This window comes from Notothenia rossii, assembly GCF_949606895.1.
Source record: "Notothenia rossii genome assembly, chromosome: 8".
In the NCBI taxonomy this organism is placed as follows: domain Eukaryota; kingdom Metazoa; phylum Chordata; class Actinopteri; order Perciformes; family Nototheniidae; genus Notothenia; species Notothenia rossii.
This window is the reverse complement of record NC_136906.1, coordinates 70,900,327-70,957,912: the sequence shown is the minus strand read 5'-3', so window position 1 is coordinate 70,957,912 and position 57,586 is coordinate 70,900,327. Positions and strand designations below refer to the sequence as shown.

The following is a 57,586-nucleotide window of genomic DNA, read 5'->3' as shown; positions in this document are numbered from 1 at the left end:
ATTGATAATTAGCTCACAATAAGTTCACTTTAGTTACTCACACAACTTGACACAAGTCCGGACTTATAAGTCCGGACCTGAACCTGAACCTGAACCTCTGGACTTGAGTCCGGACCTGAACCTGAATTTGAGTCCAGGTACACAGCACTAGCATGAAGTGACAAAAACGTTCAACATGCCTCCATTAAAGCCCATTGTAATTTCAGGCTGATATTTCCTCACGGCAGCAGCCGCACACCTTTAGTTAAACTGCCAAAAAGGCCACATTATGAACCCGAAACTACATTCGCTATAACTCCTATGAAAATGTTCAAGAAGTGCTCAAACTTCACGTGTACTAACAGTCCAGCCGTGAAGACATCTACGGGACAGTTTTGAGATTTATTCAAATGCCGTTGCCATGGCAACACAATGCTCGCCTTGAAACACGGTTTGCAAAAACTTCAGTGAAAATATTCCAAACGGCCCAAAACTTCACAGGTTTGGTAACGATGCAGCCGTCAACGCATCTAAGCGTATTATGGGGTGTCGTCAAATGACGTTGCCATGGCGACAGATCATTCGCCATCAAGTTAGTTCTGAAGTTTGCAGTTCAAAATTCTGCTGCTTTTCCAAGCCTTTTTACTTTCTTTTCTTCTCATCACACATTCAAGCCCCCTGTGTTCATGTATAATTTCAATCTAAATTCACTTTCTTCTTACACATTACATTTCAGCATAGCAGTTCAGCGTCACCTTTTCAGCATAAAGCATTCCCACTAGCAATTTCTTCAGGAATTGCATTCTCTAGTTGAGAATGCAGTTTAGTTCTGTGGGAATGTAATTTTTAGGAGACAGGGTTGGTAGGAGTCATGGTGGAGTCACGCATTCTGGTGAGATCATGTTGTCCAGTTTGAAGGGAATCCCAACATTTAGGACATTGAGGGAAGCAGAATGGCTGACTGAGCAGGGGAGAAGTATAGCAATATTGTTCATTAAAAAAAGAAGCTGAATCAATCATTCTGAAGCATGGCCAAAGCAGTGGGATGAATTTAAAAATGACGGAACAGCTAAATCTGTTAATCAGCTACCCAGTTCAGAAATTAGTAAGTATTTGGCGTGAACATTTTTGGCCCAATCCCAATCCACACCCTACCCCTACACACTCCCCCTCCGTGACGTAGTGAACTCTGTGGAGTGTTCTCTATGCCACGCCTCGCAGCTCAACGAGGCTCCCTCCTGTCAGATGGAGGGTGTAAATACAGCGGCAAGCTTTGGGACAAACTCCCCTCTCTCCGGCAGAAACAGGAAATGCCATATACTGTATGTAACAACGGTTTCAAATCAGCATCTCCTGGACAACACATTTGAATGAATAACTCCAAACATCTTTAATTGTGTTACTTTTTTGTAAAGCTCTTTTAGTTTTAAAGGTCCCATGTCATGGCCATTTCTACTGATCATAATTCCTCCCCAGATCTGGCACCCTAGGCGAACTTCTATAACGCCAGTAGGCCTACTACGGGCTGGGCCCGAGTTTATATGCCACTCGCAAATATCTTTCCTCTTTTCCCTTCGCTCTCCCCCTCCCTGTTGGAACACAAATGCGCCTTTTTTCAAATGACCCGGTGCTCCTTTTTTGGCGGAGGTGCGCATGCGCACCAGTTATGTGCAGCCCTGTCTATAGAGTCCTCTGTTGTAGAAAGGTGTCTCATAGCTGATGTCACTGTATTGCTAAAGAGAAGTCCTCCACTACTTCACCAAAAACCACCCGGTGGTACGTTATCTGCCCGCGGTTGTTGTAATCAGTGGCTTCACATTCCCTATTGAATTTGACGGATCGCCAAAAATTGAACAAACAGTACCTGGACTGTAAGCAGGAAGAGATCAACTTTGTATACAGATGTTATGCACATTTGAAGTTCTGGTTTTTAAACTTCGAGTGAGCATTTTCAAGTATTTGAGGGTTGTCTTGCTCCATTGGCTGTGAATTCTGTAAGGTTTGTCGAGTTTCCTAAAGGTGGAAGTGACAACATGCAATGTGGCTTTTATTTGTATGCGTTTATTTTTTTCAAAATACACGAGTCGTTATTGTCATCCATCAATATAAAAAGGCAGTACACTACATTCATTGATAAAACTGTTCCCCTGGTGCCAAACAAAACAATGAGCAAATGTACATAAGGTGCAAACAACAAAATGTAAACACTTCAGAAAATATTCAGAGGTTAGACAGAATAATTGCCCCAGAGGAGATCGGCCTTTGGCGTGTTGAGTCGGTGCTTCTTCGCTCTGCAAAACAAGTAAAGATTACCAGCTGCACATCCAGATCGACTACATTTGATCAGACTCGATCACTTACCCCTTTTTACACCTGCAGGTCTTGAGTAGCTCTGACCTGGAGGATGCACACACTGGCCTCTGCAGGAATCATCTGCCTGGCTGCTTGTGTCACAAATCACTGCATCACAGTGGACATAGATCTGTGGACAGACAGGATGATTTATTACACGGGGCTACATGCAGCAGTGGCCAAAAGACTCCTGATTTGGATTTACAAGTCTTACCTGCTCTTTCAGAACCTCGTCATCTTTAGTGAAAGTGAACATCTTTACAGCGAAGCGCTTGATGTGGGACGGGACTAAAACTCTGGAGTCACTCACAACGGGATGGAAAACTGTGGCATGGCTGTCATCGCGATTCTCACAGCTAGTGAAGGAATTTGAAAGTTAAAATAAAGCTGCCATTAAATGAAATTAGAATGCTTTTTAGTGGATTAAGACAGTGTTTACACAACTCACTTCTGACCAAAGGTCTCAGTCGAGAACATGTAGTAGTTAGTTTTGCACAACATTACCTGTCCACAATGATGTCCCAGCTTGGCAGAGATGTCCTATCTTCATAAAGGGTTGCCCAACAGTTCTCAGCAATGAGTTCCAAGTGCGGGTCGGTAGAATGCATCAGCTCCACCTCAAAATACAGAGGCTGCCGCAGATATTTCACCACTGGATAATCCTCTGCTTGGTAGAAGAGCTCGTAGGATGGATCTGCAGGAGAAGAGTCCCGTTAGAGAAAGGAGGCCTGGACATTTACAGTGTTTTGTATGCATGAACAAGATGTTGTAAAATTCCACCATGCCTTGGGCTAGCCTCATCTGCACCATCAGCTGCCCGGTGCCGATCTCTGCAGCGAGCTCATAGGTTCTTGGTTTAGCGCTGAAGGCAACAGCCTGAGTCTCATTGACCACATAGAAGCAGGAAATGGTTTGCCTATTAGGGGAAAAATAAAATATATAAACTTTTACATTGAAGGTGTTCATCTCCAATTATACAGAATCAAATATTTTACCTGTAATCAGGATCAACTGGTGATGTGTTGGCTGCTCCTTTGGCGTTGTTGTAAGACAGGCGGATCTCATTTTCATACATCATGTAGTTGTCAAAGAACTATTTAACAACAAAAATACATTAACATTTGACAAAAAGCCCTTTTGATATTTAAATGTGATTTCACACTCACCGTTCTGGTGGTTCCACAGGTATCCACACTGAAGGAGAAATATGCAAAGCGATCGTCGCTGAACTGTGGTGTGCAGGACTGGTCCTTTAGCGTCAGCTGACTTGGCTGCAGATTACGAGTCGATTCAACCTTCACAGCCACAGCGGTCATTGTGCCATTGGGGTGGCATTCTGGAGGAAGAAGCAGGCAATGTGTAAAGCAACAAAAATCCATCAATTAAAGCAGCAAATATACTTAGATGTCACATCTTACCAGTTGCTTTTAAGGGGAAGTAGCAAGCCAGATAGAGATCAGCAAGCACCCAGTCGTTTGTACGATCCAACAGAAGCAGGTCAATTCTGGATTTGACTGATTCTGCAGTGAGCAGCTGTGGAAAAGAAAGTAAAGTTGGCCAATGCAGAAGATCTATGGTGGGATTTTATAGTTTTGACATACCTCGAAAACAGCGTCCTTGGCAGTGTATGGCAGAATGAGGCTGAGGTGTGTGCCGTTCTCATAGAAATTGTAGTCTTCAGCCATCTCAGCCGTCAGCTCTCGAGGTCCAACGATAGCCTTGAAATTAGAGCCCTGACCCCCGAACTTCACGCTGATGTAAAACTGGTTCTGGTCACAGGTGCCAGCCATGGTGGGTAGCACTAGAGCAGCAAAACATGCATTATCCATTTGATTGTGTAGCTTTTACTCCAATATGAATTATTTCATTTTAGAAAACACAATTTGCATAAAGATATTGTCAAAGCAAATTCAATATGATCTCACCAACATCCTGCAGAGAGGCCTGCAAGTCGACCAGGAGAGCAAAAGGAGTTTCTTCAGGCAGGATGATCAACCCAAAGATCAGAGGGAGGAAGTAGGATGTAACCATGCGCTCAGGATTCTGCAACAAATGAAATAAAAGCTCAGCAACACTGAAAATATGCTGGTACAAAGTGATATTTTGAATCTCGTCACATACACGTTTTAAGACAACATCGGCATCAAAGGGCACTTGAAGAGAGAAGCTCTTGGCGCCATTAGCCAAGCTGTGTTCCTGGACTGTGAAGCCTTTGGCATTGCACTCCTCAACAGTGAGGACCCCGGTGGCGAACGTGATGTTCCTCAGCTCAACGTCATGGAGGAAGGTTCCCAAGAGAACGCTGAACACCCGAGTCTCTGGGACAGTGTCTGAGGAACAGAAAGTGGCAGGTTTACAAATTCTAAACCAGCCTCAACATTGATAGAGAACAATTGAGTAGTTGGATTGAGTGCCATTTAAAAAAAAATTAAAAAGTGCCCTTTGTAAGCAAAAGTGGATTTTGTACTTGGCTTCAAATCCCATCCAAACACACCATTTTGCAAAAGATGAAGACTTTATTTAATGGGTTTAGCATTCTTTAGGATATATATGAGCAAGCCAGAATTCAAATTTTAAGCCAATTTCGCTTTTCTTGGTCGCCACATTTTTTTCCTACTCACTAGAAAATGTGACTTACCATCCTGGATTTGGGGAGATTGAGGCATCAAAGGAGTCATGATGGGGAACAAAACTTTGTATCTGGTATCATCTTGGGTGTCATCTGCCCTCCACAGTACCTCAAGCATGGGCTCCACGAAGTAGGTGATGTGGTACTGGTCATCTGGGGCATGGCTCTGCAATAATTCATGACATTTCAATAAAACATGGAAATGCACTAGTGACTCTTGCATTTCTAATCTAGAGATTTCCCCCAACCTTGTAGTAACCATCAGGCGAGCCCACTGGGATCTCGACGACGATGTGGAAGTCTGTGGTGCTCAGTGTGTACCCCCGTGCGACCATCTGAGTTCTATCAAGCCTCTGCCCGTTGATGCCCATGTGCATTTTTGAGACTGTAATTCTGCCGTCCAACAGAGGAGTCACACGGCGAGGTACGTGCCAAGAGATCATATCCTCGGTGAAGAGGACGCCACCTTTTGATGATAAAATGGAGCTGTTGAGGTTAACTGTGCAACAATTAAGCTTACTGTGAAGGCAATATGTTGCTCAGGACTCACCTTTGGGACAAGCAGCTGCCAAGTTCACTACATTCAGACCCTGTGGTGCCATGTAGTAGGTGCTCACCCTGAAAACTTCCATGGGGACTCCAGCCACCTAAAGAGAGGAGAGGTTTAATATACTCGACAAGGAGGGAAATGAAAGAAACACTGTATAGGAGTGTGTTGCTTACATCCTCTGAATAAGTCTCTGCTGTATTGTACGGGCTTCGCATAACCAGACGACTAGAGGTAGTTTTGGCAGCGTAGCCGGCTTGTTCAGCCTCTTGCAGCACCATGGCCACTGGTTCTGGGGTGTAAAACGTCATCTTCCAGATACCTTGTGATGCACCAGAGGCCTACAGGAAAGAAAAAATAATGATTAAATCCTCATTGGTGTAGGGAGGAACTAAACTGCAGTATCTGAACAGTTTAATTCAACATACTTCAAGATTGGCGTTGAGCTTGTCGTCTTTACCATCCCGAGTCTGACCCTTAGCTTCAGCATCAAGGTTAGCCATGTGGTGCGAAACCTAAAACAGAAAATGGTGGTTTTAGCATTCGTTTCCATACACACAAGATGGTGGAATCATCAATGTAAAGATGACTTACTTCCATGTAGTTCCTGTCGCAGAGGATCTCCCTGGAGGCCCAGCGAGTGTAGCTGCAAGTCTGATACACGTCATGACTGACCACGTCTGATGGATTTTCGCCGTACATCTGGAGTCTCAAGCCAACGTTAAATGTAGCATCATCCTATAAATATATAACAAATTAAGAGAAAATCCCTAATATTCTTTGGTTCCAGCTTTTTTGTCATTGAAAATGTAATATCCTTGCCTTCAGGGACACATTTCAAGTCTAAATGGATATTTCTGTATGCAACAAATGAGTCAAGAAAGTACCTAGTAGATTAATTGAGGAATACAGTTTTGAGTGGAGCAGTGTTAATATCTTAGGGATGTACCAAACAAAAAAGGAAATGTACTTTGTGTCTTTTAAGGGTAAGCGGTTAAAAATAAATTCAGGGAGTAACCATGTGCTTGTTGAGCCATTAAGTCAGTCACTCGAGACAGAATTAGCACATGTGGCCCCAACTAAATTTGGTAGAAAATGACATTGAATGCTGTTAAACCACTTTAGCTCAAAACAAACCTTGTTGTCCACAAAGCAGCCCATCAGGGAGGTGTAGATTCTGATATTACCCCACGGGTCAGACTCCATGCTGTATCCACACTGAGCAGCCATGCTAGGTGTCAACAAAATGTGCTTGGTGCCATCTGAGGGGAGAAAGCTTTGTCAGGGACCCCTTTCCTCAGTGATGAACCAATCAGCTCATTATTAGCAGTTTAAGTACTTACTGATAGCCTCCACCTCAAGCTGGTTTCCAACTGCTAAAGCCTTGTCCAACGACAGTCTCATTACATTTGCGGCACAGTCAGACCTTAACCCACTGCCTGTTAAAAGAAAAGGCTTGTGAGGAGAATTTAAACCGACTTAATATGCTGTATAAAATGACTTCATGAGAATTGAAGCTTACCTGACTGCAAATTTTGCCTGGCTTGACCCAAGATGATAGCTGCTGCCATCCATAAGAAACTTGAACACATAAAACACATCATTTAGAGACAATTAAGTATACACATAGAAAGAAATCTACAAGAAATGTAACTTACATGTTCCCAAGCCTCAGCATGGTGCCGTTAGTAAGCAGCAAAACCAAAAAGAATACAGTCAGTATCAGAGCTTGGCAAATGTCCAGCACACCTTCCAACAAAAACACAAGTCTAAAGGGAAGGGGACTGGATGATTAACTGAGACATCAGCAGCTGCTTTATATTCCACTTAACGACAAAGCACAGGTGAGGCTTGTTAAGGATTCTCCACACACACACACACACACACACACACACACACACACACACACACACACACACACACACACACACACACACACACACACACACACACACACACACACACATAGACACACACACACACACACACACACACACACACACACACACACACACACACACACACACACACACACACACACACACACACACACACACACACACACACACACACACAGGGTGAGCTGATGTATGCCTTGTTTATTAAGAACATATTGTAAAAACATATGTATGGAAAGGAAAGACACACATTCTTCAGTAGTGTAAAAAAAGTATTTATTGTTCAGCATAAGTAGATTTGTATTTGATATTGTACATATATTACATTTTTATATTTCAAGAAGAAACACAATAATCCACAATTAATAATAAATTCCACTTTTCCTTAAAACCACATGTGCATTTGTTGATTTTTGCCTTTGAGCCTCTTTATTATGACTGTAATCTAATATTTGATTATTGTTTGTATATATTCTCAAACCTCCTTGCAAGATGATGCACTAACATTTATTACAGACAGTAAAACCCGAGCTTATCGTTTCACCCGGGTCGATTAGTCTGCTCTGTCCAATTATGCAATGATATATGTTCAGGCCATAACAATATGTTCCAACTGGAAGAGTGTTGAGTCAGTGCAGAAGAAGGAATAATCAATGCTCTGCTTAACAAAAACCATATCAAAATGTTGCACCCATCCCTGTGGGATTTCTACTTGGTTTCATAGGTTCTAACTGAATGTTTTTGCAGCAATAGTTTTATTTTCATTGTTTCTGTTCCTTGTGTAGGTTATTTTTTATGTGGTTTGTGTTTACTTTAAGGTTCATCTTCATTCTGATATCTTTAATCAAAGGGTTCATGTTCAGACCAAATACGATTCCAATTTTCTATACGATAGCTGTACATTATTGTAAATAATTTGACAAAACTTCACAGATTGTTTCTTCAAGCCAACAGATTTCAGGATTTATAAAAAGGTCAATTCTATAGTTTATGGAGTTGTCAGTATCCCCTGTCCATCTTGTGCTGCTGGTCCAGAAGTGTCTGTTTCAGGCTCACTTTGGCATCTTCAAAATCTGGATTCATCTTCAATACTTGTTGGAAGTCACTCTTGGCGTCATCGAAAAAACCTGTAAGACATTAAACATGTTAATAGATAAATGTCATGATATGTAAAGTACTGCCAAACTAGCTCATTAAGACTCAGCAGTTTTAAGTTCTGGGCATCATGAGAACAAGTGAGTACACAGCTCCATCTGGTGTTAAAAGAAAAACATACCAACTGACACAAACACACATTAACCCATTTAATGCTGGGATCACACCACAACACAGTTAATGACAGATGTTATAAATCTATATTAAAAGAGAGCTGTTTGACTTCTCAAGAAAGAGTCACTGCCACAAGGTATTCTGCTAAAACAACCAACAGGAAGCTTGTGGAAAGGCTATTTAAAGAAAGCTTAGTTTCTATAGTTCACTGAGCCAGTGCTGTGCTTTTTTGATTGATCATTTTACCAATCTATGTATCTACTGTACCACAATGTGACCATGTGACTCCAAATCAATGCAGCATTGTATTAATACACCTCTTTTTTATAGGATTTTAGTCGACCTATTCTATTTAATTTTGTTTCCTTTCTGGCATCATGTGAAGCATTGTCCCCCCAAAGCAAACCAGATATTAATCCTACACTGGACAAATATGATATTGAAGCCAATGAACATTGCAGCCAATAAAGAAACTGCATAGTTGTCATGACTGTGCGGGAAACTTCTGAAGCAATTGGAGTCGGGACTCAGAGAGACACGAGGAGAGCTTGAGCTTTGATGGCAAACACTGACGGTTTATTTGGAGCTTCGGCCAGAGAATTCACAAGACATGTTACGGGACACGATCTGACCACACGGTTGAGATTCCACAATCAATTCTGAAGAAATCTACCCCAGACCCATGTATTTAGCTAGTTCAGAGAGAATAATCAACATTCTTCAATGCAGTTTGGTTTTCGTGCTCACCACTCAACTGAGACAGCTAACTGTGTCTTTGTGGAAAAGGTTAAATCTATGTTGGACACGAGCCCATATGTAGGTGCTGTCTTCCTTAATCTCAGTAAGGCTTTTGGAACTGTTGGCCACCAAGTGCTCCTTACAAAACTGACGTATTTCAATTTTTCGGCAGATTCAATACAGTGGGTTGAGTCTTACTTATCGAACAGAAAACAGTGTGTTTTGGTCAACGGAGCCAAATCCCCCTACCTTGTCAACCCTGTTGGGGTTCCACAAGGTTCCATTCTTGGACCATTACTGTTTTCTCTGTACATTAATGACTTGCCTAATGTATGTCCTGATTTGAATGTACAAATGTATGCCGATGATGCGTTCATCTTTGTACAGCGGAAAAATACTGAAAACATTACATCCTTTCTCTCAAATGCATTGGACAAGGTTCAACACTGGCTGAACAACATTTGCTTACAGTTAAATAAAAAAAAAACAGTATGCACGATGTTCAGTAAACGACCAGTCAAAATCGAAGGATCCAATGTGTTTTTAAACGGAGCAGAATTAGAACTAGTCCCCCACTTCAAGTTTCTTGGAGTCATACTGGACTCAAACTTGACTTTTAAGAAACATATCAAGAAAGTATCCAATACCGTTAAATTCAATTTGAAACAAATCAGACTTTTCTTAACTGTCAATGCTGCAAAGTCAAACCTCCACTGTATGATTCCATCCCACATTGAATACTGTTTTACAAACTGGTCGTTTGCTTGTGCCACAAACCTGAAACCAATAGAACAGCTGTACAAGAGCGCTATCAAGGTGTTTGACAGAAAGCCAAATTCATACCACCACTGTACCATCCTTGAAAAACACAATTTCTTGAGTTTTGACGATTTAAAGTCTTTTAAAAGTATGTGTTTTTTATAAATGTTTACATTCCCTTCGGGGAATTCATCCACAAAAAACACAATGGACGCTGCACAGGTCAGAAACCAGAGGAGACTGTGAAGTCCACCGTAGACGGACCACTTTTGGACAAAATGTCCTCTCCTTTAAAGGCAGCTCATTCTGGAATAGCCTCCCAACTGAGATACGGGATTGTCCCACTCTCAATAGCTTTAAAGGTCAACTAAAAGAATGGTTGAGAAATAAACAGACGTGCAGTCACCGCTAAATGCACTTTAATACAGGGGTATCTTCTCTTGCACTTTATGTAGCACTTTATATGTCGTAGCTGCTATATTGTACTGCCATGTGGTAAATACTTGTGTATGCTGCTCTTGCTCTTTTGAACTTTTTGCATATCATGTATTTTGTTTTAGCTTTGTTTGTAAAATATAATTTTCTTAAATGTTTTATGTGAGGGACTGCGGATGGAAATTAGCTCAAATCTAAATCTGGCAATGTTACGGTTGACACATTTGAATGTTTTAAGTGTTCATTACTGTGCATTGTCCCTGCCAAATAAACGATGTAATGAAACAATAGATAGACTAAACAGCTGAGGACACTGAATCACTTGTCATCATTTGTTGTCGCTTATGGCTTGGGGTCATCAACACCCAGAGAAGGATGTGCTCCAGGTGTCCCATAGCAATAACTATCTCTGACAGAGAGTTGCCCCGTCATAAACTGGCAAAATCAACAATATGATAGGGCTGCCCCTCCTTATGGGAGATAACGGCTGCTCAAGGTTGGTCAATTATTCCCCAACAATGACAATATTCATATAAAAGGCAATTGAATTCTACAAAGAGGTGTGTATCCTTCTTGTCTAGTTATTTGTACAATGCTGCATTGATTTGGGGTCAATAGCTCACATTATATGGAAGCCATTTGTTGAAAGATTTGTTTTATATTCATATAAAAAAAATAAGAGGGACTAAAATCCACCAGAAAGGGCAGTAGAAAAGCACATGTTGCCGGCTTGAAGTCTGGGAAGAGACGGGAAGAAGAGAAAGGAGGGAACACAGTAGGTACACAGGAGGTACAGTCAACATGTGTGTCCGTGTGGAACAATACCCCCAACCTGTAGTTCCATGAGTGAATTTTGATAAACAGTGATCACTATACAAGCCCCCCCAGAATTCAGAACATGGACACAATCCTCGCGTCCGGGAGGAAGCACCACAGGGGCTGAGGAGGGTGGGGCTGCAGGCGAGGGTCGGGCCATGGAACGGGCTGTCGGAAGGAGGCCGCAGGAGAGAGCAGGGGCCTAACGAGGGCGAGGGCATCCCCACCGGGGGGTGGGCCATGGAATGGGCCATCGTAAGGGGGCCCCGGTAGGCGTCGAGGCGAACGAAGAAAAACATCCGCCAGCCGTAGTAAGCTGGGTCGCTGAGCTGCGACGTGCGGACGGGCGTGAATATCCCGGTGTTCCCCAGCAGGGAGGAGTGCAACCCGGCCGCAGGCGAGCACGCAGCAGCGGCGGGCACGAAATCCCCGGGAGGCAGAAGCAGTCTCCCCGGAAGGCAGAAGCAGTCTCCCCGGAAGGCAGGAGCCGTGGACAGGCCAAACAGGGTCCAGAAGTGTGCCACCCAGGCGCCAATTTAGGCGTGGGCGAGGTCCGAAGCTGTTGCCGAGGCGAAGGAAGAGGCCAGACAGGGTCCCGAAGCACGCCACCCATGGGCCGATGAAAATGTGACCGATGTCCGAAACCGCCTTCGAGGTGGTGAAAAAGCGAGAGGGTCCACACGAGGCCGACAGGACATGATCGAACCTCATCTCAGGCACCAAGTAAAAGCTCAAAAAGGTTGTCCGGTCCACGATCAAAAAACAAGTGGGCGAAATTGCGACAGGATCCACACAAGGTCAACCAGACTTGGGCGAACCTCCTCTCCGGCACCCCCAAAAAGAGTTAACAGTCAGATGTTAACAGATGGACAATGTCAGCCGTTATCCGCTAGCTCTCACTCATCGTTAGCTGCTAGCCGTTGGTCGTTGTTGTTAGCCGTTAGCTGTCGTTGTTAGCCATTAGCTGTTAGCCGTTATTGTCAGCCGTTGTTGTTAGACGGCCGTTAGCCGGTAGCCGTTATTCGATGTTGTCAGCCCCGGAGTCTCTGCTAGGCGGCGTGCCTCTACCAGGGAAGGTGCCGCTGCGTGTCGGGGCCAGCACCTCAGGGGTAAAACGCAGGGCGGCCAGGAAGAACCGGTCAGCTCCTTCGGCTAAAGCGCGGGGCTCAACACTAGCCGTGTTAGCAAGCACTGTCTGGACATGCAGCCGCATGTCTGGAAGAAACAGTCCCGTGAACAAGAAGTCGGGTTCTTCCGTACCTAGCAGGTCGCGTATCATCTCCATGTTGTCGGAAGGCTTACTGTCTCCCAGTGCCGGAACGATGTGGGAATGGCGAGCGACGTTCCCGGCCATTCCGCACAGGACACACCGAGCCTCAGTCCGTGTGCACGAGGCAGCCACGGACATCTCCAAAAATCCCCGGTAGTTTGATAAAAACTGCGTTTCTAGCCCTTTTCGGTCCAGTCTTGGAAACTTCTGCGAGACTTATGTCAAGGTCACCAGTGTAGTGCAGAGAGAAGGGAGTCGGAGGCGGTGCATCGAAGGTGCAAAGCTGGCTTTGAGCAGCAGAAAAGCACATGTTGCCGGCTTGAAGTCCGGGAAGAGAACGGAGGAAGAGAACACAGTAGGTACAGTCAACATGTGTACGTGCGGACCAATACCCCCAACCTGTAGTTCCATCAGTGAATTATGATAAACAGTCATCACAGGCTTCACATTCCCTATGAAAATATGACAGTGTTAAAAAAAGTCTCAAACAATACATGTAATGAAATGACAAAGTGAGAGAAACACGATGGATGTTAGATTTAACCGGGGACACAGAATTTGACGGATAGCAGAATAAGCTGTAACACTAGTAGCCTACAGACTTGCTATACATCGCCAAAGATTGAACAAACAGTACCTGGACTGTAAGCAGGAAGAGATACACTTTGTATACAGTTATTCTGCACATTTGAAGTTCTGGTTTTTAAACTTAGAGTGAGCATTTCCAAGTATTTGAGGGTTGTCTTGCTCCATTGGCTGTGAATGTTAAGGTTTGTTGTGTTTCCTAAAGGCGGAAGTGAGGACAGTCAAACATCACATTTTAGTGCGTCTCCAGTAGGCGGGGCTTATCAATGGGGAAATAATAACTTCAGAATGTATTTCATTTAGCGCCTAACACAACTTATCATTTTGTTTATTATACAAGATGTATTTTCTACATATGTTGATGATTCTCTGCATTTTGTTGGAGTTATGAGGGTACTGGTTGACACAAAACCTGCTTTTACAGTTGACCACAGAAGATGCAACACATTGATAAAAGAGACTATGAATAAATGTGGCTTTTATTTTTTGTATTCGTTTATTTTTCAAAATGCGCGAGTCGTTATCGTCATCCATCAATTTAAAAGGCAGTACATTCATAGATAAAATTGTGTTCCCCTGGTCCTGGAGCCAAACAATGAACACATATACATAAGGTGCAAACGACACAATGTAAACACTTCAGAAAATATTCAGAGGTTAGACAGAATAATTGCCCCAGAGGAGATCTGCTTTCGGCGTGTTGAGTCGGTGCTTCTTCGCTCTGCAAAACAAGTAAAGATTACCAGATGCACATCCAGATCGACTACATTTGATCAGACTCGATCACTTACCCCTTTTTACACCTGCAGGTCTTGAGTAGCTCTGACCTGGAGGATGCACACACTGGCCTCTGCAGGAACCATCTGCCTGGCTGCTAGTGTCACAAATCACTGCATCACAGTGGACATAGATCTGTGGACAGACAGGATGATGTATTACACAGGGCTACATGCAGCAGTGGCCAAAAGACTCCTGATTTGGATTTACAAGTCTTACCTGGTCTTTCAGAACCTCGTCATCTTTAGTGAAAGTGAACATCTTTACAGAGAAGCGCTTGATGTGGGATGGGACTAAAACTCTGGAGTCACTCACAACGGGATGGAAAACTGTGGCATGGCTGTCATCGCGATTCTCACAGCTAGTGAAGGAATTCGAAAGTTAAAATAAAGCTGCCATTAAATGAAATTAGAATGCTTTTTAGTGGATCATTAAGACAGTGTTTACACAACTCACTTCTGGCCAAAGGTCTCAGTCGAGAACATGTAGTAGTTAGTTTTGCACAACATTACCTGTCCACAATGATGTCCCAGCTTGGCAGAGATGTCCTATCTTCATAAAGGGTTGCCCAACAGTTCTCAGCAATGAGTTCCAAGTGCGGGTCGGTAGAATGCATCAGCTCCACCTCAAAATACAGAGGCTGTCGCAGATATTTCACCACTGGATAATCCTCTGCTTGGTAGAAGAGCTCGTAGGATGGATCTGCAGGAGAAGAGTCCCGTTAGAGAAAGGAGGCCTGGACATTTACAGTGTTTTGTATGCATGAACAAGATGTTGTAAAATTCCACCATGCCTTGGGCTAGCCTCATCTGCACCATCAGCTGCCCGGCGCCGATCTCTGCAGCGGGCTCAAAGGTTCTTGGTTTAGCGCTGAAGGCAACAGCCTGAGTCTTATTGACCACATAGAAGCAGGAAATAGTTTGCCTATTAGGGGAAAAATAAAATATATAAACGCATACATTGAAGGTGTTCATCTCCAATTATACAGAATCAAATATTTTACCTGTAATCAGGATCAACTGGTGATGTGTTGGCTGCTCCTTTGGCGTTGTTGTAAGACAGGCGGATCTCATTTTCATACATCATGTAGTTGTCAAAGAACTATTTAACAAAAAAACATAAACATTTGACAAAAAGCCCCTTTGATATTTAAATGTGATTTCACACTCACCGTTCTGGTGGTTCCACAGGTATCCACACTGAAGGAGAAATATGCAAAGCGATCGTCGCTGAACTGTGGTGTGCAGGACTGGTCCTTTAGCGTCAGCTGACTTGGCTCCAGATTACGAGTAGATTCAACCTTTACGGCCACAGCGGTCATTGTGCCATTGGGGTGGCACTCTGGAGGAAGAAGCAGGCAATGTGTAAAGCAACAAAAATCCATCAATTAAAGCAGCAAATATACTTACATGTCACATCTTACCAGTTGCTTTTAAGGGGAAGTAGCAAGCCAGATAGAGATCAGCAAGCACCCAGTCGTTTGCACGATCCAACAGAAGCAGGTCAATTCTGGATTTGACTGATTCTGCAGTGAGCAGCTGTGGAAAAGAAAGTAAAGTTGGCCAATGCAGAAGATCTATGGTGGGATGTTGTAGTTTTGACATACCTCGAAAACAGCGTCCTTGGCAGTGTATGGCAGAATGAGGCTGAGGTGTGTGCCGTTGTCATAGAAATTGTAGTCTTCAGCCATCTCAGCCGTCAGCTCTCGAGGTCCAACGATAGCCTTGAAATTAGAGCCGTGACTCCCGAACTTCACGCTGATGTGAAACTGGTTCTGGTCACAGGTGCCAGCCATGATGGGTAGCACTAAAGCAGCAAAGCATGCATTATCCATTTGATTGTGTAGCTTTTACTCCAATATGTTTCATTTCATTTTAGAAAACACAATTTGCATAAAGATATTGTCAAAAGCAAATTCAATATGATCTCACCAACATCCTGGAGAGAGGCCTGCAGGTCGACCGGGTGAGCAAACGGAGTTTCTTCAGGCAGGATGATCAACCCAAAGATCAGAGGGAGGAAGTAAGATGTAACCATGCGCTCAGGATTCTGCAACAAATGAAATAAAAGCTCAGCAACACTGAAAATATGCTGGTACAAAGTGATATTTTGCATCTATAATGTCACATACACGTTTTAAGACAACATCGGCATCAAAGGGCACTTGAAGAGAGAAAATCTTGGAGCCATTAGCCAAGCTGTGTTCCTGGACTGTGAAGCCTTTGGCATTGCTCTCCTCAACAGTGAGGACCCCGGTGGAGAAGGTGATGTTCCTCAGCTCAACATCATGGAGGAAGGTTCCCAAGAGAACGCTGAACACCCGAGTCTCTGGGACAGTGTCTGAGGAACAGAACGTGGCAGGTTTACAAATTCTAAACCAGCCTCAAAATTGATAGAGAACAATTGAGTAGTTGGCTTGAGTGCTACTTTAAAAAAAAAAAACAATTTTAAAAAAGGCACTCTTTGTAAGCAAAAGTGGATTATACTGTACTTGGCTTTCTTGAATTCCTATACAAACACACCATTTTGAGATAAATGAACACTGAAACAGGCCTCGCGTTTTTGTTAGACTTGTTGATCCAAAGCTAGGTAAAAGTCTAACCTCTTTTTGGTCGCCAACATTTTTTTCATACTCACTACAAAATGTGACTTACCATCCTGGACTTGGGGAGGTTGAGGCATCAAAGGAGTCATGATGGGGAACAAAACCTTGTATCTGGTATCATCTTGGGTGTCATCTGCCCTCCACAGTACCTCTAGCATGGGCTCCACGAAGTAGGTGATGTGGTACTGGTCATCTGGGGCATGGCTCTGCAATAATTCATGACATTTCAATAAAACATGCAAATGCACTAGTGACTCTTGCATTTCTAATCTAGAGATTTCCCCCCACCTTGTAGTAACCATCAGGCGAGCCCACTGGGATCTCGACGACGATGTGGAAGTCTGTGGTGCTCAGTGTGTACCCCCGTGCGACCATCTGAGATCTATCAAGCCTCTGCCCGTTGATGCCCATGTGCATTTCTGATACTGAAATGCTGCCGTCCAACAGAGGAGTCACACGGCGAGGTACGTGCCAAGAGATCATATCCTCGGTGAAGAGGACGCCACCTGTTAATTACAAAATGGAGCCGTTGAGGTTAACTGTGCAACTATTAAGCTTACTGTGAAGGCAATATGTTGCTCAGGACTCACCTTTGGGACAAGCAGCTGCCAAGTTCACTACATTCAGACCCTGTGGTGCCATGTAGTAGGCGCTCACCCTGAAAACTTCCATGGGGACTCCAGCCACCTAAAGAGAGGAGAGGTTTAATATACTTGACAAGGAGGGAAAGGAAAGAAACACTGTATAGGAGTGTGTTGCTTACATCCTCTGAATAAGTCTCTGCTGTATTGTACGGGCTTCGCATAACCAGACGACTAGAGGTAGTTTTGGCAGCGTAGCCGGCTTGTTCAGCCTCTTGCAGCACCATGGCCACTGGTTCTGGGGTGTAAAACGTCATCTTCCAGATACCTTGTGATGCACCAGAGGCCTACAGGAAAGAACAAATAATAATTAAATCCTCATTGGTGTAGGGAGGAATTAAACTGTAGTATCTGAACAGTTTAATTCAACATACTTCAGGATTGGCGTTGAGCTTGTCGTCTTTACCATCCCGAGTCTGACCCTTAGCTTCAGCATCAAGGTTAGCCATGTGGTGCGAAACCTAAAACAGAAAATGGTGGTTTTAGCATTCGTTTCCATACACACAAGACAGTGGAATCATCAATGTAAAGATGACCTACTTCCATGTAGTTCCTGTCACAAAAGATTTCCCTGGAGGCCCAGCGAGTGTAGCTGCAAGTCTGATACACGTCATGACTGACCACGTCTGATGGATTCTCGCCGTACATCTGGAGTCTCAAGCCAACATTAAATGTAGCATCATCCTATAAATATACAACAAATTAAGAGAAAATCCCTAATATTCTTTGGTTCCAGCTTTTTTGTCATTGAAAATGTAATATCCTTGCCTTCAGGGACACATTTGAAGTCTAAATGGGTATTTGTGTATGTAACAAATGAGTCAAGAAAGTACCTAGCAGATGAATACAGTTTTAAGTGGAGCAGTGTTAACATTTTAGAGATGTACCAAACAAAAAAGGGAAATGTACTTTGTGTCTTTTAAGGGTAAGGGGTTAAAAATAAAATTCAGGGAAACACAAAAATGGGAGTAACCATGTGCTTGTTGAGCCATTAATTCAGTCACTCGGGACAGAATTAGCACATGTGGCCCCAACTAAATTTAGTAGAAAATGACATTGAATGCTGTTAAACCACTTTAGCTCAAAACAAACCTTGTTGTCCACAAAGCAGCCCATCAGGGAGGTGTAGATTCTGGTATTACCCCACGGGTCAGACTCCATGCTGTATCCACACTGAGCAGCCATGCTAGGTGTCAACAAAATGTGCTTGGTGCCATCTGAGGGGAGAGAATAAGCTTTGTCAGGGACCCCTTTCCTCAGTGATGAACCAATCAGCTCATTATTATCAGTGTAAGTACTTACTGATAGCCTCCACCTCAAGCTGGTTTCCCACTGCTAAAGCCTTGTCCAACGAGAGTCTCATTACATTTGCGGCACAGTCAGACCTTAACCCACTGCCTGTTAAAAGAAAAGGCTTGTGAGGAGAATGTAAACCGACTTAATATGCTGTATAAAATGACTTCATGAGAATTGAAGCTTACTTGACTGTGAATTTAGCTTCACATTAGGCCTGGCTTGACCCAAGATGATAGCTGCTGCCATCCATAACAAGCTTGAACACATAAAACACATCATTTAGAGACAATTAAGTATACACATAGAAAGACATTTACAATAAATTTAACTTACATGTGCCCAAGCCTCAGCATGGTGCAGTTTGTAAGCAGCAAAACCCAAAACTACAATACAGTCAGTATCAGAGCTTGGCAAATATCCAGCACACCTTCCAACAAAAACACAAGTCTAAAAGGAAGGGGACTGGATGATTAACTGAGACATCAGCAGCTGCTTTATATTCCACTTAACGACAAAGCACAGGTGAGGCTTGTTAAGGATTCTCCACACACACACACACACACACACACACACACACACACACACACACACACACACACACACACACGCACACACACACACACACACGCACACACACACACACACACACAGGGTGAGCTGATGTATGCCTAGTTTATTAAGAACATATTGTAAAAACATATGTATGGAAAGGAAAAACACACATTCTTCAGTAGTGTAAAAAAAGTATTTATTGTTCAGCAAAAGTAGATTTGTATTTGATATTATACATATATTACATTTTTATATTTCAAGAAGCAACAAAAATAATCCGCAGTTAATAACAAATGAAACTTTTCCTTAAAACCACATGTTCATTTGTTCTTTATTATGACTCTAATCTAACATTTGATTATTGTTTGTGCATATTCTCAAACCTCCTTGCAAGATGATGCACTAACATTTATTACAGACAGTAAAACCAGAGCTTATCGTTTCACCCGGGTCGATTAGTCTGCTCTGTCCAATTATGCAATGATATATGTTCAGGCCATAACAATATGTTCCAACTGGAAGAGTGTTGAGTCAGTGCAGAAGAAGGAATAATCAATGCTCTGCTTAACAAAAACCATATCAAAATGTTGCACCCATCCCTTTGGGATTTCTACTTGGTTTCATAGGTTCTAACTGAATGTTTTTGCAGCAATCGTTTTATTTTCATTGTTTCTGTTCCTTGTGTAGGTTATTTTTTCTGTGGTTTGTGTTTGCTTTAAGGCTCATCTTCATTCTGATATCTTTAATCAAAGGGTTCATGTTCAGATCAAATACGATTCTAATTTTCGATACGATAGCTGTACATTATTGGAAATAATTTGACAAAACTTGACCGATTTTTTCTTCAAGCCAACAGATTTCAGGATTTATAAAAAGGTAAATTCTATAGTTTATGGAGTTGTCAGTATCCCCTGTCTATCTTGTGCTGCTGGTCCAGAAGTGTCTGTTTCAGGCTCACTTTGGCATCTTCAAAATCTGGATTCATCTTCAATACTTGTTGGAAGTCACTCTTGGCGTCATCGACAAAACCTGTAAGACATTAAAAATGTTCATAGATAAATGTCATGATATGTAATGTACTGCCAAACTAGCTCATTAAGAGTCAGCAGTTTTAAGTTCTGGGCATCATGAGAACAAGTGAGTACACAGCTTCATCTGGTGTTAAAAGAAGAACACACCAACTGACTCGAACACACATTAACCCATCTAATGCTGGGACCACACCACAACACAATTAATGACAGATGTTATAAATCTATATTAAAAGAGAGCTGGTTGACTTCTCAAGAAAGAGTCACTGCCACAAGGTATTCTGCTAAAACAACCAACAGGAAGCTTGTGGAAAGGCTATTTAAAGAAAGCTTAGTTTCTATAGTTCACTGAGCCAGTGCTGTGCTTTTTTGATTGATCATTTGACCAATCTATGTATCTACTAGGGATGTAACGATATACCGAACATCGCGGTATCGTGGTAAATAAACGTCCCAATACCGTCGTGAGACTGACAAAATCTACCGCGATTTAAAAAATAAATAAATGTAGGCCTAATCTTTTTTTTTTTATACCTTTATTTAACCAGGTGGTCCCATTGAGATCATCGTTCTCTTTTTCAAGAGAGACCTGTCCAACATGGCAGCAAGTAGGTTACAACATGAACATAAAACAACACATAACACAAAAGGACATCGTATTTACAGGGCTACATTTAAACACCTAGAGACATTGACAAGTACCAACAATATATTTATATCTCGCCCTGTCAATAAGCCTCACCTTCTTGGTGGAGAGACAATGCACAGTTTGACCCACTGCTGTCACCCATGGCCAAAGCATATCTCTCCGTCCCACTGAGGTGGCGTTAGACTTTTTCGCTGTCCATCATTTTGACAGACAGGATTGTAAAATATCCGTCATAATCCCTTATTACCCGTCGGGTCTGAACAGTTCACGAGAGAGCACGCTCGTGAACTGTCAACAGGGGGGGGGGGGGGGGGGGGCGGTGTTATGCCGTGTGTGTATGCACCTCGCGGGAGCGCGCATAGCGTAAAGCAAAACCTCCCAGACATGTGTTGATCTGTACGGCAAAGTACGGTTTGGAAACTATATCATTTCCTTTTGGAGGGCACGCATAACACGGAATAACACCAGAGCCTCGCTGCGGGGAAACGTTGGTGCTGTTCCAAGTTTGTTCTAATCTGTCAAAATGACAGACGGCTTTCAGATTTTTCCGTCATTGTTAAATAAAATATTCCGTTAACGCGACCACTGCTGTCCCAGCAACATCAGTACCAAGCGAGAGAGTTTTTTCCAGAGCAGGGGATATTGTAAATGCCCAAACATCCCAGCTTCTAAATACCTGGAAACCGTGGACATTCTCATATTCCTAAAAACCTGTCTGATGATGCTGAGTGAGTGACTAGTGAGTTTGAGTTGAGTTACTTGAAAAACTAAAGTGAAACTTGATTTATTTTATTGCAGGGTCTGATTATTAAATGTCCTTGTTTATTTGTGAGATGCAGTGGCACAAAGAAAAAGGCCTACTTTGTTTGGTAGTACTAGTAGGTCCAAAAACCCTGCTTTTCTTGTTCCAATCTGTTACTGTCACTTTGTTTTTGACACTTTAAAATACTGCTATCCTACTAAAATTCTGTACAAATCAGATTTATTATGTAATAAAGAAACATTTTCCGAGTAAAAAATTTTTTATTGAAAAAGAAATTGAATTTTTTGTTCTTTATTATTCAATATCGCGATAAATACCGTACCGTGGACTTATTATCGCGATATTATCGTACCGTGAGTTTTTGGTATCGTTACATCCCTAGTATCTAATGTACCACAATGTGACCATGTGACTCCAAATCAATGCAGCATTGTATTAATACACCTCTTTTTTATAGGATTTTAGTCGACCTATTCTATTTCATTTTGTTTCCTTTCTGGCATCATGTGAAGCATTGTCCTACCCAAAGCAAACCAGATATTAATCCTACACTGGAAAAATATGATATTGAAGCCAATGAACATTGCAGCCAATAAAGAAACTCCATAGTTGTCATGACTGTGCGGGAAACTTCTGAAGCAATTGGAGTCGGGACTCAGAGAGACACGAGGAGAGCTTGAGCTTTGATGGCAAACACTGACAGTTTATTTGGAGCTTCGGCCAGAGAATTCACAAGACATGTCACGGGCCACGATCACTGATGCCGATGATGCGGTCATCTTTGTACAGGGGAAAAATACTGAAAAAATGACATCCTTTCTCTCAAATGCATTGGACAAGGTTCGACACTGGCTGAACAACATTTGCTTACAGTTAAATGCAAAAAAACAGTGTGCATGATGTTCAGTAAACGACCAGTCAAAATCGAAGGATCCAATGTGTTTTTAAACGGAGCAGAATTGGAACTAGTCCCCCACTTCAAGTATCTTGGAGTCATACTGGACTCAAACTTGACTTTTAAGAAACATATCAAGAAATTATCCAATACCGTTAAATTCAATTTGAAACAAATCAGACTTTTCTTAACTGTCAATGCTGCAAAGTCATACCTCCACTGTATGATTCCATCCCACATTTAATACTGTTTTACAAACTGGTCGTTTGCTTGTGCCACAAACCTGAAACCAATAGAACAGCTGTGCAAGAGCGCTATCAAGGTGTTTGACAGAAAGCCAAATTCATACCACCACTGTACCATCCTTGAAATACACAATTTCTTGAGTTTTGACGATTTAAAGTCTTTTAAAAGTCTGTGTTTTTTTTATAAATGTTTACATTCCCTTCGGGGAATTCATCCACAAAAAACACAATGGACGCTGCATAGGTCAGAAACCAGAGGAGACTGTGAAGTCCACCGTAGACGGACCACTTTTGGACAAAATGTCATCTCCTTTAAAGGCAGCTCATTCTGGAATAGCCTCCCAACTGAGATACGGGATTGTCCCACTCTCAATAGCTTTAAAGGTCAACTAAAAGAATGGTTGAGAAATAAACAGACGTGCAGTCACCGCTAAATGCACTTTAATACAGGGGTATCTTCTCTTGCACTTTATATGTCGTAGCTGCTATATTGTACTGCCATGTGGTAAATACTTGTGTATGCTGCTCTTGCTCTTTTGAACTTTTTGCATATCATGTATTTTGTTTTAGCTTTGTTTGTAAAATATAATTTTCTTAAATGTTTTATGTGAGGGACTGCGGATGAAAATTAGCTCAAATCTAAATCTGGCACTGTTACGCTTGACACATTTGAATGTTTTAAGTGTTCATTACTGTGCATTGTCCCTGCCAAATAAACGATTAAATGATAGGGCAGCCCCTCCTTATGGGAGATAACGGCTGCTCAAGGTTGGTCAATTATTCCCCAACAATGACAATATTCATATAAAAGGCAATTGAATTCTACAAAGAGGTGTGTATCCTTCTCGTCTAGTTATGTTGTACAATGCTGCATTGATTTGGGGTCAATAGCTCACATTATATGGAAGCCATTTGTTGAAAGATTTGTTTTATATTCATATAAATAAAAAAAGAGGGACTAAAATCCACCAGAAAGGGCAGTAGAAAAGCACATGTTGCCGGCTTGAAGTCTGGGAAGAGAAGGGAAGAAGAGAAAGGAGGGAACACAGTAGGTACACAGGAGGTACAGTCAACATGTGTGTACGTGCGGACCAATACCCCCAACCTGTAGTTCGATGAAGGCGTGGGCGAGGTCCGAAGCTGTTGCCGAGGCGAAGGAAGAGGCCAGACAGGGTCCCGAAGCACGCCACCCATGGGCCGATGAAAATGTGAGCGATGTCCGAAACCGCCTTCGAGGTGGTGAAAAAGTGAGAGGGTCCACACGAGGCCGACCAGACATGATCGAACCTCATCTCAGGCACCAAGGAAAAGCTCAAAGGTTGTCCTGTCCACGATCAAAAAACAAGTGGGCGAAATTGCGAGAGGATCCACACGACTTGGGCGAACCTCCTCTCCGGCACCACCAAAAAGAGTTAACAGATGGACAATGTCAGCCATTATCCGCTAGCCATTAGCTCTCACTCATCGTTAGCTGCTAGCCGTTAGTCTTTGTTGTTAGCCGTTAGTTGTCGTTGTTAGCCGTTAGTCGTCGTTGTTAGCCGTTAGCCGTTATTGTCAGCCGTCGTTGTTAGACGGCCGTTAGCCGCAAGTCGGTAGCCGTTATTCGATGTTGTCAGCCCCGGAGTCTCTGCTAGGCGGCGTGCCTCTACCAGGGAAGGTGCCGCTGCGTGTCGGGGCCAGTACCTCAGGGGTAAAACGCAGGGCGGCCAGGAAGAACCGGTCAGCTCCTTCGGATAAAGCGCGGGGCTCAACACTAGCCGTGTTAGCAAGCACTGTCTGGACATGCAGCCGCATGTCTGGAAGAAACAGTCCCGTGAACAAGAAGTCGGGTTCTTTCGTACCTAGCAGGTCGCGTATCGTCTCCATGTGGTCGGAAGGCTTGCTGTCTCCAAGCGCCGGAATGATGTGGGAATGTCGAGCGACGTCCATTCCGCAGAGGACGCACCGAGCTTCAGTCCGTGTGCACGAGGCAGCCACGGACGTCTCCAAAAATCCCCGGCAGTTTGATAAAAACGGCGTTTCTAGCCATTTTCGGTCCAGTCTTGGAAACTTCTGCGAGACTTATGTCAGGGTCACCAGTGTAGTGCCGAGAGAAGGGAGTCGGAGGCGATACATTGAAGGTGCAAAGCTGGCTTTGGGCAGCATAAAAGCACATATTGCCGGCTTGAAGTCCGGGAAGAGAAGGGAAGAAAACACAGTAGGTACAGTCAACATGTGTACGTGCGGACCAATACCCCCAACCTGTAGTTCCATGAGTGAATTATGATAAACAGTCATCACCACAGGCTTCACATTCCCTATGGAAAATATGACAGTGTTAAAGAAAGTCTCAAACAATACATGTAATGAAATGACAAAGTGAGAGAAACACGATGGATGTTAGATTTAACCGGGGACACAGAATTTGACGGATAGCAGAATAAGCTGTAACACTAGTAGCCTACTGACTAAAGACTTGCTTTACATCGCCAAAAATTGAACAAACAGTACCTGGACTGTAAGCAGGAAGAGATACACTTTGTATACAGTTATTCTGCACATTTGAAGTTCTGGTTTTTTAAACTTAGAGTGAGCATTTCCAAGTATTTGAGGGTTGTCTTGCTCCATTGGCTGTGAATGTTAAGGTTTGTTGTGTTTCCTAAAGGCGGAAGTGAGGACAGTCAAACATCACATTTTAGTGCGCCTCCAGTAGGCGGGGCTTATCAATGGGGAAATAATAACTTCAGAATGTATTTCATTTAGCACCTAACACAACTTATTATTTTGTTTATTATACAAGATGTATTTTCTACATATGTTGATGATTCTCTGCATTTTGTTGGAGTTATGAGGGTACTGGTTGACACAAAACCTGCTTTTACAGTTGACCACAGAAGATGCAACACATTGATAAAAGAGACTATGAATAAATGTGGCTTTTATTTTTTGTATTCGTTTATTTTTCAAAATGCGCGAGTCGTTATCGTCATCCATCAATTTAAAAGGCAGTACATTCATAGATAAAATTGTGTTCCCCTGGTCCTGGAGCCAAACAATGAACAAATATACATAAGGTGCAAATGACACAATGTAAACACTTCAGAAAATATTCAGAGGTTAGACAGAATAATTGCCCCAGAGGAGATCTGCTTTCGGGGTGTTGAGTCGGTGCTTCTTCGCTCTGCAAAACAAGTAAAGATTACCAGCTGCACATCCAGATCGACTACATTTGATCAGACTCGATCACTTACCCCTTTTTACACCTGCAGGTCTTGAGTAGCTCTGACCTGGAGGATGCACACACTGGCCTCTGCAGGAACCATCTGCCTGGCTGCTTGTGTCACAAATCACTGCATCACAGTGGACATAGATCTGTGGACAGACAGGATGATTTATTACACAGGGCTACATGCAGCAGTGGCCAAAAGACTCCTGATTTGGATTTACAAGTCTTACCTGGTCTTTCAGAACCTCGTCATCTTTAGTGAAAGTGAACATCTTTACAGAGAAGCGCTTGATGTGGGACGGGACTAAAACTCTGGAGTCACTCACAACGGGATGGAAAACTGTGGCATAGCTGTCATCGCGATTCTCACAGCTAGTGAAGGAATTCAAAAGTTAAAATAAAGCTGCCATTAAATGAAATTAGAATGCTTTTTAGTGGATCATTAAGACAGTGTTTACACAACTCACTTCTGGCCAAAGGTCTCAGTCGAGAACATGTAGTAGTTAGTTTTGCACAACATTACCTGTCCACAATGATGTCCCAGCTTGGCAGAGATGTCCTATCTTCATAAAGGGTTGCCCAACAGTTCTCAGCAATGAGTTCCAAGTGCGGGTCGGTAGAATGCATCAGCTCCACCTCAAAATACAGAGGCTGCCGCAGATATTTCACCACTGGATAATCCTCTGCTTGGTAGAAGAGCTCGTAGGATGGATCTGCAGGAGAAGAGTCCCGTTAGAGAAAGGAGGCCTGGACATTTACAGTGTTTTGTATGCATGAACAAGATGTTGTAAAATTCCACCATGCCTTGGGCTAGCCTCATCTGCACCATCAGCTGCCCGGCGCCGATCTCTGCAGCGGGCTCAAAGGTTCTTGGTTTAGCGCTGAAGGCAACAGTCTGAGTCTCATTGACCACATAGAAGCAGGAAATGGTTTGCCTATTAGGGGAAAAATAAAATATATAAACGCCTACATTGAAGGTGTTCATCTCCAATTATACAGAATCAAACATTTTACCTGTAATCAGGATCAACTGGTGATGTGTTGGCTGCTCCTTTGGCGTTGTTGTAAGACAGGCGGATCTCATTTTCATACATCATGTAGTTGTCAAAGAACTATTTAACAAAAAAAAAAAAGATATAAACATTGGACAAAAAGCCCTTTTGATATTTAAATGTGATTTCACACTCACCGTTCTGGTGGTTCCACAGGTATCCACACTGAAGGAGAAATATGCAAAGCGATCGTCGCTGAACTGTGGTGTGCAGGACTGGTCCTTTAGCGTCAGCTGACTTGGCTCCAGATTACGAGTAGATTCAACCTTTACGGCCACAGCGGTCATTGTGCCATTGGGGTGGCACTCTGGAGGAAGAAGCAGGCAATGTGTAAAGCAACAAAAATCCATCAATTAAAGCAGCAAATATACTTAGATGTCACATCTTACCAGTTGCTTTTAAGGGGAAGTAGCAAGCCAGATAGAGATCAGCAAGCACCCAGTCGTTTGTACGATCCAACAGAAGCAGGTCAATTCTGGATTTGACTGATTCTGCTGTGAGCAGCTGTGGAAAAGAAAGTCAAGTTGGCCAATGCAGACGATCTATGGTGGGATGTTGTAGTTTTGACATACCTCGAAAACAGCGTCCTTGGCAGTGTATGGCAGAATGAGGCTGAGGTGTGTGCCGTTCTCATAGAAATTGTAGTCTTCAGCCATTTCAGCCGTCAGCTCTCGAGGTCCAACGATAGCCTTGAAATTAGAGCCATGACTCCCAAACTTCACGCTGATGTGAAACTGGTTCTGGTCACAGGTGCCAGCCATGATGGGTAGCACTAAAGCAGCAAAACATGAATTATCCATTTGATTGTGTAGCTTTTACTCCAATATGTTTGCTTATGATAAAGATATTGTCAAAAGCAAATTCAATATGATCTCACCAACATCCTGCAGTGAGGCCTGCAAGTCGACCGGGAGAGCAAAAGGAGTTTCTTCAGGCAGGATGATCAACCCAAAGATCAGAGGGAGGAAGTAGGATGTAACCATGCGCTCAGGATTCTGCAACAAATGAAATAAAAGCTCAGCAACACTGAAAATATGCTGGTACAAAGTGATATTTTGAATCTATAATGTCACATACATGTTTTAAGACAACATCGGCATCAAAGGGCACTTGAAGAGAGAAGCTCTTGGCGCCATTAGCCAAGCTGTGTTCCTGGACTGTGAAGCCTTTGGCATCGCTCTCCTCAACAGTGAGGACTCCGGAGGAGAAGGTGATGTTCCTCAGCTCAACGTCATGGAGGAAGGTTCCCAAGAGAACGCTGAACACTCGAGTCTCTGGGACAGTGTCTGAGGAACAGAAAGTGGCAGGTTTACAAATTCTAAACCAGCCTCAACATTGATAGAGAAACATTGAGTAGTTGGCTTGAGTGCTATTTAAAAGATCTCTTTGTAAGCAAAAGTGGATTTTGTACTTGGCTTCAAATCCCATCCAAACACACCATTTTGCAAAAACTGAAGACTTTATTTAATGGGTTTAGCAGTCTTTAGGATATATCCGAGCAAGCACGAGTTCAAATGTTAAGCCAATTTAGCTCTTTTTTGTTGCCACATTTTTTTTCATACTCTTACCATCCTGGACTTGGGGAGGTTGAGGCATCAGAGGGGTCATGATGGGGAACAGAACCTTGTATCTGGTATCATCTTGGGTGTCATCTTCCCTCCACAGTACCTCTAGCATGGGCTCCACGAAGTAGGTGATGTGGTACTGGTCATCTGGGGCATGGCTCTGCAATAATTCATGGCTTTTCAATAAAACATGCAAATGCACTAATGACTCTTGCATTTCTAATCTAGAGATTTCCCCCAACCTTGTAGTAACCATCAGGCGAGCCCACTGGGATCTCGACGACGATGTGGAAGTCTGTGGTGCTCAGTGTGTACCCCCGTGCGACCATCTGAGATCTATCAAGCCTCTGCCCGTTGATGCCCATGTGCATTTCTGAGATTGTAATACTGCCGTCCAACAGAGGAGTCACACGGCGAGGTACGTGCCAAGAGATCATATCCTCAGTGAAGAGGACGCCACCTGTTAATTACAAAATGGCGCCGTTGAAGTTAACTGTGCAACTATTAAGCTTACTGTGAAGGCAATATGTTGCTCAGGACTCACCTTTGGGACAAGCAGCTGCCAAGTTCACTACATTCAGACCCTGTGGTGCCTTGTAGTAGGCGCTCACCCTGAAAACTTCCATGGGGACTCCAGCTACCTAAAGAGAGGAGAGGTTTAATATAATTGACAAGGAGGGAAAGGAAAGAAACACTGTATAGGAGTGTGTTGCTTACATCCTCTGAATAAGTCTCTGCTGTATTGTACGGGCTTCGCATAACCAGACGACTAGAGGTAGTTTTGGCAGCGTAGCCGGCTTGTTCAGCCTCTTGCAGCACCATGGCCACTGGTTCTGGGGTGTAAAACGTCATCTTCCAGATGCCTTGTGATGCACCAGAGGCCTACAGGAAAGAACAAATAATTAAATCCTCATTGGTGTAGGGAGGAACTAAACTGTAGTATCTGAACAGTTTAATTCAACATACTTCAGGATTGGCGTTGAGCTTGTCGTCTTTACCATCCCGAGTCTGACCCTTAGCTTCAGCATCAAGGTTAGCCATGTGGTGCGAAACCTAAAAAAGGAAATGGTGGTTTTAGCATTCGTTTCCATACATACAAGACGGTGGAATCATCAATGTAAAGATGACCTACTTCCATGTAGTTCCTGTCACAGAGGATCTCCCTGGAGGCCCAGCGAGTGTAGCTGCAAGTCTGATACACGTCATCACTGACCACGTCTGATGGATTCTCGCCGTACATCTGGAGTCTCAAGCCAACGTTAAATGTAGCATCATCCTATAAATAGAAAAAAACTAAATTAAGTGAAACTCCCCAATATTCTTTGGTTCCAGCTTTTTTGAAGTCTAAAATGGATATTTCTGTATGTAACAAATGAGTCAAGAAAGTACCTAGTAGATTAATTGAGGAATACAGTTTTGAGTGGAGCAGTGTTAACATTTTAGGGATGTACCAAACAAAAAAAGGAAAATATACTTTGGGTCTTTTAAGGGTAAGGGGTTAAAAATTCAGGGAAACAAAAATGGGAGCAACCATGTGCTTGTTGAGCCATTAATTCAGTTAGTCGAGACAGAATTAGCACATGTGGCCCCAACTACATTTTGTTAGAAAATGACATTGAATGCTGCTAAACCACTTTAGCTCAAAACAAACCTTGTTGTCCACAAAGCAGCCCATCAGGGAGGTGTAGATTCTGGTATTACCCCACGGGTCAGACTCCATGCTGTATCCACACTGAGCAGCCATGCTAGGTGTCAACAAAATGTGCTTGGTGCCATCTGAGGGGAGAGAATAAGCTTTGTCAGGGACCCCTTTCCTCAGTGATGAACCAATCAGCTCATTATTAGCAGTGTAAGTACTTACTGATAGCCTCCACCTCAAGCTGGTTTCCCACTGCTAAAGCCTGGTCCAACGACAGTCTCATTACATTTGCGGCACAGTCAGACCTTAACCCACTGCCTGTTAAAAGAAAAGCCTTGTGAGGAGAATGTAAACCGACTTAATATGCTGTATAAAATGACTTATGAGAATTGAAGCTTACTTGATTGTGAATTTGGCTTCACATTAGGCCTGGCTTGACCCAAGATGATAGCTGCAGCCATCCATAACAAGCTTGAACACATAAAACACATCATTTAGAGACAATTAAGTATACACATAGAAAGAAATTCACAATAAATTTAACTTACATGTTCCCAAGCCTCAGCATGGTGCAGTTTGTAAGCAGCAAAACCCAAAACTACAAGAATACAGTCAGTATCAGAGTTTGGCAAATGTCCAGCACACCTTCCAACAAAAACACAAGTCTAAAAGGAAGGGGACTGGATGATTAACTGAGACATCAGCAGCTGCTTTATATTCCACTTAGCGACAAAGCACAGGTGAGGCTTGTTAAGGATTCTCCACGCACGCACGCACGCACGCACGCACACACACACACACACACACACACACACACACACACACACACACACACACACACACACACACACACACACACACACACACACACACAGGGTGAGCTGATGTATGCCTAGTTTATTAAGAACATATTGTAAAAACATATGTATGGAAAGGAAAAACACACATTCTTCAGTAGTGTAAAAAAAGTATTTATGGTTCAGCAAAAGTAGATTTGTATTTGATATTATGCATATATTACATTTTTATATTTCAAGAAGCAACAAAAATAATCCGCAGTTAATAATAAATTAAACTTTTCCTTAAAACCACATGTTCATTTGTTGACTTTTGCCTTTGAGCCTCTTTATTATGACTGTAATCTAATACTTGATTATTGTTTGTGCATATTCTCAAACCTCCTTGCAAGATGATGCACTAACATTTATTACAGACAGTAAAACCAGAGCTTATCGTTTCACCCGGGTCGATTAGTCTGCTCTGTCCAATTATGCAATGATATATGTTCAGGCCATAACAATATGTTCCAACTGGAAGAGTGTTGAGTCAGTGCAGAAGAAGGAATAATCAATGCACTGCTTAAAAAAAACCATATCAAAATGTTGCACCCATCCCTGTGGGATTTCTACTTGGTTTAATAGGTTCGAACTGAATGTTTTTGCAGCAATAATTTTATTTTCATTGTTTCTGTTCCTTGTGTAGGTTATTTTTTATGTGGTTTGTGTTTGCTTTAAGGCTCATCTTCATTCTGATATCTTTAATCAAAGGGTTCATGTTCAGATCAAATACGATTCCAATTTTTGATACGATAGCTGTACATTATTGGAAATAATTTGACAAAGCTTCAGAGATTGTTTCTTCAAGCCAACAGATTTCAGGATTTATACAAATGTATATTCTATAGTTTATGGAGTTGTCAGTATCCCCTGTCCATCTTGTGCTGCTGGTCCAGAAGTGTCTGTTTCAGGCTCACTTTGGCATCTTCAAAATCTGGATTCATCTTCAATACTTGTTGGAAGTCACCCTTGGCGTCATCGAAAACACCTGTAAGACATTAAACATGTTCATAGATAAAAATGTCATGATATGTAATGTACTGCCAAACTAGCTCATTAAGAGTCAGCAGTTTTAAGTTCTGGGCATCATGAGAACAAGTGAGTACACAGCCTCATCTGGTGTTAAAAGAAGAACATACCAACTGACACAAACACACATTAACCCATCTAATGCTGGGACCACACCACAACACAGTTAATGACAGATGTTATAAATCTATATTAGAAGAGAGCTGGTTGACTTCTCAAGAAAGATTCATTGCCACAAGGTATTCTGCTAAAACAACCAACAGGAAGCTTGTGGAAAGGCTATTTAAAGAAAGCTTAGTTTCTATAGTTCACTGAGCCAGTGCTGTGCTTTTTTGATTGATCATTTTACCAATCTATGTATCTACTGTACCACAATGTGACCATGTGACTCCAAATCAATGCAGCATTGTATTAATACACCTCTTTTTTATAGGATTTTAGTCGACCTATTCTATTTTATTTTGTTTCCTTTCTGGCATCATGTGAAGCATTGTCCCCCCAAAGCAAACCAGATATTAATCCTACACTGGACAAATATGATATTGAAGCCAATGAACATTGCAGCCAATAAAGAAACTGCATAGTTGTCATGACTGTGCGGGAAACTTCTGAAGCAATTGGAGTCGGGACTCAGAGAGACACGAGGAGAGCTTGAGCTTTGATGGCAAACACTGACGGTTTATTTGGAGCTTCTGCCGGAGAATTCACAAGACATGTCACGGGCCGCGATCTGACCACACGGTTGAGATGCCACAATCAATTCTGAAGAAATCTACCCCAGACCCATGTATTTAGCTAGTTCAGAGAGAATAATCAACATTCTTCAATGCAGTTTGGTTTTCGTGCTCACCACTCAACTGAGACAGCTAACTGTGTCTTTGTGGAAAAGGTTAAATCTATGTTGGACACGAGCCCATATGTAGGTGCTGTCTTCCTTAATCTCAGGAAGGCTTTTGACACTGTTGACCACCAAGTGCTCCTTGCAAAGCTGACGTATTTCAAATTTTTCGGCAGATTCAATACAGTGGGTTGAGTCTTACTTATCGAACAGAAAACAGTGTGTTTTGGTCAACGGTACCAAATCCCCCTACCTTGTCAACCCTGTTGGGGTTCCACAAGGTTCCATTCTTGGACCATTACTGTTTTCTCTGTACATTAATGACTTGCCTAATGTATGTCCTGATTTGAATGTACAAATGTATGCCGATCAGCGAAGTGCAGTCAGGGGAGGCAGAGCCCTTGAGCATGTTTTATTCCTCTGCTTCACAGGTGATTCCTTCGCTCAGCCGAGCTAACTTAGAAGAGAACAAAAGATAGACAGTGTACATGTGCATCAGGTGAACACACCCTCATTTACATGACGCAAGCCTGGTCATTACATAGCACGTAATACTACAGTGCCTCACAGTGGTACAATAACAGTATTACATCCCTATAGTACAGAATAGACACAATCTCTCTATACATACAATAACTGAGGACATACAGTATGTAAACATTTCCCTTAACACCCCAACTTGTTCTCAGGTTGCTGTATTCCAAAAATGTAAACAAAATGAAAATGTGGACCTCCTCTCACATTTTAAACTCCTAAAACGATTCCTGCAAACTTCTTCAGTTTCAGCTTAGTTACAGGTTTTGTCATTATGTCTGCCACCATTTCTTCAGTAGGGCAGTACACCAGAGTTACTTTCCCATCCTTTACAGTTGATCTTATGAAGTGGTACTTTATGTCAACGTGCTTACACCTCTGTCTGCTTACAGGGTTTTTGGCTAGGGCAATTGTTCCCTGGTTGTCCTCATACACTACTGTTTGTGTATATTTGTAATCATCGATACCCTCCAGTAACTGCTCTAGATATATACACTCTTGTATAGTTGAGGCCAGAGCCATGTATTCCGCCTCACAGGTGGAAAGTGCCACTGTAGGCTGCTTCTTACTCTTCCATGAGACTAAAGAGCTGTTCTTACTGAGGCTTACACAATATCCTGTGGTACTGCGCCTGTCGGTGACATCAGATGCCCAGTCGGCATCACCGTAGGCTAGTAAGCCTAGCTTCTCACTATCGTTTCTTCTGAAACACAACTCTTTCTCTATCGTGCCTTGAAGGTATCTTAACACGTGTTTCACAGTTACCCACTGCTCCTCTGTAGGCTCAGCAAAATATTGTGATAGTTTGCTCACAACAAAACTTAAATCTGGCCTTGTACATGTGGTCAGGTATATAAGGCTGCCTACCCCCTCTCTGTACATCCTGACATCATCCATTTTCACTGCATTTTCTGTATAGTCAAGTTTTTGATCACAGGGTGTTTCTCTGGGTTTACAGTTTTGCATGTTAAACCTCTCCAGTATCTTGTTAACATATTTTTCCTGTGACATCTTTACACATCCATCCAAATGTTTGAAATCGATACCCAGAAAAGGTTTTAGGTTGCCTAAATCTTTCATCTTAAATTTGGCAGAGAGCAACTCTTTCACTTCCTTCAGTATTTTGTCATTGCTAGCTGCAATGATCAGATCATCGACCCAGATGATTATTATCACCTTTCTACCTTCGGTCTCTTTGGCATAGACACAGTGGTCTGCTGGGTTCTGTGCAAAATCGTCTTCAGTTAAACAATCGTGCAAAATCCTGTTCCAATTTCTAATGGATTGTTTTAGACCATAAAGAGATTTTTCTAGTTTACACACTAGACCTTCCCCTCTTTCTTCGTAATCCTCTGGTTGTTCGATATAGATTTCATAATCTATAGGAGCGTGTAAGTACGCTGTTCTTACATCCATCTGATGCAGTAGCAAGTCCTCCTGTGCTGCTTTCTGTAACAACACTCTTACACTCGTCAAGCTGGCCGCGGGGGAAAAAGTCTCTCCATAGTCAATCCCCATCCTCTGGCTATAGCCTTTGGCCACAAGCCTTGCTTTGTACTTGTCCATTCCCTCAATATCACTTTTGATAGAGTAAACCCATTTGCCCCCCACTGTCTTTTTGCCTTTTGGCAGATTTGTCAGGGTAAATGTGTAGTTGTCGTTTAATGATTGTATTTCGTCTTCCATGGCTTTGACCCACTCTCTTGAGTCAGTTGACGTCATAGCCTCCTTAAATGTCTGTGGAATGCCACATACTGCTCTGTAGCAGTAGTCTATGGTAGTATGAATCACATCACTATCACTGTCTTCAGTTACAAAGTCCTTTAAGTGACTTGGTTTCCTTTTGTCTCTAGTCGGGTATCTCCCACCCTCAGATTCATCATCTGTCCCACTTGGTGGTGTTTGGCTACTGTCGTCAGACATAGTTACTGGACTTTCACTTTGTGCACTAGTCTCTTTAGCATTCTCTGTGCTCTCATTTATCTCCTGTGTGACCCTGCTAGCCCTAGGCTGCCTCACACTGTCTTTGTCATCATTTGGGTCTGACCCAAATGTCTGTGTCTGTTTCTCCACAGTTACCTTGTTTACAAACTTGACTAGCCTGTGCTTTTGTACTTTCTCAGTATCTGGGTGATAGACCAAATACGCGGGGCTGTTCTTGTCATAACCCACAACATTTTATCTGTCAGCATCTGGTAAGGGGTTTGTCCTGTACGCCTGTTGCAACATCTGTTACGCACTATGGCTGCTGTTTGGACTGCGTAGTTCCATAACTCTTTTGGTAGCTGACTTTCAGTTAGCATACACCTACCCATCTCAAAAAGAGTACGCCAGCTTCTCTCAGCTGTACCGTTCTGGTGGGGTGAGTACGGGGCTGACGTCTCATGTCTTATCCTATTTTTCCTTAACAACGTTTGGAAATCCCTGCATGTGAACTCTGTGCCGTTGTCTGACCTTATACACTTCACTTTCCCGTATGGGGCTGTATCTGCTAGGAATTTTTCCGTTGCCTGTACCGTGTCACTTTTAGTTTTTAGAAAATATACAAATGTTGCACCCGAGTAGTCATCAGTGAATGACTGTACATATTTGTAACCATCTCTTGACTCTGTAGCTACTGGACCGGCTAGGTCCGTGTGTACCATTTGTAATGGAGCCTTTGCTCTACTATCAGGGTTTTTATTTCTGGTTTGTGCAAATTTCCCCTGAATACACACCTCACATTCTTGGTCGGGTTTATCTGTTTTGCCCTTGATCCGCATAGCTTCAACCACATTTTGCATTTGTAGCACATCGTCATAATTACAGTGGCCTAGTATTTCATGCCATGTCTGTACATCATGGCAAGCATTGCATTTTTCATTATTCTTACCTTCAGTGTGCAAATAATACAACCTGTTGTACACATGAATGTCAAACCTGGTACCGTCTTTGTGTATCAAAGCGTCTTTTCCCTGCTTGAAAACGACCGTGGCTCCACTGGCAGTCGCTGCCTTCACAGAGAAGATGTCCTGGGGATATGACGGTATAAACAACGCCTTTCTCAGAGTAGTGGTATTTCGCCGTCCTCCGCTGTCGACAAGACAAACCTCTGCCTCTCCCTTGCATTGAGCGACGCCGTTGCACCGGGTACCGTCTGCCAGCTCCACGCAGTGTGTCTCTGGCTTGAACGTGTCATCGAAGTCTTTGAACTTGGTGATGTCCGTGATGATGTGTGAGATGGCTCCTGTGTCGACCATCAGGCCCTTCTCCTGGATGCTGCGTGCTGGCTGCCGCTGGACCCTGTTTTCTCCGTCTTTGATCCTGAAGACGTAATCTGCGTCGCCGCCGCCGCCATTTTCTTCTGAGACTTTTCTCGCGCCATCTTGTCTGTCTTTACGCCTGCACGTAGCGTCTTTGTGTGTGTCACTTTTGCATTGACTACACCATGTCTTCTGCCGACACACTCTCGCTCGGTGGCCTTTTGTGCCGCACTTAAAACACACAATATCGGCATTGTCACTGTTCCTGTCATATGCACCTTGCTTGGCGGGCCGCCGTCCGGTTCTCGCTTGAGTCTTCATCACGTTATCACTCGACTCTGTCGTGCTTAATTTCTCTGTGTCTTCAAAACTCCTTAGCTTTGTCCTGAACTCTGGAAACGTTATATTGTCATCATTATGTGCCACGTGTATTGCAAATGGCCTAAACATCTCAGGCAGTCCTTTTAAAACCATGGCTATCAATAGGCCGTCGCCTAACGTTTCACCTGCGTTCCGTAGCGCAGTGATGGTGGTTTCTGCCCGTATGATATAGTCTGTGACACTTTCGCTGTTCGTCTTCTGAAGCGATGTCAACATGGTATACAAGTTTATTATCCGGGGTTTTTTCCCCTTCCGGCATAATATCCCCTTAATATCTTTAAGGCTTCTCTTGCATTGTCGGGCGCATCCCTCATAATTAGCGAGAGGCTTTTTTCGTCTAAAAGTTGTATTAGCTCAGCATACGCGTCTGCATTTTTCTTGCCGTCTGCCGCTATCTCGGCTTCACTATCTGGTTCTCTTAGAATCGTGTTCTTTAACCCTAATAGGTGAAGGTGTCCTAACACTTTTGTCTCCCACAGTTCATACTTAGTTTAATCTCCGTCGAACATCAGTCGAGGCAACCTGCTTGTCCCTCGATAATCCATGTTAGCTTATCTTGCTATCCCGTTAGCACGCTGTTCGCCGTGACTTTCTGACGGTGATAAATCTTCAAACTTCTCCCCGAATGACTCCTGGGCCCATAACCTGTTGAGGTTTAGGATGGCAGCTTCTTCTTACGCTGCATTCGGAGATAAATAATGGAGACGGAGACAATAAACTGTTTAGCCCTTGAGCATGTTTTATTCCTCTGCTTCACAGGTGATTCCTTCGCTCATCCGAGCTAACTTAGAAGAGAACAAAGGATAGACAGTGGACACGTGCATCAGGTGAACACACCCTCATTTACATGACGCAAGCCTGGTCATTACGTAGCACGTAATACTACAGTGCCTCACAGTGGTACAATAACAGTATTACATCCCTATAGTACAGAATAGACACAATCTCTCTATACCAGAGGTGCCCAGTACGTCGACCGCGGTCGACCGGTCGACCGCGGGGGCAATGCTGGTAGATCGCGAGTCATTCATAAAAAAAAAAAAATCCAGCTCCGTTAAAATAGACAAAACAGGTTTTGATCCCTCCTCCCTTGGCCTCCCTGCCACTTAATTCAGGAGTTGACTTGATTGACAGAAAAAGCGACCTATTGCTTTCCAGTCTGTTAACCCAGAATGCAAAGCGATACAAAATCAGTCAAGTGCCGGGAGAGACAAACAACAAAATGAGTGCGGGAACGAGCAAAAAGCTAAAGACATACCACTTCCACACAGAATGGGAGGGAGAATCTTTTTTGTGATGTCACATTCAAAGGTTATTTGCCTTATTTGTAAAGCAAGCGTCGCTCTGCCAAAGAAAGGTAACGTGGAGAGGCATTATCGGAGTGTTCACAAGGCATATGACAGCGACTTCCCTCCGAGTAGCGAGTTGAGAAAGAGAAAGGTCATGTATTATTGCTACACAAACATTATCTCTTAGTGTCGCCAACTCGTTTCTAACATGCAAAAAGACAAACAAATGCGTCTATGGTCGGTGTATTTTCTATCTTTCAAATCCAGAAGAGATCTCTCTCTCCCCCGTCAATTTGCAAGGGGGCGGGGCAGTTTACACACACGCATCTGCTACATGCAGCAACACACGGAGGAGATGGTGGAGAGAAGCGCTCCAAGGTGTGGTTACATGTTACCCGTCTTGAGGTGGACAATGCTCGTCACCAAAAGTGTTTAGCATGTAAGGGCGGTAACACGAGCAATTTGTCTAAACATTTAGCAAAAGTGCACCACATTCAGACGGACGAATGCACCGGGTTCGACTATCTTTCTAGTAGCTCTGTGGCCCCATCCACGAGTAACGTTTCCACGTCAGGTGTTATGTATGCTAGCAGCAACACACGGAGTTAACTACATTATACAAACATGGGTTAATGATTAGAGGTAACTGAGTTATTTATTTTGTTAAAGTTTCAGCTATTCTGTTTCCAGTTCTGTCATAAGATTATTTAATAAGATTTGTTAAAACATTGTTGTTTCTTTTGATGTGAAATATTATTTATTTAATTCAAATAAAAAGCAATGTTAATTTTGTTCACAATTTGTTAAGTTAATTTAATAATATATGTATTTTTGAATCAAGTATTCATCTTTATTGTCTTCATTGTTAGTTTCCACATGCCTAAAACAACCTCAAACTAAATCTAAAAGTTGATGGCTAAATAAGAGCGTTTGAGAAATTGTGCAAGGCACACAGTAGTAGTCCAAATAGTCGATTAATCGTTTCATTAATCTATAGATTAATCGATAATCAAATTAGTCGTTTGTTGCAGCCCCATTGTAGTTATCCCATGTAAAAATAAAACGTGTTATTCAGCAACCCTTGCAATTTGGGATTTTATTTTTGGTTGGTAGACCTCGGTTAGCTGGTCATTTCAAAAGTAGCTCACCAGCCAAAAAAGTGTGGGCACCCCTGCTCTATACATACAGTAACTGAGGACATACAGTATGTAAACATTTCCCTTAACAATTCCAATCGCTTTTTAAAGTCAAAATCAGCCAATTTGCCGAGCTCCGCTACAACTACAGGTAGCGATGAGAAGTGAGGCAGGGACGAGCTCTGCCTCTCGTAAGCCCACAGTAACTTGCTGGAGCACGGGCACTAATTTAGCGCGCTCAAGCCAGTTACTGTGGGGTGAGGTGAGGCACAGATGAGCTCTGCCTCACCTCAGAATGTGTCACACCACAGAAACTGGCTGGAAAGCGGGCACTAAGCGCATGCCTGTTACCATCTCACTGTAGGTCACCAATGTAATGTTTGTAGATCCCTTTATTACATTTATCCTCGCCATCCATAGTCTCTAAATAACTTATTTAACGTATATATGATATTTAGTCTCGCTGGTCTCATCATATAACGGCAATGAAAAAAGCAGCAGGAGAGGCAGCCATAACCTCTGCCGCACTGAAGGGGGCGCACGTGAGCCCACAGGTTCTTGTTGCTACTGTTATTCTAAGCAGAGACGGATAGACACAAACAACAAACTAGACTTTTGAAACTACAGGAAGATAAGGAGGACTTTTACAAAAAACTAATAGAGATTGTTGTCCAGAAGGAGAGCATGGACTTAATCTTCAGGTCAAGGTAAGACCACAATTGTAATGAAAATGGGATCTTACTAAGAAAGAACAATCCAATATTTGGATTTTGGGTATCCTTTGGTTGAACGGTCCGTTTAAAATGAATCGAAGCATCAGACTAAAAAAGCTTTGGAAAATAACCAAATATTTTCATTAAGGTCAAAATATAATATTTGTAAATCTCACTCTGAAAGAGTCAGTGACTCACCAACCATGAACCTCACCGCACGTCACTGATGCCGATGATGCGGTCATCTTTGTACACGGGAAAAATACTGAAAACATTACATCCTTTCTCTCAAATGCATTGGACAAGGTTCAACACTGGCTGAACAACATTTGCTTACAGTTAAATGCAAAAAAAACAGTATGCATGATGTTCAGTAAACGACCAGTCAAAATCGAAGGATCCAATGTGTTTTTAAACGGAGCAGAATTGGAACTAGTCCCCTACTTCAAGTATCTTGGAGTCATACTGGACTCAAACTTGACTTTTAAGAAACATATCAAGAAATTATCCAATACCGTTAAATTCAATTTGAAACAAATCAGACTTTTCTTAACTGTCAATGCTGCAAAGTCATACCTCCACTGTATGATTCCATCCCACATTGAATTCTGTTTTACAAACTGGTCGTTTGCTTGTGCCACAAACCTGAAACCAATAGAACAGCTGTACAAGAGAGCTATCAAGGTGTTTGACAGAAAGCCAAATTCATACCATCACTGTACCATCCTTGAAAAACACAATTTCTTGAGTTTTGACGATTTAAAGTCTTTTAAAAGTATGTGTTTTTTTAATAAATGTTTACATTCCCTAAGGGGAATTCATCCACAAAAAACACAATGGACGCTGCATAGGTCAGAAACCAGAGGAGACTGTGAAGTCCACCATAGACGGACCACTTTTGGACAAAATGTCCTCTCCTTTAAAGGCAGCTCATTCTGGAATAGCCTCCCCAACTGAGATACGGGATTGTCCCACTCTCAATAGCTTTAAAGGTCAACTAAAAGAATGGTTGAGAAATAAACAGACGTACAGTCATCGCTAAATGCACTTTAATAAAGGGGTATCTTCTCTTGCACTTTATGTAGCACTTTATACGTCGTAGCTGCTATATTGTACTGCCATGTGGTAAATACTTGTGTATGCTGCTCTTGCTCTTTTGAACTTTTTGCATATCATGTATTTTGTTTTAGCTTTGTTTGTAAAATATAATTTTCTTAAATGTTTTATGTGAGGGACTGCGGATGGAAATTAGCTCAAATCTAAATCTGGCACTGTTACGCTTGACACATTTGAATGTTTTAAGTGTTCATTACTGTGCATTGTCCCTGCCAAATAAACGATGAAATGAAACAATAGATAGACTAAACAGCTGAGGACACTGAATCACATTTGTTGTCGCTTATGGCTTGGGGTCATCAACTACCAGAGAAGGATGTGCTCCAGGTGTCCCACAGCAATAACTATCTCTGACAGAGAGTTGCCCCGTCATAAACTGGCAAAATCAACAATATGATAGGGCTACCCCTCCTTATGGGAGATAACGGCTGCTCAATGTTGGTCAATTATTCCCCAACAATGACAATATTCATATAAAAGGTCATTGAATTCTACAAAGAGGTGTGTATCCTTCTCGTCTAGTTATGTTGTACAATGCTACATTGATTTGGGGTCAATAGGTCACATTATATGGAAGCCATTTGTTGAAAGATTTGTTTTATATTCATATAAAAAAAATAAGAGGGACTAAAATCCACCAGAAAGGGCAGTAGAAAAGCACATGTTGCCGGCTTGAAGTCTGGGAAGAGAAGGGAAGAAGAGAAAGGAGGGAACACAGTAGGTACACAGGAGGTACAGTCAACATGTGTGTCCGTGCGGAACAATACCCCCAACCTGTAGTTCCATGAATGAATTTTGATAAACAGTGATCACTACACAAGCCCCCCCAGAATTCAGAACATGGACACAATCCTCGCGTTCGGGAGGAAGCACCACAGGGGCCGAGGAGGGTGGGGCCGCAGGCGAGGGTCGGGCCATGGAACGGGCTGTCGGAAGGAGGCCACAGGAGAGAGCAGGGGCCCAACGAGGGCGAGGGCATCCCCACCGGGGGGTGGGCCATGGAACGGGCCGTCGTAAGGGGGCCCCGGTAGGCGTCGAGGCGAACGAAGAAAACATCCGCCAGCCGTAGTAAGCTGGGTCGCTGAGCTGCGACGTGCGCACGGGCGTGAATATCCAGGTAGTCCCCAGCAGGGAGGAGCGCAACCCGGCCGCAGGCGAGCGCGCAGCAGCGGCGGGCACAAAATCCCCGGGAGGCAGAAGCAGTCTCCCCGGGAGGCAGGAGCAGTCTCCCCGGGAGGCAGGAGCAGTCTCCCCGGGAGGTAGGAGCCATGGACAGGCCAAACGGGGTCCAGAAGTGCGCCACCCAGGCGCCAATGAAGGCGTGGGCGAGGTCCGAAGCTGTTGCCGAGGCGAAGGAAGAGGCCAGACAGGGTCCCGAAGCACGCCACCCATGGGCCGATGAAAATGTGAGCGATGTCCGAAACCGCCTTCGAGGTGGTGAAAAAGCGAGAGGGTCCACACGAGGCCGACCAGACATGATCGAACCTCATCTCAGGCACCAAGGAAAAGCTCAAAAAGGTTGTCCAGTCCACGATCAAAAAGAAGTGGGCGAAATTGCGAGAGGATCCACACGACTTGGGCGAAACTCCTCTCCGGCACCACCAAAAAGAGTTAACAGTCAGATCTTAACAGATGGACAATGTCAGCCGTTATCCGCTAGCCGTTAGCTCTCACTCATCGTTAGCTGCTAGCCGTTAGTCGTCGTTGTTAGCCGTTAGCCGTTGTTGTTAGCCATTAGCTGTTAGCCGTTGTTAGCCGTTAGGTGTTATTGTCAGCCGTCGTTGTTAGACGGCAGTTAGCTGCAAGTCGGTAGCCGTTATTCGATGTTGTCAGCCCTGGAGTCTCTGCTAGGCGGCGTGCCTCTACCAGGGAAGGTGCCGCTGCGTGTCGGGGCCAGCACCTCAGGGGTAAAACGCAGAGCGGCCAGGAAGAACCGGTCAGCTCCTTCGGCTAAAGCGCGGGGCTCATCACTAGCCGTGTTAGCAGGCACTGTCTGGACATGCAGCCGCATGTCTGGAAGAAACAGTCCCGTGAACAAGAAGTCGGGTTCTTTCGTACCTAGCAGGTCGCATATCGTCTCCACGTGGTCGGAAGGCTTACTGTCTCCCAGTACCGAAACGATGTGGGAATGGCGAGCGACGTCCCCGGCCATTCCGCAGAGGACGCACCGGGCCTCAGTCCGTGTGCATGAGGCAGCCACGGACGTCTCCAAAAATCCCCGGCAGTTTGATAAAAACGGCGTTTCTAGCCCTTTTCGGTCCAGTCTTGGAAACTTCTGCGAGACTTATGTCAAGGTCACCAGTGTAGTGCAGAGAGAAGGGAGTCGGAGGCGGTGCATCGAAGGTGCAAAGTTGGCTTTGAGCAGCAGAAAAGCACATGTTGCCGGCTTGAAGTCCGGGAAGAGAAGGGAGGAAGTGAACACAGTAGGTACAGTCAACATGTGTACGTGCGGACCAATACCCCCAACATGTAGTTCCATGAGTGAATTATGATAAACAGTCATCACCACAGGCTTCACATTCCCTATGGAAATATGAGAGTGTTAAAGAAAGTCTCAAATACATGTAATGAAATGACAAAGTGAGAGAAACACGATGGATGTTAGCTTTAACCGGGGACACAGAATTTGACGGATAGCAGAATAAGCTGTAACACCTACAGACTTGCTATACATCGCCAAAAATTGAACAAACAGTACCTGGACTGTAAGCAGGAAGAGATACACTTTGTATACAGTTATTCTGCACATTTGAAGTTCTGTTTTTTAAACTTAGAGTGAGCATTTCCAAGTATTTGAGGGTTGTCTTGCTCCATTGTTGTGTTTCCTAAAGGCAGAAGTGAGGACACGCAATCACATTTTAGTGCGTCTCCAGTAGGCAGGGCTTATCAATGGGGAAATAATAACTTCAGAATGTATTTCATTTAGCGCCTAACACAACTCATTTTGTTTATTATACAAGATATCATTTCTACATATGTTGATGATTCTCTGCATTTTGTTGGAGTTATGAGGGTAGTGGTTGACACAAAACCTGCTTTTACAGTTGACCACAGAAAATGCAACACATTGATAAAAGAGACTATGAATAAATGTGGCTTTTATTTGTTGTATTCGTTTATTTTTCAAAATACGTGAGTCGTTATCGTCATCCATCAATATAAAAGGCAGTACATTCATAGATAAAACTGTGTTCCCCTGGTCCTGGAGCCAAACAATGAATAAATATACATAAGGTGCAAACGACAAAATGTAAACACTTCAGAAAATGTTCAGAGGTTAGACAGAATAATTGCCCCAGAGGAGATCTGCTTTCGGCGTGTTGAGTCGGTGCTTCTTCGCTCTGCAAAACAAGTAAAGATTACCAGCTGCACATCCAGATCGACTACATTTGATCAGACTCGATCACTTACCCCTTTTTACACCTGCAGGTCTTGAGTAGCTCTGACCTGGAGGATGCACACACTCGCCTCTGCAAGAACCATCTGCCTGGCTGCTTGTGTCACAAATCACTGCATCACAGTGGACATAGATCTGTGGACAGACAGGATGATTTATTACACAGGGCTACATGCAGCAGTGGCCAAAAGACTCCTGATTTGGATTTACAAGTCTTACCTGGTCTTTCAGAACCTCGTCATCTTTAGTGAAAGTGAACATCTTTACAGAGAAGCGCTTGATGTGGGACGGGACTAAAACTCTGGAGTCACTCACAACGGGATGGAAAACTGTGGCATAGCTGTCATCGCGATTCTCACAGCTAGTGAAGGAATTTGAAAGTTAAAATAAGCTGCCATTAAATGAAATTAGAATGCTTTTTAGTGGATCATTAAGACAGTGTTTACACAACTCACTTCTGGCCAAAGGTCTCAGTCGAGAACATGTAGTAGTTAGTTTTGCACAACATTACCTGTCCACAATGATGTCCCAGCTTGGCAGAGATGTCCTATCTTCATAAAGGGTTGCCCAACAGTTCTCAGCAATGAGTTCCAAGTGCGGGTCGGTAGAATGCATCAGCTCCACCTCAAAATACAGAGGCTGCCGCAGATATTTCACCACTGGATAATCCTCTGCTTGGTAGAAGAGCTCGTAGGATGGATCTGCAGGAGAAGAGTCCCGTTAGAGAAAGGAGGCCTGGACATTTACAGTGTTTTGTATGCATGAACAAGATGTTGTAAAATTCCACCATGCCTTGGGCTAGCCTCATCTGCACCATCAGCTGCCCGGCGCCGATCTCTGCAGCGGGCTCAAAGGTTCTTGGTTTAGCGCTGAAGGCAACAGCCTGAGTCTTATTGACCACATAGAAGCAGGAAATAGTTTGCCTATTAGAGGAAAAATAAAATATATAAACGCATACATTGAAGGTGTTAATCTCCAATTATACAGAATCAAATATTTTACCTGTAATCAGGATCAACTGGTGATGTGTTGGCTGCTCCTTTGGCGTTGTTGTAAGACAGGCGGATCTCATTTTCATACATCATGTAGTTGTCAAAGAACTATTTAACAAAAACACATTAACATTTGACAAAATTCCCCTTTGATATTTAAATGTGATTTCACACTCACCGTTCTGGTGGTTCCACAGGTATCCACACTGAAGGAGAAATATGCAAAGCGATCGTCGCTGAACTGTGGTGTGCAGGACTGGTCCTTTAGCGTCAGCTGACTTGGCTCCAGATTACGAATAGATTCAACCTTCACAGCCACAGCGGTCATTGTGCCATTGGGGTGGCACTCTGGAGGAAGAAGCAGGCAATGTGTAAAGCAACAACAATCCATCAATTAAAGCAGCAAATATACTTAGATGTCACATCTTACCAGTTGCTTTTAAGGGGAAGTAGCAAGCCAGATAGAGATCAGCAAGCACCCAGTCGTTTGTACGATCCAACAGAAGCAGGTCAATTCTGGATTTGACTGATTCTGCAGTGAGCAGCTGTGGAAAAGAAAGTAAAGTTGGCCAATGCAGAAGATCTATGGTGGGATGTTTTAGTTTTGACATACCTCAAAAACAGCGTCCTTGGCAGTGTATGGCAGAATGAGGCTGAGGTGTGTGCCGTTCTCATAGAAATTGTAGTCTTCAGCCATCTCAGCCGTCAGCTCTCGAGGTCCAACGATAGCCTTGAAATTAGAGCCGTGACTCCCAAACTTCACGCTGATGTGAAACTGGTTCTGGTCACAGGTGCCAGCCATGATGGGTAGCACTAAAGCAGCAAAGCATGCATTATCCATTTGATTGTGTAGCTTTTACTCCAATATGTTTCATTTCATTTTAGAAAACACAATTTGCATAAAGATATTGTCAAAAGCAAATTCATTATGATCTCACCAACATCCTGCAGAGAGGCCTGCAGGTCGACCGGGAGAGCAAACGGAGTTTCTTCAGGCAGGATGATCAACCCAAAGATCAGAGGGAGGAAGTAAGATGTAACCATGCGCTCAGGATTCTGCAACAAATGAAATAAAAGCTCAGCAACACTGAAAATATGCTGGTACAAAGTGATATTTTTAATCTATAATGTCACATACATGTTTTAAGACAACATCGGCATCAAAGGGCACTTGAAGAGAGAAAATCTTGGAGCCATTAGCCAAGCTGTGTTCCTGGACTGTGAAGCCTTTGGCATTGCTCTCCTCAACAGTGAGGACCCCAGAGGAGAAGGTGATGTTCCTCAGCTCAACGTCATGGAGAAAGGTTCCCAAGAGAACGCTGAACACCCGAGTCTCTGGGACAGTGTCTGAGGAACAGAACGTGGCAGGTTTACAAATTCTAAACCAGCCTCAACATTGATAGAGAACAATTGAGTAGTTGGCTTGAGTGCTACTTTAAAAAAAAAATAATAAAAAAAAAGGCACTCTTTGTAAGCAAAAGTGGATTATACTGTACTTGGATTTCTTGAATTCCTATACAAACACACCATTTTGAGATAAATGACCACTGAAACAGGCCTCGCGTTTGTGTCAGACTTGTTGATCCAAAGCTAGGTAAAAGTCTAACCTCTTTTTTTGGTCGCCAACATTTTTTCATACTCACTACAAAATGTGACTTACCATCCTGGACTTGGGGAGGTTGAGGCATCAAAGGAGTCATGATGGGGAACAGAACCTTGTATCTGGTATCATCTTGGGTGTCATCTGCCCTCCACAGTACCTCTAGCATGGGCTCCACGAAGTAGGTGATGTGGTACTGGTCATCTGGGGCATGGCTCTGCAATAATTCATGACATTTCAATAAAACATGCAAATGCACTAGTGACTCTTGCATTTCTAATCTAGAGATTTCCCCCAACCTTGTAGTAACCATCAGGCGAGCCCACTGGGATCTCGACGACGATGTGGAAGTCTGTGGTGCTCAGTGTGTACCCCCGTGCGACCATCTGAGATCTATCAAGCCTCTGCCCGTTGATGCCCATGTGCATTTCTGAGACTGTAATTCTGCCGTCCAACAGAGGAGTCACACGGCGAGGTACGTGCCAAGAGATCATATCCTCGGTGAAGAGGACGCCACCTGTTAATTACAAAATGGAGCCGTTGAGGTTAACTGTGCAACTATTAAGCTTACTGTGAAGGCAATATGTTGCTCAGGACTCACCTTTGGGACAAGCAGCTGCCAAGTTCACTACATTCAGACCCTGTGGTGCCATGTAGTAGGCGCTCACCCTGAAAACTTCCATGGGGACTCCAGCCACCTAAAGAGAGGAGAGGTTTAATATAATTGACAAGGAGGGAAAGGAAAGAAACACTGTATAGGAGTGTGTTGCTTACATCCTCTGAATAAGTCTCTGCTGTATTGTACGGGCTTCGCATAACCAGACGACTAGAGGTAGTTTTGGCAGCGTAGCCGGCTTGTTCAGCCTCTTGCAGCACCATGGCCACTGGTTCTGGGGTGTAAAACGTCATCTTCCAGATGCCTTGTGATGCACCAGAGGCCTACAGGAAAGAACAAATAATAATTAAATCCTCATTGGTGTAGGGAGGAATTAAACTGTAGTATCTGAACAGTTTAATTCAACATACTTCAGGATTGGCGTTGAGCTTGTCGTCTTTACCATCCCGAGTCTGACCCTTAGCTTCAGCATCAAGGTTAGCCATGTGGTGCGAAACCTAAAACAGAAAATGGTGGTTTTAGCATTAGTTTCCATACACACAAGACAGTGGAATCATCAATGTAAAGATGACCTACTTCCATGTAGTTCCTGTCACAAAAGATTTCCCTGGAGGCCCAGCGAGTGTAGCTGCAAGTCTGATACACGTCATGACTGACCACGTCTGATGGATTCTCGCCGTACATCTGGAGTCTCAAGCCAACGTTAAATGTAGCATCATCCTATAAATATACAACAAATTAAGAGAAAATCCCTAATATTCTTTGGTTCCAGCTTTTTTGTCATTGAAAATGTAATATCCTTGCCTTCAGGGACACATTTGAAGTCTAAATGGGTATGTAACAAATGAGTCAAGAAAGTACCTAGCAGATGAATACAGTTTTGAGTGGAGCAGTGTTAACATTTTAGGGATGTACCAAACAAAAAAGGGAAATGTACTTTGTGTCTTTTAAGGGTAAGGGGTTAAAAATTAAATTCAGGGAAACACAAAAATGGGAGTAACCATGTGCTTGTTGAGCCATTAATTCAGTCACTCGGGACAGAATTAGCACATGTGGCCCCAACTAAATTTGGTAGAAAATGACATTGAATGCTGTTAAAACACTTTAGCTCAAAACAAACCTTGTTGTCCACAAAGCAGCCCATCAGGGAGGTGTAGATTCTGGTATTACCCCACGGGTCAGACTCCATGCTGTATCCACACTGAGCAGCCATGCTAGGTGTCAACAAAATGTGCTTGGTGCCATCTGAGGGGAGAGAATAAGCTTTGTCAGGGACCCCTTTCTTCAGTGATGAACCAATCAGCTCATTATTAGCAGTGTAAGTACTTACTGATAGCCTCCACCTCAAGCTGGTTTCCCACTGCTAAAGCCTTGTCCAACGACAGTCTCATTACATTTGCGGCACAGTCAGACCTTAACCCACTGCCTGTTAAAAGAAAAGGCTTGTGAGGAGAATGTAAACCGACTTAATATGCTGTATAAAATGACTTCATGAGAATTGAAGCTTACTTGATTGTGAATTTAGCTTCACATTAGGCCTGGCTTGACCCAAGATGATAGCTGCTGCCATCCATAACAAGCTTGAACACATAAAACACATCATTTAGAGACAATTAAGTATACACATAGAAAGACATTTACAATAAATTTAACTTACATGTGCCCAAGCCTCAGCATGGTGCAGTTTGTAAGCAGCAAAACCCAAAACTACAATACAGTCAGTATCAGAGTTTGGCAAATATCCAGCACACCTTCCAACAAAAACACAAGTCTAAAAGGAAGGGGACTGGATGATTAACTGAGACATCAGCAGCTGCTTTATATTCCACTTAACGACAAAGCACAGGTGAGGCTTGTTAAGGATTCTCCACACACACACACACACACACACACACACACACACACACACACACACACACACACACACACACGCACACACACGCACACACACACGCACACACACACACACAGGGTGAGCTGATGTATGCCTTGTTTCTTAAGAACATATTGTAAAAACATATGTATGGAAAGGAAAAACACACATTCTTCAGTCGTGTAAAAAAAGTATTTATTGTTCAGCAAAAGTAGATTTGTATTTGATATTATACATATATTACATTTTTATATTTCAAGAAGCAACAAAAATAATCCGCAGTTAATAACAAATGAAACTTTTCCTTAAAACCACATGTTCATTTGTTGATTTTTGCCTTTGAGCCTCTTTATTATGACTGTAATCTAACATTTGATTATTGTTTGCGCATATTCTCAAACCTCCTTGCAAGATGATGCACTAACATTTATTACAGACAGTAAAACCAGAGCTTATCGTTTCACCCGGGTCGATTAGTCTGCTCTGTCCAATTATGCAATGATATATGTTCAGGCCATAACAATATGTTCCAACTGGAAGAGTGTTGAGTCAGTGCAGAAGAAGGAATAATCAATGCACTAAAAAAACCATATCAAAATGTTGCACCCATCCCTTTGGGATTTCTACCTGGTTTCATAGGTTCGAACTGAATGTTTTTGCAGCAATAATTTTATTTTCATTGTTTCTGTTCCTTGTGTAGGTTATTTTTTATGTGGTTTGTGTTTACTTTAAGGTTCATCTTCATTCTGATATCTTTAATCAAAGGGTCATGTTCAGATCAAATACAATTCCAATTATTGATACGATAGCTGTACATTATTGGAAATAATTTGACAAAGCTTCAGAGATTGTTTCTTCAAGCCAACAGATTTCAGGATTTATAAAAATGTATATTCTATAGTTTATGGAGTTGTCAGTATCCCCTGTCCATCTTGTGCTGCTGGTCCAGAAGTGTCTGTTTCAGGCTCACTTTGGCATCTTCAAAATCTGGATTCATCTTCAATACTTGTTGGAAGTCACCCTTGGCGTCATCGAAAACACCTGAAAGACATTAAACATGTTCATAGATAAAAATGTCATGATATGTAAAGTACTGCCAAACTAGCTCATTAAGAGTCAGCAGTTTTAAGTTCTGGGCATCATGAGAACAAGTGAGTACACAGCTCCATCTGGTGTTAAAAGAAGAACATACCAACTGACACAAACACACATTAACCCATCTAATGCTGGGATCACACCACAACACAGTTAATGACAGATGTTATAAATCTATATTAGAAGAGAGCTGGTTGACTTCTCAAGAAAGTTTCATTGCCACAAGGTATTCTGCTAAAACAACCAACAGGAAGCTTGTGGAAAGGCTATTTAAAGAAAGCTTAGTTTCTATAGTTCACTGAGCCAGTGCTGTGCTTTTTTGATTGATCATTTTACCAATCTATGTATCTACTGTACCACAATGTGACCATGTGACTCCAAATCAATGCAGCATTGTATTAATACACCTCTTTTTTATAGGATTTTAGTCGACCTATTCTATTTTATTTTGTTTCCTTTCTGGCATCATGTGAAGCATTGTCCTACCCAAAGCAAACCAGATATTAATCCTACACTGGACAAATATGATATTGAAGCCAATGAACATTGCAGCCAATAAAGAAACTACATAGTTGTCATGACTGTGGGGGAAACTTCTGAAGCAATTGGAGTCGGGACTCAGAGAGACACGAGGAGAGCTGGAGCTTTGATGGCAAACACTGACGGTTTATTTGGAGCTTCGGCCAGAGAATTCACAAGAAATGTCACGGGCCACGATCTGACCACACGGTTGAGATGCCACAATCAATTCTGAAGAAATCTACCCCAGACCCATGTATTTGGCTAGTTCAGAGAGAATAATCAACATTCTTCAATGCAATTTGGTTTTCGTTCTCACCACTCAACTGAGACAGCTAACTGTGTCTTTGTGGAAAAGGTTAAATCTATGTTGGACACGAGCCCATATGTAGGTGCTGTCTTCCTTAATCTCAGGAAGGCTTTTGACACTGTTGACCACCAAGTGCTTCTTACAAAGCTGACGTATTTCAAATTTTTCTGCAGATTCAATACAGTGGGTTGAGTCTTACTTATCAAACAGAAAACAGTGTGTTTTGGTCAACGGTACCAAATCCCCCTACCTTGTCAACCCTGTTGGGGTTCCACAAGGTTCCATTCTTGGACCATTACTGTTTTCTCTGTACATTAATGACTTGCCTAATGTATGTCCTGATTTGAATGTACAAATGTATGCCGATCAGCGAAGTGCAGTCAGGGGAGGCAGAGCCCTTGAGCATGTTTTATTCCTCTGCTTCACAGGTGATTCCTTCGCTCAGCCGAGCTAACTTAGAACAGAACAAAAGATAGACAGTGTACACGTGCATCAGGTGAACACACCCTCATTTACATGACGCAAGCCTGGTCATTATGTAGCACGTAATACTACAGTGCCTCACAGTGGTACAATAACAGTATTACATCCCTATAGTACAGAATAGACACAATCTCTCTATACATACAATAACTGAGGACATACAGTATGTAAACATTTCCCTTAACACCCCCACTTGTTCTCAGGTTGCTGTATTCCAAAAATGTAAACAAAATGAAAATGTGGACCTCCTCTCACATTTTAAACTCCTAAAACGATTCCTGCAAACTTCTTCAGTTTCAGCTTAGTTACAGGTTTTATCATTATGTCTGCCACCATCTCTTCAGTAGGGCAGTACACCAGAGTTACTTTCCCATCCTTTACAGTTGATCTTATGAAGTGGTACTTTATGTCAACGTGCTTACACCTCTGTCTGCTTACAGGGTTTTTGGCTAGGGCAATTGTTCCCTGGTTGTCCTCATACACTACTGTTTGTGTATATTTGTAATCATCGATACCCTCCAGTAACTGCTCTAGATATATACACTCTTGTATAGTTGAGGCCAGAGCCATGTATTCCGCCTCACAGGTGGAAAGTGCCACTGTAGGCTGCTTCTTACTCTTCCATGAGACTAAAGAGCTGTTCTTACTGAGGCTTACACAATATCCTGTGGTACTGCGCCTGTCGGTGACATCAGATGCCCAGTCGGCATCACCGTAGGCTAGTAAGCCTAGCTTCTCACTATCGTTTCTTCTGAAACACAACTCTTTCTCTATCGTGCCTTGAAGGTATCTTAACACGTGTTTCACAGTTACCCACTGCTCCTCTGTAGGCTCAGCAAAATATTGTGATAGTTTGCTCACAACAAAACTTAAATCTGGCCTTGTACATGTGGTCAGGTATATAAGGCTGCCTACCCCCTCTCTGTACATCCTGACATCATCCATTTTCACTGCATTTTCTGTATAGTCAAGTTTTTGATCACAGGGTGTTTCTCTGGGTTTACAGTTTTGCATGTTAAACCTCTCCAGTATCTTGTTAACATATTTTTCCTGTGACATCTTTACACATCCATCCGAATGTTTGAAATCGATACCCAGAAAAGGTTTTAGGTTGCCTAAATCTTTCATCTTAAATTTGGCAGAGAGCAACTCTTTCACTTCCTTCAGTATTTTGTCATTGCTAGCTGCAATGATCAGATCATCGACCCAGATGATTATTATCACCTTTCTACCTTCGGTCTCTTTGGCATAGACACAGTGGTCTGCTGGGTTCTGTGCAAAATCGTCTTCAGTTAAACAATCGTGCAAAATCCTGTTCCAATTTCTAATGGATTGTTTTAGACCATAAAGAGATTTTTCTAGTTTACACACTAGACCTTCCCCTCTTTCTTCGTAATCCTCTGGTTGTTCGATATAGATTTCATAATCTATAGGAGCGTGTAAGTACGCTGTTCTTACATCCATCTGATGCAGTAGCAAGTCCTCCTGTGCTGCTTTCTGTAACAACACTCTTACACTCGTCAAGCTGGCCGCGGGGGAAAAAGTCTCTCCATAGTCAATCCCCATCCTCTGGCTATAGCCTTTGGCCACAAGCCTTGCTTTGTACTTGTCCATTCCCTCAATATCACTTTTGATAGAGTAAACCCATTTGCCCCCCACTGTCTTTTTGCCTTTTGGCAGATTTGTCAGGGTAAATGTGTAGTTGTCGTTTAATGATTGTATTTCGTCTTCCATGGCTTTGACCCACTCTCTTGAGTCAGTTGACGTCATAGCCTCCTTAAATGTCTGTGGAATGCCACATACTGCTCTGTAGCAGTAGTCTATGGTAGTATGAATCACATCACTATCAATGTCTTCAGTTACAAAGTCCTTTAAGTGACTTGGTTTCCTTTTGTCTCTAGTCGGGTATCTCCCACCCTCAGATTCATCATCTGTCCCACTTGGTGGTGTTTGGCTACTGTCGTCAGACATAGTTACTGGACTGTCACTTTGTGCACTAGTCTCTTTAGCATTCTCTGTGCTCTCATTTATCTCCTGTGTGACCCTGCTAGCCCTAGGCTGCCTCACACTGTCTTTGTCATCATTTGGGTCTGACCCAAATGTCTGTGTCTGTTTCTCCACAGTTACCTTGTTTACAAACTTGACTAGCCTGTGCTTTTGTACTTTCTCAGTATCTGGCTGATAGACCAAATACGCGGGGCTGTTCTTGTCATAACCCACAACATTTTATCTGTCAGCATCTGGTAAGGGGTTTGTCCTGTACGCCTGTTGCAACATCTGTTACGCACTATGGCTGCTGTTTGGACTGCGTAGTTCCATAACTCTTTTGGTAGCTGACTTTCAGTTAGCATACACCTACCCATCTCAAAAAGAGTACGCCAGCTTCTCTCAGCTGTACCGTTCTGGTGGGGTGAGTACGGGGCTGATGTCTCATGTCTTATCCTATTTTTCCTTAACAACGTTTGGAAATCCCTGCATGTGAACTCTGTGCCGTTGTCTGACCTTATACACTTGACTTTCCCGTATGGGGCTGTATCTGCTAGGAATTTTTCCGTTGCCTGTACCGTGTCACTTTTAGTTTTTAGAAAATATACAAATGTTGCACCCGAGTAGTCATCAGTGAATGACTGTACATATTTGTAACCATCTCTTGACTCTGTAGCTACTGGACCGGCTAGGTCCGTGTGTACCATTTGTAATGGAGCCTTTGCTCTACTATCAGGGTTTTTATTTCTGGTTTGTGCAAATTTCCCCTGAATACACACCTCACATTCTTGGTCGGGTTTATCTGTTTTGCCCTTGATCCGCATACCTTCAACCACATTTTGCATTTGTAGCACATCGTCATAATTACAGTGGCCTAGTATTTCATGCCATGTCTGTACATCATGGCAAGCATTGCATTTTTCATTATTCTTACCTTCAGTGTGCAAATAATACAACCTGTTGTACACATGAATGTCAAACCTGGTACCGTCTTTGTGTATCAAAGCGTCTTTTCCCTGCTTGAAAACGACCGTGGCTCCGCTGGCGGTCGCTGCCTTCACAGAGAAGATGTCCTGGGGATATGACGGTATAAACAACGCCTTTCTCAGAGTAGTGGTATGTCGCCGTCCTCCGCTGTCGACAAGACAAACCTCTGCCTCTCCCTTGCATTGAGCGACGCCGTTGCACCGGGTACCGTCTGCCAGCTCCACGCAGTGTGTCTCTGGCTTGAACGTGTCATCGAAGTTTTTGAACTTGGTGATGTCCGTGATGATGTGTGAGATGGCTCCTGTGTCGACCATCAGGCCCTTCTCCTGGATGCTGCGTGCTGGCTGCCGCTGGACCCTGTTTTCTCCGTCTTTGATCCTGAAGACGTAATCTGCGTCGCCGCCGCCGCCATTTTCTTCTGAGACTTTTCTCGCGCCATCTTGTCTGTCTTTACGCCTGCACGTGGCGTCTTTCTGTGTGTCACTTTTGCATTGACTACACCATGTCTTCTGCCGACACACTCTCGCTCGGTGGCCTTTTGTGCCGCACTTAAAACACACAATATCGGCATTGTCACTGTTCCTGTCATATGCACCTTGCTTGGCGGGCCGCCGTCCGGTTCTCGCTTGAGTCTTCATCACGTTATCACTCGACTCTGTCGTGCTTAATTTCTCTGTGTCTTCAAAACTCCTTAGCTTTGTCCTGAACTCTGGAAACGTTATATTGTCATCATTATGTGCCACGTGTATTGCAAATGGCCTAAACATCTCAGGCAGTCCTTTTAAAACCATGGCTATCAATAGGCCGTCGCCTAACGTTTCACCTGCGTTCCGTAGCGCAGTGATGGTGGTTTCTGCCCGTATGATATAGTCTGTGACACTTTCGCTGTTCGTCTTCTGAAGCGATGTCAACATGGTATACAAGTTTATTATCCGGGGTTTTCCCCTTCCGGCATAATATCCCCTTAATATCTTTAAGGCTTCTCTTGCATTGTCGGGCGCATCCCTCATAATTAGCGAGAGGCTTTTTTCGTCTAAAAGTTGTATTAGCTCAGCATACGCGTCTGCATTTTTCTTGCCGTCTGCCGCTATCTCGGCTTCACTATCTGGTTCTCTTAGAATCGTGTTCTTTAACCCTAATAGGTGAAGGTGTCCTAACACTTTTGTCTCCCACAGTTCATACTTAGTTTAATCTCCGTCGAACATCAGTCGAGGCAACCTGCTTGTCCCTCGATAATCCATGTTAGCTTATCTTGCTATCCCGTTAGCACGCTGTTCGCCGTGACTTTCTGACGGTGATAAATCTTCAAACTTCTCCCCGAATGACTCCTGGGCCCATAACCTGTTGAGGTTTAGGATGGCAGCTTCTTCTTACGCTGCATTCGGAGATAAATAATGGAGACGGAGACAATGAACTGTTTAGCCCTTGAGCATGTTTTATTCCTCTGCTTCACAGGTGATTCCTTCGCTCATCCGAGCTAACTTAGAAGAGAACAAAGGATAGACAGTGGACACGTGCATCAGGTGAACACACCCTCATTTACATGACGCAAGCCTGGTCATTACGTAGCACGTAATACTACAGTGCCTCACAGTGGTACAATAACAGTATTACATCCCTATAGTACAGAATAGACACAATCTCTCTATACATACAGTAACTGAGGACATACAGTATGTAAACATTTCCCTTAACAATTCCAATCGCTTTTTAAAGTCAAAATCAGCCAATTTGCCGAGCTCCGCTACAACTACAGGTAGCGATGAGAAGTGAGGCAGGGACGAGCTCTGCCTCTCGTAAGCCCACAGTAACTTGCTGGAGCACGGGCACTAATTTAGCGCGCTCAAGCCAGTTACTGTGGGGTGAGGTGAGGCACAGATGGGCTCTGCCTCACCTCAGAATGTGTCACACCACAGAAACTGGCTGGAAAGCGGGCACTAAGCGCATGCCTGTTACCATCTCACTGTAGGTAACCAATGTAATGTTTGTAGATCCCTTTATTACATTTATCCTCGCCATCCATAGTCTCTAAATAACTTATTTAACGTAGATATGATATTTAGTCTCGCTGGTCTCATCATATAACGGCAATGAAAAAAGCAGCAGGAGAGGCAGCCATAACCTCTGCCGCACTGAAGGGGGCGCACGTGAGCCCACAGGTTCTTGTTGCTACTGTTATTCTACGCAGAGACGGATAGACACAAACAACAAACTAGACTTTTGAAACTACAGGAAGATAAGGAGGACTTTTACAAAAAACTAATAGAGATTGTTGTCCAGAAGGAGAGCATGGACTTAATCTTCAGGTCAAGGTAAGACCACAATTGTAATGAAAATGGGATCTTACTAAGAAAGAACAATCCAATATTTGGATTTTGGGTATCCTTTTGTTGAACGGTCTGTTTAAAATGAATCGAAGCAT

General features: G+C 43.1%; 3 protein-coding genes across 6 annotated transcripts; all 3 read right to left on the bottom strand.

The window, feature by feature from the left end:
• Window positions 1-2,020: 2,020 nt before the first annotated feature.
• On the bottom strand, window positions 2,021-30,892 carry LOC307016724 (uncharacterized protein). Of its 4 annotated transcripts, none has more exons than XM_079645994.1 (21): window positions 30,741-30,892; window positions 30,593-30,663; window positions 30,415-30,510; window positions 30,205-30,329; window positions 29,686-29,829; window positions 29,520-29,606; window positions 29,271-29,435; window positions 29,098-29,194; window positions 28,796-29,013; window positions 28,557-28,713; window positions 28,066-28,274; window positions 15,986-16,103; window positions 3,933-4,132; window positions 3,750-3,864; window positions 3,498-3,667; window positions 3,327-3,424; window positions 3,117-3,247; window positions 2,836-3,025; window positions 2,546-2,687; window positions 2,341-2,461; window positions 2,021-2,270 (listed from the first exon to the last, which is right to left on the bottom strand). In XM_079645994.1, the coding sequence occupies exons 1-21, from the start codon at window positions 30,758-30,760 to the stop codon at window positions 2,200-2,202; spliced, it is 2,745 nt and encodes a 914-aa protein (XP_079502120.1). In that variant the 5' UTR covers window positions 30,761-30,892; the 3' UTR covers window positions 2,021-2,199. The 4 variants fall into 4 exon arrangements, with proteins under 4 accessions (XP_079502120.1, XP_079502122.1, XP_079502121.1 ...); XM_079645995.1 differs by lacking the exons at window positions 2,021-2,270; window positions 2,341-2,461; window positions 2,546-2,687; ... (15 more) ...; window positions 30,593-30,663; window positions 30,741-30,892 and adding exons at window positions 13,740-13,998; window positions 14,069-14,189; window positions 14,274-14,415; ... (15 more) ...; window positions 18,782-18,852; window positions 18,930-19,054; XM_079645997.1 differs by lacking the exons at window positions 2,021-2,270; window positions 2,341-2,461; window positions 2,546-2,687; ... (5 more) ...; window positions 3,933-4,132; window positions 15,986-16,103 and adding exons at window positions 25,544-25,891; window positions 25,962-26,082; window positions 26,167-26,308; ... (5 more) ...; window positions 27,561-27,760; window positions 27,866-27,983.
• LOC307014311 (uncharacterized protein) lies at window positions 6,383-7,320 on the bottom strand (the record flags this gene model as incomplete). Its single annotated transcript, XM_079642184.1, has 5 exons — window positions 7,166-7,320; window positions 7,030-7,088; window positions 6,851-6,946; window positions 6,645-6,769; window positions 6,383-6,394 (listed from the first exon to the last, which is right to left on the bottom strand). The coding sequence occupies exons 1-5, from the start codon at window positions 7,183-7,185 to the stop codon at window positions 6,383-6,385; spliced, it is 312 nt and encodes a 103-aa protein (XP_079498310.1). The 5' UTR covers window positions 7,186-7,320.
• A 13,495-nt stretch (window positions 30,893-44,387) lies between the features above and the next one.
• Window positions 44,388-49,693, bottom strand: LOC307016723 (uncharacterized protein). Its single transcript, XM_079645993.1, has 21 exons — window positions 49,569-49,693; window positions 49,421-49,491; window positions 49,242-49,337; window positions 49,032-49,156; window positions 48,488-48,631; window positions 48,322-48,408; window positions 48,070-48,234; window positions 47,897-47,993; window positions 47,595-47,812; window positions 47,356-47,512; window positions 46,834-47,042; window positions 46,634-46,751; window positions 46,309-46,508; window positions 46,126-46,240; window positions 45,874-46,043; window positions 45,706-45,803; window positions 45,496-45,626; window positions 45,215-45,404; window positions 44,923-45,064; window positions 44,718-44,838; window positions 44,388-44,647 (listed from the first exon to the last, which is right to left on the bottom strand). The coding sequence occupies exons 1-21, from the start codon at window positions 49,586-49,588 to the stop codon at window positions 44,577-44,579; spliced, it is 2,745 nt and encodes a 914-aa protein (XP_079502119.1). The 5' UTR covers window positions 49,589-49,693; the 3' UTR covers window positions 44,388-44,576.
• Window positions 49,694-57,586: the final 7,893 nt, after the last annotated feature.

Coding starts and splice junctions, on each gene's coding strand:
- LOC307016724 (XM_079645994.1), bottom strand. CDS start 30,760: ATGCTGAGGCTTGGGAACAT. Junction 29,830..30,204: donor GCTGCTTTGTGGACAACAAG/GTTTGTTTTGAG, acceptor TTCTATTTATAG/GATGATGCTACATTTAACGT. Junction 2,271..2,340: donor ACCTGCAGGTGTAAAAAGGG/GTAAGTGATCGA, acceptor CTTGTTTTGCAG/AGCGAAGAAGCACCGACTCA.
- LOC307016723 (XM_079645993.1), bottom strand. CDS start 49,588: ATGCTGAGGCTTGGGCACAT. Junction 46,509..46,633: donor GGCCTCTCTGCAGGATGTTG/GTGAGATCATAA, acceptor TTGCTGCTTTAG/TGCTACCCATCATGGCTGGC. Junction 46,044..46,125: donor CTTCCCCTTAAAAGCAACTG/GTAAGATGTGAC, acceptor TTCTTCCTCCAG/AGTGCCACCCCAATGGCACA.